Source organism: Salmo trutta, chromosome 6 (genome assembly GCF_901001165.1).
Source record: "Salmo trutta chromosome 6, fSalTru1.1, whole genome shotgun sequence".
NCBI lineage: Eukaryota > Metazoa > Chordata > Actinopteri > Salmoniformes > Salmonidae > Salmo > Salmo trutta.
The window spans coordinates 25,618,623-25,690,711 of record NC_042962.1 but is presented as its reverse complement, the minus strand read 5'-3'; the positions used below and the strand labels follow the sequence as shown (position 1 = coordinate 25,690,711).

The 72,089-nt window shown below is 45.3% G+C and overlaps 2 protein-coding genes across 4 annotated transcripts in view; one reads left to right on the top strand and one right to left on the bottom strand.

The window, feature by feature from the left end:
* The window catches only part of LOC115195730 (transcriptional activator GLI3), a 136,569-nt gene extending 96,210 nt beyond the window's left edge, over positions 1–40,359 (top strand). Inside the window, exons 5-15 of one of the 3 annotated variants that reach the window (XM_029755900.1) lie at positions 4,024–4,229; positions 9,368–9,523; positions 12,639–12,840; positions 14,579–14,798; positions 15,948–16,061; positions 22,516–22,656; positions 31,959–32,108; positions 32,392–32,556; positions 32,887–33,171; positions 35,178–35,571; positions 36,129–40,359. In XM_029755900.1, the coding sequence (XP_029611760.1) occupies positions 4,024–4,229; positions 9,368–9,523; positions 12,639–12,840; positions 14,579–14,798; positions 15,948–16,061; positions 22,516–22,656; positions 31,959–32,108; positions 32,392–32,556; positions 32,887–33,171; positions 35,178–35,571; positions 36,129–38,563 (4,468 nt within the window). In that variant the 3' untranslated portion in view covers positions 38,564–40,359. Of the gene's footprint in view, positions 1–4,014; positions 4,230–9,367; positions 9,524–12,638; positions 12,841–14,578; positions 14,799–15,947; positions 16,062–22,515; positions 22,657–31,958; positions 32,109–32,391; positions 32,557–32,886; positions 33,172–35,177; positions 35,572–36,128 lie in introns of all 3 variants that reach the window. The other 2 variants (XM_029755901.1, XM_029755899.1) reach the window with 2 other exon arrangements.
* Positions 40,360–43,497: 3,138 nt separating this feature from the next.
* LOC115195729 (serine/threonine-protein kinase PRP4 homolog) lies at positions 43,498–61,734 on the bottom strand. Its single transcript, XM_029755898.1, has 15 exons — positions 61,568–61,734; positions 59,785–61,011; positions 59,448–59,606; positions 53,460–53,621; positions 53,268–53,349; positions 50,655–50,862; positions 47,114–47,181; positions 46,845–46,938; positions 46,420–46,567; positions 45,903–46,040; positions 45,545–45,698; positions 45,173–45,287; positions 44,914–45,065; positions 44,692–44,778; positions 43,498–44,126 (listed from the first exon to the last, which is right to left on the bottom strand). The coding sequence occupies exons 1-15, from the start codon at positions 61,624–61,626 to the stop codon at positions 43,923–43,925; spliced, it is 3,057 nt and encodes a 1,018-aa protein (XP_029611758.1). The 5' UTR covers positions 61,627–61,734; the 3' UTR covers positions 43,498–43,922.
* Positions 61,735–72,089: the final 10,355 nt, after the last annotated feature.

The following is a 72,089-nucleotide window of genomic DNA, read 5'->3' as shown; positions in this document are numbered from 1 at the left end:
ATTTGCATATTTCCCAGGGTGCCTTTTCTTTTCGAGTGAATTCTAAAGTTACCATCCATGACTGCATTTGTTAGTGACAGAGACATTGTTATTGAATGATTTCATTTTAAAGGCCTGTGGCCTATGCAAATGCTAGCATTAAAATATGACACTAAAATACATATATCATTAGGCTTTACTTTGATGGCCTAGTTATACCCTAACACAGTGGTGTTAGGAAACTCCTGAGTTGCAGGCCACATCAGGCCTGCAAGTCACATTATGCTGGCTTGCAAAGTGGTGTGTAATTCCTATTGGAATGTTATTCAGAATGACTGTCATGGTTAGGAAAGTTGATAAGAAGACTACCCAAATCACTTAAACTGGAACAACCATTTCAGTAACATATGCAATAAATCTAACTAACTGACTGGATTAGTTTAGAAAAATGTAGCCATCAATGTACATGCAAAAACACAGATATCCAAAACAATCATAAAAAAATCGACCAAATTTGTTTTAATAATAATCAACCTGCTGTAGAGCATGCTGGGAAATATGATGATGATGGGTGTGGTTTTGATGGGACTGTTTTAATCACCACAGTGTACAACAATAACTCTGATTATTAACAACACTGGGGGTTATTTTACACCAATGAGTGTTAATTTCACTCTTAAAGAGTGAATGTTACACTGGCCAATTTGCTGTGTACACACACACACACACACAAGCTTGTGCCCCGGAGTGGCTATGCCCTCCGCCAATGATAGAGGAAGTAAAACTTTTCTCATGACTCCGAATAGGAGACGTGCAGAACCAATCCTTGAGGATGGAGGTGGTGTCATAGTCAACGTGACCTCTGATACTAAGAGAATCATCAGTTTCATTGACCTTGAGTAACTCGCTAGTCATTCGTTTTCAAGGCTACTGGTTCTCAAGAAACCCCAAGCTAGTCCAGAAGCATGTAAGGTTGCACTCCCAAAATGTATATATTTTTTTCCCTGAATACTCTTTTGCAACCTTTTACTTCAATCAGCTTCCTTTGCATTGTTTCCTGAATAGAAACATCTCCACTTGAGAGGATAAGAGTACTCCACACATAACTGCTACAGCATCACAGAGACCATGTCGTCATGCACTCCACACAGAAGGAAAGAGAGCGCTTGAAACTCCTTGTGGGTTATTTGCCGCAAGCTTGTTGAAAAGTATAGAGGGTGTGTGTGTGCTCCAGTATTTCCGCTCCTCAGAGTTCATTGTTGGCCTGAGCTCTTTCATTAAGGGGCTGTGATAGGGAGGGAGGTGAGGGGACAAGAGTAGCCGGTAGGAGACTTGGGGACAGGGTCCAAGGGTGTAATTGGGATGTTCCGGTCCCCTGGCCTCGTTGAAGATCACTCCGATCCAAACTCTGGGCCCTTCCTTCACATTACGTGACTTACTCTCTCTTTCTTTCTCTCTCTTTCTGTTGAACACTCCTTTCTTTCTTTCTTTCTTTCTCTCTCTTTCTACCTCCCCCTCACCTCTCCCCCTCTCTCTCCTGGGGACCACAGTGACAGGTCAGTCCCATGAAGAGCCCTCAGTGGAGGAGTGGAGGGTCTAATTCACTCTAATCTCCCAGCCTCTTAATGTCTAGGCTGATCTGTGGATTTCTCCTCATCCTCCAGGGAGGGGCTTTGTCTTCAAGGCCATCATTATGAAGTTCTCAAGCTCTCTTAGCCAATTATAAAACTGTGCCGGTATTAGTCGATTCTTCTGAACTTCTTCCTCAGGAAATTCACTCCGGTGTAGCGAGCCAGATTTCTAGGTTCTAATGTACACATTTGCTGTGTAGCGAACAGGATTTTTCATACAGCACATTTTGTTTCACAATGTAGTTTTTGTTAGACAGACAGATATTGTTTGTGGTAATGACTGAGTTCACTACCCTTACCACGTAAAGTTCTTTAGACACTTGAATGTGCCCTAAATACAACCTAAATAGATATCTAATGGGTTTATATCTAATTGATAAATGTTTTTTTGACAGGAATGCATAGTTATGAGAAGTGCTAGCTTCTTTAGCGAGACACGGTGGCTAGTCTAGTGGTGAAAGTGGCCTGACGTTTTGGTCTGATTAAGACACAGTGGTGAAAGCAGCCTTTGATCTGAGGAAATGTCTGTGGAGGGAGCAGGAAGAATGCAGCTCTCTCTTTCCCCCCTCTCTCTCTCTCTCTGCTCGGGCCCTGTAGAGTGCAGATGGAGGGTGATAGTGTCACCATTCATTTGCTGGCATTGCTAGTCGGCTGACTGGGAGTGGAGAGGAGGAACACATGGCTATTTCCATAATATTTCCATGAGCATGATACTTATGTGTGTCCTAAACCATATAAATATTAGTGGGCTAGACTTTTGAAACGTACAGTGCTTTCAGAAAGTATTCACACTGCTTGACTTTTTCCATATTTTGTTTTGTTACAGCCTGAATTTAAAAATGATTAAATGTAGATTGTTTTGTCACTGGCCTACCCACAATACCCCATAATGTCAAAGTGGAATTATGTTTTTGGAAAGTTTTTACAAATGAATTAAAAATGAAAAGCTGAAATGTCTTGAGTACATAAGTATTCAACCCTTTTGTTATGGCAAGCCTAAATAAGTTCAGGAGTAAAAATGTGCTCAACAAGTCACATAAAACATTGCATGGACTCTGTGTGCAGTAATAGTGTTTAACATGATTTTTGAACGACTACCTCATCTCTGTACCACACATACATAAGGTCCCTCAGTCGATCAATTTCAAACACAGTTTCGACCACAAAGACCAGGGACAAAGACCAGGGAGGTTTTCCAATGCATCGCAAAGAAGGGCACCTATTGGTAGATGGCCAAAAATAATAAAAGCAAACATTAAACATCCCTTTGAGCGTGGTGAAGTTCTTAATTACACCTTGGATGGTGTATCAATACACCCAGTCAATACAAAGATACAGGCATGGTGACTTTAAAACCGTTACAGTTTAATGGCTGTGATAGGAGAAAACTGAGGATGGATCAACGACATTGTAGTTACTCCACAATACTAACCTAAATGACAAAAGAAGGAAGCCTGTACAGAATAAAAATATTCCAAAACATGCATCTTGTTTGCAACTAAGACACTAAAATTATACTGAAAAAAAAAACAAATGAGGCAAAGCGATTCACTTTCTGTCCTGAATACAAAGTGTTATGTTTGGGCCAAATCCTACACATTACTGAGTACCACTCTCCATATTTTCAAACATAGTGGTGGCTGCGTCATGTGTGTGTGCTTGTAGTCATTAAGGACTGGGGAGTTTTTCAGGATAAAAAGAAACGTAATGGAGCTAAGCACAGGCAAAAGAGGAAAACCTGGTTCAGTCTGCTTTCCACCAGACACTGGGAAATGAATTCACTTTTCAGCAGGACAATAATCTAAAACAGAAGGCCAAATCTACACTGGAGTTGCTTACCAAGAAGACAGTGAATGTTCCTGAGTGGCCGAGTTACAGTTTTGACTTAAATCTGCTTGAAAATCTATGGTAAAACTTGATCAGCAACCAATTTGACAGAGCTTGGAAGAATTTTGAAAAGACTAATGTGCAAATATTCTACAATACATGTGTGCAAAGCTCTTAGAGATGTACCCAGAAACACTCACAGCTGTAATTACTACCAAAGGTGATTCTAACATGTATTGACTCAGGGGTGTGAATACTTATGTAAATGTGATATTTCTGTATTTAATTTTCAATACATTTGCAAAAATGGATAAAAACACGTTTTCATTACGGGGTATTGTGTGTAGATATATTTAATCAATTTTGAATTCTGGCTGTAACACAACAACATGTGGAATACTTTCTGGAGGCGCTGATAACTTCTATGGAATCTGGCGTCTATATACAACTTCTGATGAGCTTTTACAAAACAGAAGTTTGAATGTCAATCTAAGGTCTTAGATTGACTGTAATATCTCACACTATCAAAGAAGAGTTAATGTACTTATTTCCTCTATATGTTTTTTCTCCCCATTTGTCTGTGTAGGCCTCCTTCGCTGGCCGGCAGCCCGGCGTTCTCCGACATCTCCCTCATCCGGATCTCCCCCCACCGGAACCCCTCCGTGGGGGCTGAGTCACCATTTAACCCTCCGCACCCGTACATCAACCCCTACATGGACTACATCCGCTCGCTCCACTCCAGCCCCTCCCTCTCTATGATCTCTGCAGCCAGGGGCCTCAGCCCTGCAGACGGTAAGTCCCCACACTCACAACACACTAGCTGCTTCCCGAACGCCACCCTGTTCCCTCGAGTGCACCGTGTCGGACCAGTTCCCATAGGGCTCTGGTCAAAAGTAGCACACTATATATGGCCCTGGTCAAATGTAGTGCACTTTATTGGGAATAGGGTGCCATTTGGAGGCTGAAACTCTTCCTCTCATGAGTCCCCATACAGTCATGCATTATGTTAAGGCATACAGAGTCCCACCATATCCGTTGATTCTGATCAACATACTACATACTTTTCTGTAATCTATCTTCCACTTGACTATAAATCCCAGCGCTAGCTAGCTGTACTTAAAACAATGCAATGTTGTACAGTACCACAGAGACCTGTCCCCCTAGAGTCCCTAAGGACCCTTAGCTTTGCAGGAAAATGGTCTACTTTGTTGATCAATAGGTTCAGCTATTAAGAGTGTACAGTTTGATCCCTGTCATGAGGTGCTTCATGTCAAGCAAAGGTCATGACAGAGGTGACTGCATTAATTTACTTGAACTGTGTGCACATGTCTATCTGGCACGTGCACATGTGACTTTCTTTTGGTGTGTGTGTGTGCAGCACGTGCAGCGTGTGACTGTGTGTGCGTAGGGGGAGGTTTGACGGAGGTTCTTCTCTTTGAATCCGGGGATCAGTGGACCTCTGGAGGATGCGTCAGGGAGCAGGGGTCATGTACAGAGAGAAGTAGAGGGAGGCTCGGGTTCAAGGACCAGGGAGGGTGGGGTTAACAAGGGTGCAAATGGGCTACGTCCCGAAATGGCACTAGGGCTCCGGTCAAAAGTAGTGCCCTGCATAGGGAATAGGGTGCCATTTGGGATGCCGGCATGGTGCCCTGCAGGGACCGTTTTGGTTCCAGTCGTAGATACAGACTGGGAAATCAATTACAGTCTGTAGTGCATGTGCTTTTAAACATTCTCAGCAGTGCTGCTCTGCTCCATCCTCCTGGCCTGGACCTTTAATTGAAGCCTGGAGCTCACTTACTGAACAAGGCCAGCCTCCCCCTACCTCTCCCAGGGGCCGTTGGTAATCACAGCGGTGGCTGGCTGTGTTCCATTCAGCTGGAGGAAAAAGTTGAGGTGATTGTATTCCAGGTAGTTGAACGGAATGATACGACCACGTTGTTATGACATTGTCACTATACAAAAACGAAACGATTGTGTGGTGTTCAGCTCATGTGGCTTGGTTACTGTCACCGGTGCAGTCAGCTATGTCGTGTGCCCCAAATGGCACCCTATTCCCTCTGAAGTGCACTACTTTTGACCAATAAGGCTCTGGCCAAACGTATATGGAATAGGCTGCCATTTGAGACATGTCAGGGTCTCCAACTAAGTCCCTCAGTTCACCTCTGATCTACAGGTCCTATTAGGGCTTTCACTGGTCTCCTACCTTGTCCTCAAGTGCCTTTGTGAAGAGTTGGATAGAATGGGGGCACTTCCTCTATGCAGGAACTGAAAGCCTCTTCTCATCCTGGTCTCCCACTCTCAATCGCTCCTCCTCTCAACATGCATGGCGCTCTGTGCTTTAACGCGAGGCTCTGTGCTTTAACGCGAGGCTCTGTGCTTTAACGCGAGGCTCTGTGCTTTAACGCGAGGCTCTGTGCTTTAACGCGAGGCTCTGTGCTTTAACGCGAGGCTCTGTGCTTTAACGCGAGGCTCTGTGCTTTAACGCGAGGCTCTGTGCTTTAACGCGAGGCTCTGTGCTTTAACGCGAGGCTCTGTGCTTTAACGCGAGGTGGGCACTTCGGAAGGGGGTTTTATACCTAGTTTCTCCATTACAAAGGGAATTCTCTGCTAGCGTTGCGTCACATCAAAATGCTCTTTGTGCTACATCAACTGTAAACAATGGGAAATGAGGCAACTATTTGAATCAATCAAACCGTTAATTAACCTATCAGCCTTTTATGTTGTTAGTGTATTGTCGCGCATATAGGTTTTCTCCTGTTTCAGTCTGCACAGATACATTTGAATAATTATGAATTAATTAGCTGAATTGGTGGAAGATTTGAAGTGGGTGGGATTTAGTACCACCTATCTCTTCCTCTTTTTTTCATCTACCTCCCACCATCACTCTCTCTAACCCTCTCACTCCTCTTCTTCTCACACTGGTGGTGATAGAGACTGTGCTTACCCCTCTCATCCCATTGTTGCTCTTAAAGAGGGCCCTGTGACACCACCTACCACCAACTCCCGAGGCACACTGAGCTCCTTCTCCTCCACGTCAAATGCCACACAAGTCCCCCATCCTCCCCACCCCGCTTGCCCCCAGGATGGCACTACCCATGCCAGGAAATTCTGCAAAGCCCTTTCTGCGTACGAATAGAGAATGAGGCACATTACAGTTGAATGCAGAAGCAAAGCTAAAGCGGAACAACGAAGACAATTAAGAAACTCCCCCCTCCACTTAAGACATAATACCCAAACCGAATTAATTTGGGAATTTCTTCTTCCATCCAGTGAACCAATCAGCGATGCATATTGCCAGGCATACAGGCCGGCCTTGAGAGGAGATCTTTCATCCCGCGTTTAATTTCTTTATTTATTTCTTCTCTTCTTTCTTTAAAATGGGAAGAAAAATAGAGGAATTAGCCGTAACACTTTGTGGGCTAAACTGATTTCATATTTGCATCCAAAACCACAGTGTCAGTCTTTTGTTCTCTCTCTTCTCTCCCCCTCTTTCTAGCCTTTTCTTGGTTGGGATATTTGCATATGGAAGAACGATTCCAGATGTTTATTTTTAGGATACGGTTCAAGGACTTATAGCTCTCTATAAGTAAGGGAAGAGGTTGGAAAGAGAGGCAGATTCAGAGGGGGAGAAAGAGAGAGAGAGGGAGTGGAGGAGAGAGAGAGAGTGATGGAGATGGAGAGGGGGCAGATTCAGAAGGGGAGAGAGAGAGAGAGAGAGGGGGAGTGGAGGAGAGAGAGAGAGAGAGAGTGATGGAGATGGAGAGGGGGCAGATTCAGAGGGGGAGAGAGAGAGAGAGAGAGAGAGAGAGAGAGAGAGAGTGGAGGAGAGAGAGAGAGTGATGGAGATGGAGAGGGGGCAGATTCAGAGGGGGAGAGAGAGAGAGAGAGAGAGAGAGAGAGAGGGAGTGGAGTGGAGGAGAGAGAGTGATGGAGATGGAGAGGGGGCAGATTCAGAGGGGGAGAGAGAGAGAGAGAGGGAGTGGAGGAGAGAGAGTGATGGAGATGGAGAGGTGGCAGATTCAGAGGGGGAGAAAGAGAGAGAGAGAGAGGGAGTGGAGGGAGAGAGGGAGAGTGATGGAGAGGGGCAGATCAGGGGGGCAGAGCTAGGGGGAGGAGAGAGAGAGGAGAGAGAGGATGGAGGAGAGAGAGATTGATGGGAGTGGTCAGAGTCAGGTTGATGAGAGAGACGGGGAGAGAGAGGAGAGAGAGGAGAGAAGAGAGAGAGAGGAGGAGAGAAGCAGAGAGAGGAGAGGAGAGAGGGAGAGAGAGAAGAGAGCGAGTAGAGGAGATGAGAGAGAGGAGAGGAGGAGAGAGATAGAGAGAGAGAGAGAGAGAGAGGAGAGAGAGAGAGAGAGAGAGAGAGAGAGAGAGAGAGAGAGGAGGAAAGAGAGAGAGAGAGAGAGAGAGAGAGTGATGGAGATGAGAGGGGGCAGATTCAGAGGGGGAGAAAGAGAGAGAGGGAGTGGAGGAGAGAGAGAGAGTGATGGAGATGGGGAGGAGGCAGATTCAGAGGGGGAGAAAGAGAGAGAGAGGGAGTGGAGGAGAGAGAGAGAGTGATGGAGATGGAGAGGAGGCAGATTCAGAGGGGGAGAAAGAGAGAGAGAGGGAGTGGAGGAGAGAGAGAGTGATGGAGATTGAGAGGAGGCAGATTCAGAGGGGGAGAAAGAGAGAGAGAGGGAGTGGAGGAGAGAGAGTGATGGTGATGGAGAGGAGGCAGATTCAGAGGGGGAGAAAGAGAGAGAGAGAGGGAGTGGAGGAGAGAGAGAGTGATGGAGATGGAGAGGGGGCAGATTCAGAGGGGGAGAAAGAGAGAGAGGAGGAGTGGAGGAGAGAGAGAGAGTGATGGAGATGGAGAGGGGGCAGATTCAGAGGGGGAGAAAGAGAGAGAGAGGGAGTGGAGGAGAGAGAGAGAGTGATGGAGATGGAGAGGGGGCAGATTCAGAGGGGGAGAAAGAGAGAGAGAGAGAGGGAGTGGAGGAGAGAGAGAGAGTGATGGAGATGGAGAGGATGCAGATTCAGAGGGGGAGAAAGAGAGAGAGAGAGAGGGAGTGGAGGAGAGAGAGAGAGTGATGGAGATGGAGAGGATGCAGATTCAGAGGGGGAGAAAGAGAGAGAGAGGGAGTGGAGGAGAGAGAGTGATGGTGATGGAGAGGAGGCAGATTCAGAGGGGGAGAAAGAGAGAGAGAGGGAGTGGAGGAGAGAGAGAGAGTGATGGAGATGGAGGGGAGGCAGATTCAGAGGGGGAGAAAGAGAGAGAGAGGGAGTGGAGGAGAGAGAGAGAGTGATGGAGATGGAGGGGAGGCAGATTCGGAACGTGTTGCTGTTTCTTTATGCATGCAGATCTGGGCAGATCTAGGCCTTTTGTTTCTCATGGAGTTTTAAGGAACAGTGTGAAAGAGCAGGTTGAGTATCTGCATCCTGCAGCCCTGCTATACTCCATAACACACACCCCTAGACTTACCCATTGGCAAAACAACATCGGATGAGATATGATATGCATACCTGCATGAATGAACAATTCTGTTTAAAACCAAGACGTACAGTACTGTAAACTCTGAGTAAGCAGCTTGAAATCCCATCTGGGACCTAGTACACTACTTCAAAGCATGTCTGCGTCCCAAATGACACCCCATTCCCTATATAGTGTACTTTGGAATACAGATCATGCTCCTCATACATCAGTTCTGTTCCACTCTATACATGGTGTTGCTAATGTGCTCATTACATTACATTACATTACAGATGTGCTGAGTGTTCATCTACTGTAAGTTATCATGTATTTATTTGCAGGTGTTTTGTGGTAGGTGTTTCAGGCCTCTCTTACGGTGTCATTATCTCACCTAACATGCATGTCTCCCCCCCCTCTCTCTCTCCCTCTTTATCTTCCTGTCCTATCTACCTTCCCTTCACCTCCTCCCCCCCTTCCTTAGTCCCTCACACAGGCCTGACCACTGCAGAGTACTACCACCAGATGGCTATCCTGGCGGGCCACCGTAGCCCCTACACGGACCTCCTCCCCTCCGTGGCCTCCACGGCCGGAGCCACCAGCAGTGCCCTGCACATGGAATATCTGCAGGCCGTGGAGAGTAAGTCTGCACTGAGCTCAACATACTGACCCAAACGTTCAAATTCAGTGTGTGTGTGTGTGTGTGTGTGTGTGTGTGTGGGGGGGGGGGGGGGGGGTCTCTGTGTGTCTGTCTCTGTGTGAGTCTGAATATTACAGATAGTGCAGGGAGAATAATACACCTATCTACATCAATCTGTTTTAAATGGAGCAAAACAACAATCCTACCAAACGAGGAAGGAGTAGCAAGAGATTCTAAACTGACATGATTTAAATGAGCCATTGTCATGATGTGCTGGGCTCAGGCCTGCCTGTGCAGAGGACTTATGCTAATGAGTTATTTTAAAGTGTAAATAGGAAATTAAAGGCACATGGAATCTTAGGGAAGGTCGGACAGACTCACCCCTCTCGCTTTGATGAGAAGGTATTTAGTCAGCCAGCCGTCGCTTTCATGGAAATCCGGGGTGAAATCACCCCCCTATTCCTCCGAACAAACTAATTAAAACTAGCCAAACTTGCACGGCTATCAGAAAATTAATTGCTATTAACTGGGAATTGGAATGTCTCACCATTCATCATCACAGGGAGAAATCCTTTCTTCTGTGTCAACGTTTAAGATTAATAGAGTGAAACAAAACAATTAGGGCCACAGTTTCAAATGGGAGATGATGCCGTGGCTATGCTAGCTCTTCACTACTTCACAATCGCCTGTGATCATTGCCAGTAATAACTCGTTGTGTTTCAACAATGTGTGTTCCACACACACGCCAGGAAAATTAACACTTTAAAGCTCTTCCTTTGTGATATATAGATTTTAGAGGAGAAAAAGGCATATAGAGTGTGGCGTTATCATATCAAGAGGTTTTGGCTAATAATGGGGCCTAGTTGCGTCGAAGCTATCATAGTTTCAGTCAGTCTACTTCACATCAATGTAATTAGCTTAGGAGAGAGCCTGCTTAATGAAACAATGGTGCTGTCCTGGCTGTTTGGGGCTTCAATGGACCATTGTCACATGTTTTTACGCTCTAATTAGCTAGTGCTATTAGCTAGCTCTAATAGTTAGTGCTATGCTAACATCTGTATTTGAGCTGTATAATTAGCTATTTGGCAATTTTTCTATTGCAATAGTTTGTTGTGTTTTTTACCTGAGGTAATTGTAAGCTTACTGATCAAAAGGTCCCATCCTGTCCTTCCAACCGCCCCTTGAACCCTAAGAACGACAGTGTTTTATTTAATTCAATTCAGTTGAGGTAGTGGTTGGACAGTATAGCTGTGCTAGTTTTCATATTGCTGCTAATTTATGCCCATGATTTATCATGTAGGGTATATCCAGTGTATTGTTTAGAGGAGGAGGAGGAGAGGAGATGGGGAAAGGAGAGGTGTGAGAGGGCCAGAGGCCTCTTAGGTGGCCCTATTTTGGGGGTTTTGGGCTCCAAGCTCATGGTTTATTTTTACTGCCGTCAGTCAGTCTAGCCTGTCTGGCCCCTCCCTGTCCCGTCCGTGTGAATTAATGACGCTGTGCCTAACCAGCCGACCCATCCATAAATCACGGGGAAATTAGAGGGACACTCCGGCTACCCCGCTACGGGCCACGACGCTCCCCTCTCCCTCTCTTCTACCTCTCCCTCTCCTCCTGGTTGGGCCATTTATCATGTGGCTGCAGCATTAATAAACACAACTCCCAGGAGGCCCATGCTGTGATGGGACAGCCCCCCCTCCTCTACCCCCTCCGCGGTTCATTCACCCCCCCTCCCCATCCTAACTCACCACAGGTGGAGGCAGTCCCTCACCCGTGGACGAGGGGCGTAGTTTTTAGGAGGTTCGTTACAGAGAGATGCGTGGGGGATGTGGTTTGTGAGAGCATGCCACAGGTCGACCAGGGGGTAGGAGTTTGACTGAGAAGTGTGGCTATCGCAGGTTCACGAGAGTCGGTGTTTGGGTGAATACAGCTGGATTTCCGAGGAACAAATTCCTCAAGGTGTTTGTATATGTGAGTGTGTGCCCCCAACCCCCGTCAAAGAGACAGAGGCAGGTTTTTATAGAGGCCAGAGCAGAGATAATGTAGAGAGGTTCCTCTCTCCTCTCTTCCTGGAGCTCCATGCTCTAAATACAGGCCTGCGTATGCCAGAAACTTCACCACACACACACACACACAGTCAGACACAGACACGCAAACACACACACACGCATATGTACAACTGATTTCCATGTGAATGGATGCCTCCGTAATCGCTGGATGTGTCAGGCGAGAGCGAGCGTTTGAACACGAGGGAGGGAAGGATGGAAGGAGCGAGAGAGGGAGGAAGGGAGTGAGTACAGGGTAAGCTGGTTTTGTTTGCCCACGACAAAATAGAAAAGGAAAAACAGCTGAAATGTTTTTCCCTACCGAGTCTGAGTCACAAAGTCATTGTGTCAGTTCACGCACAAAGCGCAACGTCCCCGCAGCGTCTTCTCCCTCTGGTTTCTCCTCCCTCCGCTTCTTTACTTCTCCCTCTGGTTTTCCCTGTCTTGTTTGTGACATCTCCGAGTGAAAACACAACAAAAGTCATTTCTTAATCTGTACATGCGGCTCATTGTGTGTGGAGAGAGAGAGAGAGAGAGAGAGAGAGAGAGAGAGAGAAAGCAATAGAGAAAGGCAGTGTTGTTGGCTGCTTGGTACCTTTTCAAAGCCACTCATAGTAATTCCATTCAAGATTGACTGCATTTGAGTACTTGATTGCCATAACCCAGTCAGTAAAGAGCTTTGACATAAAAGGCATCCCTGTGTTGTCTTATATGAAGTTCATCCCTTGTCAGTTGCACACTTTCATTCAAAATAGCCTTTTGTGAGATAACCTTTTGTTTGTTGATTGGATTGAATTAGGTATGTCTCAGTCAGTGAAGCTCAGTCTATGGCCTCTCTATGTTTGTCTGTGGTTAAAGCCAAAGTAGGCTACAATGCTATAAAAGCACTCAAAAAGACAAGACAAACCAATAAGACAAGCCAACAAATAAACATACAAAACCCGTATATGATAAAACACAACAGATGAATTAATCTCTCTCTTGCACCTAGTAAGTTTCTATCCAAAGAGGTTCTGTGGACTGCAGCTTATTTGGATCTAATGTCTCTACTCTACTGCCGTCCTCTCCTGCAGGCTCTCGGTTCCCCAGCCCCAGGCTGACAGCGAGGCCCAGTCGGAAGCGGGCCCTGCCCATCTCTCCCCTGTCGGAGCACAGCTTCGACCTACAGACCATGATCCGTAGCTCGCCAAACTCCCTGGTCACCATCCTCAACAACTCCCGCTCCAGCTCCTCCACCAATGGCTCTTATGGACACCTCTCTGCCGGAGCCATCAGGTATGGGATAAGGCCTGCAAAATTCCAGTAACTTTCCCCAAATTCCCAGTTTTTCCAGAAATTCTGGTTGGAGGATTCCCGGATTTCCTGCTTATTTCAGCGATTTCTGAAAAACCTGGGAATTTTGGGAAAGTCAGGTATGGGATGATAAAAAGGGCCAACATCGTACACAAACATATCTTTCGGTCACTCTGGAGGACTGTGGGTAAGGGGATGGAGGGCCTGGGGCAGAGCCTATGTTTGTGTGGGATGTTGTTCTAGTGGAGGCGGGGGGGATGTATTAGGATGTGGTGGACCAGTGAGGTTTCCCAAGGAAAGGCAAACAACATGGGAGGAGGGCTGGCTTAGAGTCAATAAAGTTGGCTATACAGCACGGACAGATTTGTCACCAGGCTACTGTGTGTGCGTGTGTCTCCTCTGCGCCCCATCTCCTGGTGGGCCTTGTTCACCTATTTACCCAGTCTCCCTGGAGGCATGTGTCAGTCATCCACACACCCTGCCAAACACCACCCCCCTGATACACACTATCACCGAAATGACAGAGAAAGAAAAAGAGAGAAAAAGAGAGAGGGAGATCCATACCCGGAGCCATTGATCAGCGATCTGAAAAGAGAACCTGATCAATCACAAGCCACTGTGGCCCATGTGACAGGGCCAATGATAGGGCCCCCAGACTGATGAGTGATATGACAAGCGGATGGGCCCCCAAATGCGTCTCGGCCCATTGATTTCCACTCGGTGCCTGTAATAAGCTCAGCAGACATATGGGTCCGGGCTGAGGCTGAGAACAGGCGTGAGGCAGGCAGAATGAATGGAGGCCCACCACGCGTGACTGCTATTGAACTATAGAGACTTGTGTTTACCTGGCGCTACCTCTGTTTATAGAGAGAGCTTTTACAGGACGGTGGGCGGTTTGGATTCTGTTTTAATCTATGGTGTATGTAAACACCCTAACTTTAATGTAGATCTATGGGGAAGGAAGGGTACCCGTGATCTAGGTCTTTTTACAGTAGGGGAAAGCTAGCATGCAGACTGTGCAATGTGAAGTGACTGTAGTTATAGACTAGGCCTGATTATACTGTTGAGTTTGTACACAGTGGAGAGATGATGTAGTTTCACTAAGGTTGCACATTTCTAAGGTTCCCTACATTTTTATCCTTCTGATTCCGGGAATCTGCAAATAGGGATTTCCAGAAAACTGTAGAATTTTTTTATATATATATATATATATATATATATATATATATATATATATATATATATATATATATATATATATATATATATATTTTTTTTACATTATTTGTTTACCTTGATTTTACCAGGCATGTCAATTAAGAACAAATTCTTATTTACGATGACGGCCTGGCAAGGGACCACAGCAGCAATTTACGATGCTAACAAGCTGAACATTCATTGCCAGGGATCTGTCTTGGGCCCTGTGGCTCCAGTGTTACAACAGCATCACAACTCCCGTCAGATTGTCCTCAGGGATGAGGAGCTAGCCCAAAAAATCTATTTATTCACCCTCTCCCTTTGTTTTCCCCTCGTTTTGCCTCGGTGCCATTGCAATTTCAAATACATCAGAATGCATTTTCATAGAGGTACAGTAATTGATCATTTGATAAATATTGATAATGGGAAAGGTTGTTTTAAAAAAAAAATCCAGCACCTGCACAAAGTCTTGTTGTATGTTTCTCGTCAACTAAATACTAATCATGATATTGTTTCCCTCCAGTCCGGCTTTGAGTTTCGCTTATCCTCCCACTCCCGTGGCACTTCAGATGCACCAGCAGCTGCTTGGTCGGCAACCAGGGATCGTGGGTTCTGCATTCGGCCACAGTCCGCCCCTCATCCACCCCTCCCCGGCCTTCGCCACCCAGCGTCCAGTCCCGGGCATCCCTCCCCCTGGCCTGACCCCCAGCGAGCGCTCCGTCATCTCCAATGACTCCTCTCAGGTGAGAGACTTCTCCCTCCACCGTGGCAGAAGCCTCTGCGATTCATCATCACAGGTAATAGATAGATAGCGCTGCCATGTGCTAGCCGCGCGCTAGCAGCGTCCCGGGTAGCCTAAACAGGTACAAGGCACAGACAGGAAGAAGTAGAAACAGGCCACTCCGTGCTCTGGCCTCATGGGAGTGGGGGGTCCCCTGGATGTGTTGTTTTGGACTGGGAACGTCGTTCCGGAACGTTCTGTTTCACGTGAGAAACAACAAGGGCCTTGTTAGCATAGGATCCCATCACTGACACCATTAATCACACAGGAGGAATACAAGGATTAAAACTGGAATATTGACATGGATGGATGGATTCCACAGTGTTTCCCTTTACCTCTCTCCATTCCTAATGTATGTGGCGGCTTGCATTTCAAGCAAATATTCAATTATTCCTTTTTATTTATACCTTCCAATTTTGGGGGGATTTTTTTCAACATGGCATCTGGTACGTTCTTCACCCTCTGAGGTTCCTAGTTGTGTTAGAGAACTATATAAATAATCTTCTGAAACCATTCCACCATTCTGTCCAACTCTGGGGAAACAACCAGAATCATATACTACCTTGCATTTCATATACTACCAATTTCATTTGTTCTATTTCTCCAAATACAAAAAATGCAATTACGCTCTGTCTATTAGCAGGATCTCAGTGACTCTAGTGTCAAGATGTCTCACTGTTAAATGGAAATGACATTCCATATTCCCGGAGTAAACATTCTAACTAAGAAGTCTAATTACACAGACGCGAGCCAAGGAATCTTTCCAGGCCAGTTCAGCTTTCCTTTTTCCTTTTTTATTTCTGGCTCGCCTGCCTTGTAACAGGGAACTCCCCTTTGGCTCTCAGGGCCAGTCAGGCCAGAGTCAGGTCATCCAAAGGTGAAGCCGGATAGACAACCCCCGTATAAAATCTCTGGCTTATTAAATTTCCTCGAATTTAATAGTCAACAAGCTGTATTATGCTCCCTTTTAGTAGGATAAACTAGATCCCTTGAACAGTATCAAACAGAATGTAATCATACAATTGAATGCAAATGTTAATTTATGCTCATCATTTATGGTCATTCTATCATAAAGGATGTTGAAGTGAAGTTATTGTGGTTGTTCCTACAGACCAAACCCACTAGTGAGTCAGCGGTGAGCAGCACTGGGGACCCCATGCACCACAAACGCTCCAAGATTAAACCGGACGAGGAGCTACTCAGCCCAGGGGCCGTATGTTGCCAGGTGAATTTAACTGCTCCACCATTTGTCATGTAGTCCAATGAACAGATATCCTTATCCAGTATTAGAAAAAGGGGTATGCTTATGGTATTATATGCTAGAAGATGAGATGAAGATAATGAACAGAATTGATGGTTTTACTGCGTCGGCAGCCGTAGAATAGGATGTGGTGTTTGTACTGTTCAATTCTGTTCACACAACGCATAAACAGGCGTGCACACACACACACACACTCAGTCATTCACTCAGACGGAGAGCTTTGGGGCCAATTATGTGACGTACTGTAAAAGTATTTATTTATTTGCCTGTTTCATTCGGCTGCTTGTTCGGGCTACCGCCTCAGAAGCGATAAGCCACATTGATCTTGGCGACACCAGAAGGAAATTGTTTTCCTTTTAATCAGATGCTTAAGTGAATGGAAAAAAATGAAAGAGAAATTAGACTGCATGTTTTCTAAAGGGCTCTCTGTGCGCTTGTGTCTGGAATGAGGCCTCTAAAGGGACTCTGTGCGCTTGTGTCTGTAATGAGGCCTCTAAAGTGACTCTGTGTGCTTGTGTCTGGAATGAGGCCTCTAAAGGGACTCTGTGCGCTTGTGTCTGGAATGAGGCCTCTAAAGTGACTATGTGCGCTTGTGTCTGGAATGAGGCCTCTAAAGGGACTCTGTGCGCTTGTGTCTGGAATGAGGCCTCTAAAGTGACTCTGTGCGCTTGTGTCTGGAATGAGGCCTCTAAAGTGACTCTGTGCGCTTGTGTCTGGAATGAGGCCTCTAAAGGGACTCTGTGCGCTTGTGTCTGGAATGAGGCCTCTAAAGTGACTCTGTGCGCTTGTGTCTGGAATGAGTCCTCTAAAGGGACTCTGTGCGCTTGTGTCTGGAATGAGGCCTCTAAAGTGACTCTGTGCGCTTGTGTCTGGAATGAGGAATCTAAAGTGACTCTGTGCGCTTGTGTCTGGAATGAGGCCTCTAAAGTGACTCTGTGAGCTTGTGTCTGGAATGAGGCCTCTAAAGTGACTCTGTGCGCTTGTGTCTGGAATGAGGCCTCTAAAGTGACTCTGTGCGCTTGTGTCTGGAATGAGGCCTCTAAAGTGACTCTGTGCGCTTGTGTCTGGAATGAGGCCTCTAAAGTGACTCTGTGCGCTTGTGTCTGGAATGAGGTCTCTAAAGTGACTCTGTGCGCGTACAATGGAAGCAAGCCTGTAGACTCAGAGATCCACATTCGGTGAATGAAACTCTTTTCTCTGTTCTCTCTCTCACACGCTCTCTGTTTCTCTCTGCCTTCCTCTGCCATTGCAGGTCGGTACTAGCAGTAGAGCGAGGTGATTTTAACGAACCATAACTTTGCCAGAGAGAAACCTTGTACACCCTCGGCTCCTATGTTACAGTCTCCAGTACTCTCCAGGCTGCCCAGTCATGTAATGTTTACGGTGACAGTGAAATATGTCTTGACTAATGGAGCAACCTTGAGCAGGAAGTTAGGGTCAGATTCCTGAAATACTCGGCTCAGACCTGTCGCAGCTCAACTCCCAACACAGAGCAGAGCTTTCAGTGCTACATTTCCGCTCCCAGACTCACGTTTTACTCCCGGTGTGCTGAACAAGGCCAGATTCACACGATTACACCTGTGGAAAGGTGTAACAGAATCAGCCTGGTTAGTTAGGGGAGGGTAGAGTAGGGGGAGAGAACGTTTTGGTTGTGATATGACTGTGGTCTTGACTCAAGAGTGTTGTAAGGAGGTCTGTGAATAGCATGTGTAAACACAGTCTTTTACTTAAAAATATATATATTTTCAGCCCCATAAGTTCCGAGCTGATATGGTCTTACTTACTGTATACAATATTTCAATTTCGGTTGTTCTCTGCACTCTAACTCTTCTCTAGTATCTCAATGGTTAACCTCTTGGACAACCAGGTACATTTTGTAAAAAAAAAACACTTGTTCTCACCTGACAAAATAGACGTGGCAGGTTAAATAATGAATACGTTGCCTGGCAGTGAAGCGTTTTTTTAATTTAGATTTATTAGGATCCCCATTAGCCGACGCCAAAGGCGACAGCTAGTCTTACTGGGGTCCGGCACGTAACGAAAAAGGCATTACAGACAAAAGATTTTACAATTTACATACATTCAAAAACATGAACATGTAGTGTGTGTACATCTATCAGTTACACATACATGTCAGTACATACACACAACAAGTAGGTCACATGGGGGAGAGGCGTTGTGCCATGAGGTGTTGCTTTATTTGTTATTAAAATCCGGTTTGTTGTTCACTTGCGCTATATAAGATGGGAGTTCCATGCACCCATGGCTCTGTATAATACTGTACCTTTCCTTGAATTTGTTCTGGACCAGGGGACTGAGAAAAGACCCCTGGTGGCATGTCTGGTGGGGTAAATGTGTGTGTCAGTGCTGTGTGTAAGATGACTATGCAAAACAATTAGGAGTTTCCAACACATACATAGAAGTGATTCAGTCAGTCTTTCCTCAACTCTCAGCCAAGAGAGACTGGCATGCATAGTATTAATATTAGCCCTCTGATTACAATGAAGAGCAAGACGTGCCGTTCTGTTCTGAGCCAGCTGCATCTTAACTAGGTCTTTCTTTGCAGCACTTGACCATTTGACTGGACAATAATCAAGATAAGATCAAACTGGAGCCTGCAGGACTTGCTTTGTGGACTGTGGTGTCAAAAAATCAGAGCATCTCTTTATTACGGATGGACTTCTCCCCATCGTTACAACCATTTAATCCCCACCATTCATTACCAGATTCAGCTGAGGTCTAGAATTTAGGGAATGATTTGTACCAAATACATGCTCTTAGTTTTAGAGATTTTCAGGACCAGTTTATTACTGACTCTATTCCAAAACTGACTGCAACTCTTTTTCGTTCAGTGACTTCATCAGCTGTGGTTGCTGATGCATATATGGTTGAATCATCATCATACATGGACACACATGCTGTGTTTAGTGCAGATGGCAAGTCATAGGTAAAATAGAAAAGAGTAGAGGGCCTAGAGAGCTGCCCTGCGGTACACCACACTTTACATATTTGACATTAGAGAAGCTTCCATTAAAGAAAACCCTCTGAGTTCTATTAGATAGCTCTGAATCCACAATATGGCAGAAGTTGAAAAGCCATAACAATTCTCAATAACAGGTTATGGTCAATAATATCAAAGGCTGCACTAAAATCTAACAGTGCAGCTCCAACAGTCTTCTTATTATCAATTTCTTTCAACCAATCATCAGTTATTTGTGTCAGTGCAGTACATGTTGAGTGCCCTTCTCTAAAAAAGTCTGAAAGTCTGTTGTTAATTTGTTTACCGAGAAATAGCATTGTATTTGGTCAAACACCATTTTTTTCCAACAATTTTCTAAGAGCTAGAAAATTAGAACCAGTAAAGGACACTTTACCACTCTTGGGTATTGGAATGACTTTGGCTTCCCTCCAGGTCTGAGGACAAAGACTTTTCTCTAGGCTCAGATTAAATATATAACAGATAGGAGTGGCTATAGAGTCAGCTAACATCCTTAGTAGCTTTCCATCTATGTTGTCAATGCCAGGTTTGTCATCATTGATTGATATCAATCATTTTCCCACCTCTCCCAAACGTACTTTACAAAATTCAAATTTACAATGCTTTTCTTTCGTTATTTGTTGTTTTATGCATGAGTATGATGGCTCACTGTTCGTTGTTTTCATTTCCTGTCTAAGTTTTCCCACTTTGCCATTGAAGTAATCATTAAAATAATTGACAACATCAAATGGTTTTGTGATGAATGATTCGATGAAAGATGGATTTCAATGAGCCTTTCTGCCCATAATTTCATTTAAAGTACTTCAAAGTTTTTCTCCATCATTCTTTATATCATTGATCTTAGCTTCATAATAAAGTTTCTCCTTCTTTTTGTTGAGTTTAGTCACATAATTTCAAAATTTTCAGTACGTCAGCCAGTCAGATGTGCAGCCAGCCTTATTAGCCACTCCTTTTGCCCCATCTCTTTCAACCATACAGTTTTTAATTTCCTCATCAATCCATGGAGCCTTAACAGTTCTAACAGTCAGTTTCTTAACAGGTGCATGTTTATCAATAATTGGAAGAATGAATTTAATAAATTCCTTAATTACAGCATCTGGATGCTCTTTATTAATCACAACAGACCAACAAATATTTGTGACATCATCCACATAGTCACAGCAAAATATTTTGTATAATCTCTTATACACTATTTTAGGCCCAGCTTTTGGAACTTTGGCTTTCCTGGACATAACCACTATATAGTGATCACTGCATCCACTGGGTACGGATACAGCTTTAGAACAAAGTTCTAATAGTATTAGTAAAAATGTGATCAATACATGTGGATGATCTTGTTCCTGTAGTGTTTGTAAACACCCTGGTAGGTTGATTAATAATCTGAACCAGATTACAGGCACTGGTTACAGTGAGAAGCTTCCTCTTAAGCAGTTATCTTGATGAAACCAGTCAATATTCAGGTCCTCAAGAAATTAGATCTCTCTGTTTACATCACGTAAACTATCAAGCATTTCACACATATTATTTAGACACTGACTGTTAGCACTTGGTGGCCTATAGCAACACTGCAAAAGAAAAAGCTTTAGATGTGCCAAGTGAACATGCAACCACAACACTTCAATAACACTTGACATAAGATCTTCTCTAAGCATTACAGGGATATGGCTCTGAATATATACAGCAACACCTCCACCAATAGCATTCTTCTATAGATGTTATATCCTTGTATTGCTACGGCTGTGTCTTCAAAGAAATGATCTAAGTGAGTCTCAGAAATGGCTAATATATGAATGTTATCTGATGTTACCAAGTTATTGATTTCATGAACCTTATTTCTAGGCTACATATAATATGGGCTATTTTCAGCCCCCTGGGTATCTTATCAGAGATAGACATAATATGGAAAAGAGCAAACCATGCAAGAGAAAAGTATATACATTCAGTAGTCCATTAATCAGTTGGTGTTTGTAAGTGTGCTGTGGGGTTGAAGCTACAAACCCATAGGCTTGGCACTCTCATCCCTTCCAGGCTTTTGGGACAATGAGCCTGTCTCTGGCAGCTTTCATGGCAGGGATAAGTTATTTCCTCTTCTGGCGCACAGCTTCAGGATTGTCCTTGTTGAGGAGGATGTACATTCCTCTCAAGTTCTTGGCTCTTTCCAGAACACCTAGCTTGTCCTTGAACCTCAGGAACTTGACCACTATCGGAATGGGCCTGTTATCTGGGCCGGTGGTGGGTTTTCCAGTCCTGTGGGCGCGTTCCACCTCAATCATCCTGTGGTCTCATGTGGAGATTCTGCATTTCCATCCACAGCAATGTTGTTCCGCCTTGATTGTCCCTTGAGATAATGTGATTTCTCCGTCATTGTGAACATGGATTCCCATACAGATACTGATGTCCTCTCTTAATGACTTACAGATTACTTTCACCTTGCCGTTCGCCTGTTTAAACTCATCAAGCTGACCCTGGGAGGACTTTGTTCAGGTCCTGGACCTCTCTGGTCAGGTCATCCATTATTTTATTAGTTGACTCTACCAGAATTTAGACACAACACACAACAGCTATTTACTTGTTGCTGTAACAACTGTTGGTAGAACTCTTTTTGTTAGTTTAGAAGATCCTTCACCTGTGATAGAGGGACACCACTGTCCTCAACGTTACTCCCGCGGGCTTTGGTCTTTGTCATGGTAGCAACATAGGTTACGCCATTACTCCTCGCAGTTCCAGACAGGGAAGGTCACGGGGAATATTGAAAACAACAAACAACAAACATCAGGGATCTAGACAGCCACAAGGCTGGGACAATCCGCGGTCCCAGCCACAATGGCTAAACGCATCACGGGCTGCGTTTTAAACCTCAAGAAAAGCCCACTAGCATGATCGGCACCTAGCTAGCAGCTAGGCTAGACCTGGCCTTGGTCAGCAGGATCACTGGACAGATAGTGGCGGTCCCAGCAACTGATGCCGACCGTGTCGCGGTAGCTAGCTAGGAACCAAACTTTTTCAATAGACTTTAAAAACTATTTTTTTCTCATTTTATTCAACTGTTACCATGCACCTGCGAAAAAGATAGCTCAGATGTGCGAGTGCCTTTTGGAATTTTAAAACTTTCCAAAACAACATACTTTCCAAAACAACAAACAGAGCTCTCCCTCGTTCCACGCTCAACAAGAAGTGACGCGAGTGGGGAAATCTGTTCTCGCTGTAACCCTGTCAGTGTCTGGTTATTGTGACACGGCCAGTGTTGGGTCACTACTGTAACACTGTCAGTGTTTGGTTATTGTGACACGGCCAGTGTTGGCTCACTACTGTAATACTGTCAGTGTTGGGTCTTTGTAACACTGTCAGTGTTGGGTCACTACTGTAAAACAGTCCGTTTTGGGTCCTCTTTTCTAACTCTGTCGTGTTTCTGTACTCTAGGACCATCCTGATGGGATGACTCTTGTGAAGGAGGAAGGGGACAAGGACGACAGCAAGCAGGAGCCAGAGGTGGTGTACGAGACCAACTGCCACTGGGAGAGCTGCCACCGGGAGTTTGACACCCAGGAGCAGCTAGTACATGTGAGTACCTGGTCATTCAGTATTGTAGCCTTCATTTCCAGGAGGCAGAATCAATAGGAGACTATGGCGTCTGGTTTTGCGATACTACCTCTGTCAATTTCAAGTTCAAAACGTTATGACACATTTAGAACGCAGATACTGTGCAGATAGTAGCGCAGTAAGTAGGACACCCGGTTTAGAAGTCCGTTTCAGGAGCCCCCTCCTCCAAGTCGACTGGTCCTATAGTTCTCCTGGACTTCTGTCCCCAGTCGTAACACCCTCTCCACACTCTGGTCCAGCAGCCTCCCCCTGTATGTCACCATGTTCAGTGCAGAGTGTTCTGCAGCCTACAGGCGTTGAGTAATGCCCTTGCCGGATTCCAGATTGGTTTCGGGGACGATGGTTAATGGGCTCAAAGGCTGCCGAGCACGTCTCTGTTGTGCTACGACACTAACTGATTTGGCCGGCACTGACTAGACTAAATCCTGCACAACCAGGCCGTGAGCCTCCACTGTTCTGTACTGTCTACAAGTCTGTACCGTATTGACTGTAATATACTCCCCCCCCATCTGTCATACAGCTCCTCACACTGCCCAGGAGAGGGATGACTCTCATCCTGTAGAGCCTGAGGGCCTATTCTTAACCCAACTATTAATGATATTGCTGATGCCGTTGGTGTTGGACTGGTCTCCCCTGTGACCGGCTGTGTGTTACTTACCACTAGGCCCACTGAGAGGGGAGATTTGACTTCACTCTCAGTGTTTGATACATGAGAGCTGGAGCTGAGGGGCCGATGGTGAGAAGGAAGCCACCGTGGTGTCCCTTTTAACTACATGTATCTTCAAGCACACGCACACACACACACACACACACACACACACACACACACACACACACACACACACACACACACACACCAACCACCCCCATCAGCACACATCTGATAGATAGATCCCCAGCTCTCCACGGCTGTCTATCCCGGCGTCTGACATTGCAATCCGCGGCCGCGGCGGTAACCCCTATCTATAATTGATATCCTCAGCGCGGAATGGGCTGCCTCCCGCGTTTGAAGGGCTCTGCTCAAAGGTTGAGGATCTTGACAAGTTCTTGCCCCTGTTTCCGGGGGGCAGGGCGATTTGGGCCGGGGTGAGGGGGGTGCATCATACTGGGTAAGAGCTTGTTCACTCTCCTTTTAGTTCCACCAGGTGAACATCTGTTTTACACTAACAATGTCCACTCTCCACACACACTAACTACCCTAACCTCACGTAGGTTTCACTGCTGTGCGTCTGAGAAGAGATATTGGTCCATGTCAGGAGATAATCAACACGTCCTCATTGTCTTTTCCCCTTGCAAGTTCACTCTAGTTTTTCTTCTCTCCGTCATTGTATTTTATTTCTCGTTTTATATGCCCATGCAGATAGGGTTAGCCGGGACATGCTAATGAAACTATTTGCCTAGCGAACCCCTCCCGTCAAATTCAGCGAGCGGGGGAGAAAACCCTCTTATCTCCAACCCTCCCCCTCCTTACCCCCACCCCCTTCAGTAATAGGATAAGTATAGTATTTGGACCACAGTGTCTCTCCTCTAACGCTGGGGGGGTGGTGGGGGGGTTCCATACAGCCAAACAATGGGATATCCCTTCCCCCTTTATTTAAGCTCGTCTTATAGAATGGTTATGGAGAACAATAATAGAATATGCTTCCAGCCTGGCTTTGATTGGTAGTGTGAGGTGAAGTTAACAACATAGTTTTCAGTTCTGATACATTTGGAATTGTTTGATTGTTTTCTATCGATTGTTCTTTGTCAATAGTCTGATATTAGTGCGGTAAAAACTCTTAAATTAAACTGCTATTTGAAACAAGCGAGGCAAGTTATACACTTCACAACTACTATTTGAAGTGTTCAAAAAGTGACGGTTACGTAGATGAAGATGAATTGGAATTCAAATCCGCCGTCCACCACCCTCATTGCTTTCCACCTTGTTCAAAAGCGGCTCCTGTCGCGCTCCTGATGCACATTTTTATACTCTACAAATGCACTCGCGCCAGGGACACGCTGTGCCCGTTCCTTTATCATCCGCGTTGAAGCGCTCTCGGTGCCGCCGATAAGATAAACATCGCATCTACGCAATTTAGCTCACTTATCTGGCCTACCCAGTCAGCAAAAGCGAGGCGGGTGTCAATTTTCAGTTGCTGTATTTATTTAATTTCTTTCTCCCTCTCTCTCTATCACTTATTTCAACTCTGCCTCTCAACATCAACCTCCCTTCCCCCACTTCACCCTCCCCAAACTCCAATACCTTTTTTAGCATCACTCTCCCGCTCGTTTTCTCTCCTTTTCCTCTGTACCCTCCGAGGGAGCACTTTTTAAGATAAGCGGTTGGTGGTGGATTCTTTAATGTCTCTGTCTGAGATGTTTGGGGGGTTTTGAACTGGGGTGGCTTTGGAGAGATGTGGGGTGACCCTGAGCCGGGGTGTGTGTGTACCTGCATGTTGAAAGTAGCGGTCAACTTCGACCCCCCCCCCCCTCACCTTGATACTGTGCTATTCTGGGTCATCTCCCTAGGTGGCGTTGTAATGTCCTTGTTCTTAGATGGAGATGGCATGATGTTAGCGTTAGCTCCCCTGTTAGCTCCCCCAGTATACAGCCATGCTATAAGGCGGTGGTTGCAGCCTGCGTGCCTCCCCGGTGTTGAGGGGAGATAAAGTTGGGCTCAGTCAGAATGCGGCCCCCTCTCCGCCTGCTGGCGCAGCCCTTTAATTGGTAAAATGCAGATTCTTTTTTGATCAGGAGAAGGATTAGGCACCTTATCTGTCTGGAGTATCTTACTCCAAGATGAAAAGGCTGTGCTGAATTACACATGCCAGTTCTAACCGCCCTCCCTCCTCCACTCTCTCCCTCCCTCCTTCCCTCCATATCCCTCCCTCCCTTGCCTCTTTTTCCCAATTTTTTTCTTTCTTTGCACAAAGCGCTTCAGCAATTGACATCACAAAAGAGCATATGATTTATTAGGCTCTGTTTGATAAAGCTAAACGGTGTTGCGGGTCCCACAGCTTAGTGAAATTGCCTTGTAAACAGGCCCTATTTTCATGCACGCTTGCATTCTAATGTATGTCCCAGAAAGAGTTTGATAAGGATACACTGTAGATGGATTTTGAAGTGGTTGGGGAAAATGGGGGAAAGTGGCGAAGTATTGATGGGATTCTGTGTATCTGGTGTGTTTATGTGTATGCGTGTGTAGCTATAATACATGCACAGCAAATTCTCCAGGGTTAAATCAACACTGAGTGTTAAACTTAACACTGAAAGTGTGGACCCGTTTAGACACTGGAACAGTGTTAAATTAACACTTTCCTTAGTATAATGCCTTATTTGCATATTTCCCATGGTGCCTTGCCTTTCAAGTGAATTGTAGAGATACCACCTATTACTGCATTTCTTAGTGACAGAGACATGTTTGTTGCGTTCATCCATTTTCAGTCCTTTGGAATTCACCAAGATCCTAAGCGAGTATGTTAACATTAAAATGTGATTCTTTAACACAATACAATACGTATTTTATAAGGCCTTATTTTGAGGGCCTAGATTTACCCTAATACAGTGGCCTAAAATGCATGGTTTACAGGCCACAGCAGGCCTGCAAGTCACATTACACTGGCTTGCGAAGTGACGTGTAAATCCTATTGGAATCTAGTGATGTTACGTTTGATACCAGAGCTCTGAGGCATGCGTCAAAATCGCTAAGCAGCTAACTTCGAAGCAGTGTGCCGATGCGCGTATCACTTTATCAGAAGTACGTCATCGATGACGTAAGAAGCTTCGTTTGATCAAGTGCTTTTTCCAAAATGCGAGATCCCACTGATTTCGATGTGGTTCCGGTGCTTTCTTTGATTAAGCTGCTACTGGATACCGTACTTATACATCTAGTTAGGATTTTGTACGTGTTGTTCCACCTGACCGGTAGCTTAGCAGGTAGCGTAGGGAACTACGGAACATTCAGGGACAGATATGATGTCGAATCCCGTTGAAGTCACACTATTTAAAAAAGAGTTTTATGTGAAACCACACTATTCTGCACTGTTGTCCAAATCATTTGTTTTATTTAGTTTAGTATAAGCTTCTGTCTTAAGCGTCCTAAATAGTGCCATAGATTCCGTTTTTTGAAAAATAGTCAACTTGAAGGCAAAAAAGGGAAGCATGAAGTGAGATGCAAACCTGCTAATCCAACTGATTGTGGGCTATTAAAGCCAACGACTTGCCGCTGCGCCACGGTGTTTTGATAAAATCAGTGGAAAAAAAGAATCTGATAATCACACGTTGCTATTTATTGCTGACCAGCAGATGTCACTAATTGTGAACAGATAAGGAAGCTCTGAGTAATGAACTTATTTTCGACAACATTGGCTGGAAAGCCTCAATGCTTCAGGAAGCCTCGTTTCCCCATCACTATTGGAAATCAGCCAGAGAGGGGATAGCCAACCTTTGTAATTTGTCATTTGTAGCTATAGCCTGCATTCAGAATGACTCCCAGGGTTGGGAAGACTATGATATAAGACTACCTAAAGCAATTGGAACAACCATTTCAGTAACGGGCACAATAAATCCAAGTAACATATTAGTTTCGAAAATGTATGTAATTTATATTTGAGTAGCAAAATACAAAGCATAGATATTGAAACAAACAGTTCTCAAAATCAACCTACAATAGAGCATGTTGGGAATGGTGGGCATGATAATGGTGATAACCATATGGTCATAACCATGATAACCATATGATAATGGTGGGCATGTTTTTGGTTCAACGCTGTTATTAACACCAACACTGGGGTTATAGTACACCAATGAGGGTTAATTTAACACTTACAATGTTAATTGTTCTGTTACACTGAAAAATCAACACTAGGTAACGCTAGTCAATTTGCTCTGTGGGTGTAAATCCATGAAATTATCTGGAGTGAGTGAAAATAATAAATAATACAATTTCCTTTGAGTATATTTTGTACCTGTCCTATGCAAATGATGCATATCAAATTGTGTGTGTGTGTGTGTTTGTATATGTGTTATATCAGTGTGTTATACACTAACATTGATACGTCACTCTATACCTGTAAGCGTATGTGTACTGTGTGTGTGTGTGCGTGCATGCGTACGTGCGCATGTGTGTGTCCGCTCTGTGCTCATCCCAGCCCGCGCCTGTGTCTCCCTCTGCCCCTCTTACTCCTGAATCCATCTCAGTGGCCGATAAGCTGCCAGGGTGAAGATGAATAACCCGCTTGTGTGCTGCCGCCACCGCAGCTATCAGCACCAGTTTGTCCATTACGCAGGGTCCAACACGTCCTGTCTGTCCATCCGCTCAGCATTGAGATTATTGATTCAACACAAATTGCCATTAGATCATGACCATTAGGGTCGTCTGCGGCCCGGGCCCCTCTCTGTCAGCGCCGGGCCCCATGCATCACAACCGTCAACGGCCCCTGGTCATTTGTATGGGCTGGCGGGAGGGGTTGGGGGGGGGGTCGAGGGGGAACAGGGGAGCGGGTGCCAACAGCGCAACAACACTGAGGTGCTCCCATCCCTCCCATTGCTCTCAGCTAGGGGATATGGAACGGTGCGCGACGCAGACTGATCGCTTGCCACAGGGATTCCCTCACAGAGACGGAGGGGAAAGGGAGGGAAGGAGCGAGGAGCGGTTTTGTGACAGGAGGAGGGAAGATCAATCTAAGGGAAACGAATGTCCACGGCTCTCAATCTCCACCCCCCCAATCGTTTTCTCTCTGGGATTATAATTTTTTTGTCACTCCAAAAATGTAAACGTGTCAGGTTGAAATGAATGGAGGACCCTTGTTGATACATAAAGTCAATTGGAGCCGGAACTTAACGATTGCATTGTGTAACGTATTGATGTAGTTGGACTCTGAGAGCAGAACAGGGCAGGAAAGTGCACATGGCTGGTGAAGAGATGTCAGTTTTAGCGCACTTGTTCTGTCATCATATTGGCTGTGTAGGACACCCCTGGCTCCCACTACATAAGGGGTTAGTTAAGTGCAATTGTTCTGAGTCTCGAGGGCCCATGGGGGCCTTTCTCTTGAAGTAAGGTCCGACTTCATAGGGTTCTGTCTGTTTAGGGGTACGTCCCTTCCTTTGATGGGAACAAAGGTCTGTGACGGTGCCCTGGTCAGGACCCCACAGGCTTGAGTGTTGGTTCACAGACTGGACAGGGGGAGGGGCTGCTGGCTGGGGACAATGCTACCTTTGTCTGGGGACTGTTATGCCTGGAGGTGCACAGTGTCACTCTAGCAGTTCACACACACACACACACACACACACACACACACACACACACACACACACACACACACACACACACACACACACACACACACACACACACACACACACACACACACACACACACACACACACACACACACACACACACACACACTGCCCTGACTTCTTGGAAGTGTCTTTATAATTATGTGGGTTCTTCAGCAGTACAGTAGTTGAAGAGGCAGGACACTGCAGACACAGGCTGCCTTTGTGTCATAAAGTGAAATGGGAGGATGAACTCCCCTCCCTCTGCACCTCTTTACCTCTAACACTCACTCGACTGACTCGCCCTTCTTTCTCTTATTCTTGTCTTCTGCTGTTCCCCTCCTGTTGTTTGGTTGCTCAAATGTGTTACAAGAAAACACAAAGATACTCTAACAATGACTTGTTTCTCCCAGACGTTTAAGACCTCTCAAAGTCAAGTCTCTATTTATCCCCGTTTCTTTCCCATCCGCCTAAGGCAGAGGTCTCTCTCCCCGTCTCTGCTCAGGAATGTAATAAGACAGGTTCATTTTGGTCAGGATATTGTGTCTGTCTCCCTTGGTTTAAATTGCTCTCGGAAAGGCCCTTCAGAGGCCACCACACTACACTGTTGTCTTTTTGAGAGGGCCAGATGTTGACTTCATCCCCAGAGGATTCCATGTCTGTGTGCCTTTTTTTTCTTCTTCTCTTTGTCTTTACTCTCTTATCCCCCTTTAACCGTCCACTTACCCCTTTTTACTGGTCAGTGTGTGAGACAGAGAGAGAGAGAGTTGAGAGAGAGAGGGCGGGAGGGAGAGAGGAGGTGAGAGAGAGGAGGTGAGAGAGAGAGAGGAGGTGAGAGAGAGAAACCAGGGCTGTGTCGTGCTCACTAGATATAATGCTTTTCTGGAGATGTAAAGCTCTGGCATTTGAGACACTTTGAGTGAACTTTAGATTTTCTCTCCCCCCCCCCCCAAGCCTCAGATTGGAAGTTGCCACGGTAGCACAACTGTCAGCACTTGTCACGGAGGGGCAGGAGCCCCCATGTGATGGGAAGTGACAGGGTTTTATTTGAAAAGCCTGTTCAGATCGGACACTGAGACTCACGAGTCTCCCCTTTATTCCTCAGAGTACAAATTTGAACGGAAGAAAAGGGAATGGAGAGAGAGAATATGAAACAATGGGAGGAGATAGAAAGTTAGAGAAAGAGAGAGAAAATGATTGGGGAAACAATGATGGATGATAACACTGAAAAGAAAGCTAAGAAAATATATGATGAGGAAGGAGCTTCAGTAGGGATTTACTGGACTTGGCACAAAGTAAATATTACGTCTCTGTCAACTGTGGGATTTGGTCCTTATTTTGAATGTCCCTTATCCATTAAATACGTGGTTTCCCCACTCTGTCGTGTGCATACATACATAATGTGCGCAACAGAAAAGTTCCCTTTCTCCAACTGCCGTTATTTGCTACCTACTGCTTCTTTCTCTGTGACACTCGGAGGATGTGAGTTGAGCAGTCGGAAATCCCGCTCATCGCTCGTGGACTCCTGAGCTGCTCCGGCGCTCCAAGTCCTTTCCAACTGCTGCGCTAAAACTGCCGCTTCAAATTTGCTCCATTCATTAAAATCACAATCTAACCAACGTTTGGTTTCGAAGTACTGAAACTAAACCATATGATTTGAATGAAAAGTATTTTAATAAACATGAAAAGGTGATTGTAAGAAGCGCTCATCATTTCAAATAGGCTACATGTCATATTAAACAGCATATAAACACTCTAAATAGGTCAGGAGCCAGACAGAGACCCTAAGAAGAACATAAATGAATTATTTAGGCGCTATTATTTCAATTATTTCAAGGCTATAGCCTACAAAGAAATACATTGTGAAGCATTTTCAAGTGCAATACACTAGGCTCGTAGGGATTCAGGGACATTAAGCACTAAGCATTTTAAATAACATTTTGTTGTATTAATTCATCACAGTCTATAAATTGTCCATCATAGGCTGTGACTTACTTAGAATTAAATACAAATGAATAAAAAAATGCCTTATTAGGCAGTCTACAGTGCCTTTGAATTCATTTTTAGAAACACGAGTTGGGCTAGGATCATGTGATAGTGCCTGGAGAGCAGGACAGCAGCGGAGGATATCCTCTCCACACTTGCAGAGCCCTTTTGGCCACTCTTGCCAGGCTGGACATGGATTCAGAGTATAAAAAAATATATATTTAGGCCGAAAGATTTTTAGGCAAAATAACCTAATCAAAATGGAAAAGTTCCTTGAAAATCGGAATATGCCAGGCCTATTGGGCCAAAATCAATTATGGCCTATTGTATAGATAATAGAACATAAATGAAGAACACTTTTAAGAGATGTGAATTTTAGTTTATAAATACTTTGTTACAATGACGCACTTAGTTATCTACCCACCTCATTCCTTTATTTTAGCATGTGCACGGAGTAAGTACACCATCATGCTTTTGGGATTCCTGTCTTTTCAGAATCCACAATGACCCTCTCTTGCTCTTGGTCCTCATCTTTGAAAGTCACCTTGATTTTGCACCTGTGTGTTTTATCCGTTTCTTTCTGTAAAGATTTAGCGAACTCCATGACAGTAGCTAAAGCAAAGGGGCTATGGCAACACACAAGTAGACGTGAGTGCTCCTGGAGCGAAATTGGAGAAGGCGAGAAGGCCGACGCTCCGCGCTCCAGTCAAATTAGACACGCTCTGCTCCGTGCTCTGCTCCAGCTCCGCTCCGCTCTGCTCACATACTCTGGTAACACTGCACCTATTCTGGGTCCCTTGGCCCCCTTGTGGTGCTCGCCAGTCACTACACGCCTGGTTAAAGCAGCTTCTCGACAGGCAAAATACTGTTGACTCCTACCGGTCTTGATTCATAATGAACGATTAAATCACGTCGAGTCACAACGAATCAATTGAATCATAATGAATATATTGAATCATAACGAATCACATCGAATCCAGACTGACTTGTGATTGACCTCTGCTTGTTCCCTCTCTCAGCACATCAACAACGACCACATCCACGGGGAGAAGAAGGAGTTTGTGTGTCACTGGGATGAATGTTCTCGGGAGCAGAAGCCCTTTAAGGCACAGTACATGCTGGTGGTCCACATGAGGAGACACACAGGGGAGAAACCACACAGATGCACCGTGAGAACGCTCCCACAACGTTTATTCTGCATCATGGGCTTAGATATGGGAATACATAAAGAGATAGCTGTTGTTAGATGGTTGTGGGTATGTGAGGCTGGTGCGTCCTTACATTTAATAAACAATCTGGCACACTTATACCTTCGTCCGTTCTATATATTGTTGAGGTTAACTGGTCTCGGCCAGGATGAAGCTTTAGAGCTGTGTTTGATGAGTGTGAGGGTTCCGACTCCTCCTCGCTCTCTTTTCTCATTCTTCTTCTTCTTCTTCTTCTTCTGTGCAGTTTGAGGGATGTCCCAAGGCCTACTCTCGCCTGGAGAACCTGAAGACCCATTTGCGCTCCCACACTGGAGAGAAGCCGTACGTCTGTGAACACGAGGGCTGCAACAAGGCTTTCTCCAACGCCTCCGACAGAGCCAAGCACCAGAACCGCACACACTCCAACGAGGTGCGCGCGCGTGCGCGCGCTCACACACACACACACACACACACACACACACACACACACACACACACACACACACACACACACACACACACACACACACACACACACACACACACACACACAGCTCAGCAAAAAGTCATCTCCTTACACCACTGACTGTATATGTGTATGCGGTTCATTGCTGGAGGCCTTTAGAAACAGAAGCATCCTGTCACTGGCCCCATCTGTTCTCCTCTCTCCTTCCAGAACGTAGAATTAAATTGAACAGTATACTAACATAATATTCTATACTAATAATAGAATGCAATATAATGTATCTCTATGTTCCAGAAACCCTACGTGTGTAAGATCCCTGGCTGCACCAAACGCTACACGGACCCCAGCTCCCTACGCAAGCACGTAAAGACCGTGCACGGGCCGGAGGCGCACGTGACCAAGAAGCAGCGCAGCGACGGCTTCCCGCGTCCCCCGCCGCAGTCCCGAGAGGGGGGCAACGGACAGGGCCGGTCGCCGGGGCAACTAGGGGGGTACGCAGACCAAAGGGAGTACAACCACGCTACCTCGAAACAGGACGAATGTCTGCAGGTCAAGTCCATCAAGACGGAGAAGCCTATGGTGAGCCCCTCTCTGAGGGCACACAGTAACACACACTGCATGATGGGATAACCCTAGAAATATAATTACTGCTGTTGGTTCACCCATCACGGAATGTTAAATTGGATGGGGATTGCCCGTTCTAGTAATTATATTTCTATGGGGATAGCAGCCCATCTATCTGAAATGTCACCTTAATAGTCTCTAACAATGCTCGACTGAGTGGACAAAACATTAAGAACACCTGCTCAAGTGAAAGCTATGATCCCTTAATGTTGTTAAATCCATTTCGATCAGTGTAGATGAAGGGGAGGAGAGAGGTTAAAGAAAGATTTTTAAGCCTTGACACAATCGAGACATGGATTGTGTCTGTGTGCCATTCAGAGGGTGAATGGGCAAGACAAATGATTTAAGTGCCTTTGAATGGGGTATGGTAGTAGATGCCAGGCGCACTGGTTTGTGTCAAAAGACATCCACCCAAAGGACATCCACCCAAAGGACATCCAGCCAACTTGACACAAATGTGGGAAGCATTGGAGTCAACATGGGCCAGCATCCCTGTGGAACGCTTTCGACACCTTGTAGAATCCAGGAAGAGTAGCTGCTGCTTTTACAACAGCTAATGGGGATCCTAATAAAATACCAAACACCCTGATGAATTGAGGCTGTTCTGAGGGCAAAAAAAAGGGGGGGGGGGGTGCAACTAAATGGTGTTCCTAATGTTTGGTATAGTCAGTATATATTCACTTCACCTCTAACAATGTACTATATACCATGATGCTCACTTAAACCGAACATGATTACTGGGACGTCAGCCAGGGACGTGTACAGCACATGGGCTTTACGTGTGATCTAACCTCTTACGAATAACACTATAACAAATGAATGCTTTCTTTTGTCCAATGCGCCGTGCTTTGCTCTTCTCTTTCTCTCTCTCTCTCTCTTTCTCTATGGACAGTGGGTAATCAGGTGAGATAGGTGTCCCTTCATGTTGCCATATTGCATTTGTAAAAACCCTCGTGTCTCACTCACCTTGTTAACATCCTTTTCAGTAGCCATTTCATCCAAAATGAGTCTGTTTACCTTCGATCCTCCTCCCTTGTGGCTTCATCATTTAGCTCATTAGACATCTTTACAAAACTGTCCACGGTCACTGCCGTTACGTTTTTTCTCTCTTCTTACACACTTCACATTGCAATGTGGCAATGAGAAATTGTCTTAATTCTCATCAAAACGTTTTCTTATTTTGGAGAGTAATGTTTTCCCAAAGTTAAATGCCTTGGGGCAGAATTAAGTGCATTTCCAACATTGTTTATGTGTATTAAAAGTATGCCCAACACTGCCGAGGGCTCTATTGTGCAGCCGAATGCATTTGGTGGAATCCGGACCATTCAAACTACAGGAAAGTCTCGCTTTGCAGTTTTGCACCGTGCCAAAAAGTGATTATTTTTCTCTTCACTGATCTCCATTTTGGGTAAATCAGAGTAAACAACCCAATTAGGCGTTAGTCAGTCTGAAAAGAAGCCTTTGTCCATCCCCACCCCCTTGTCTGAAAATAGTCTAAATCCCACTACCTTCACGGGAGTGTTTGTTATTGAGTCTGGACCGGTCCATTGGACGACACACAGGGGAGGCGTTACTCACGCTTCCGTGATTCACTTGACGTTGTTTACAAAACAGAAGACATTGGACAAACCGAGTTCTGAGAGAGTAAAGTTTGTCTGTGTTCATGTCTACTGCTGTAATGACAGTTAAATGCAAACCTGGTCTGTAGATATGAAGGTGGTAGGTCACGCCCAGACTCAATGAATTAATATGACCAATCACAATCAGAAATGCCATTGTGTTGTTTACTCCTGTGGAAAGCATGTCCCAGGCAGCTGCATCACATGGTGTCATTGTGTGTTTTAATCATATTTCGCAGACCTTTGAGAAAATGAATGCGTCCTCAATGTGTCACGTGTGCTTGGTAATAATCGATTATTTTACTTGATCCTCCCTTTACCCTCACACCCGCCCCCACACAGACGTCTCAGCCAAGCCCTGGCGGTCAGTCTACATGCAGCAGTGACCAGTCCCCCATCAGCGCCTATCCCAGCCATGGAGTCCAGCTTGCTGTGAGGGGAGGGGTGGTGGGACTGGGCGAGGGGCCGGGAGAGGAAGACGAGGAGCTGGAGGAGGAGGAGGGGTTGGAGGTGTTGGAGGGGGGCCGTGACGCCCCCATCATGGACTCCACGGTGTCGACGGCCACGGCGGCTACGTTGGCGCTGCAGGCGAGGAGGAACGTGGGCCGGCCCATGAGATGGATGGAGCACATGAAGATGGAGAGGCTGAAGCAGGTGAATGGAGGAGGGGGAGCCCTCATGCCCAGGGTGGGCCCCCTGTCCCCCACACCACCACCCAAGGGACCTGCCGTGCTGGGTAAGGATCCGCCATGCTCATATCCACCACCCTGTCCTGGTCCTCTGAGGCCATGCTTATGTTACACAAAGAATAATAGTGTTTCATTACAGAGACGTGTGTTTTACACACTGGACTTCATGGACATTCAATATCAGTATTAAACATCCCTGAACACTGTAAAGGCCAATAGATATGTAAAATAATATTGACACTAGTATTGGGCTGTGAAAAGAACTCCAAATGTCTCAGCAGATCGCGGTTTGATTACCTGGAATTTCCCTCCCTGCAGATCGGACTCGAATTCACAGGCTTAACAAATGTTCCGCTGGAAATCAGAATCAAACCCATATCATATCACATCATATATCACATCAGTGATTAGAGCATGTAATAGAATTTCATGGCCAAACTGTGTTTGTGAGAAGGTTGCATCTGTCTGAGGGATCTCTCCTCACTTATATTGTGTTCATCTTTCTCTGTTTCCCCCCACACACACTTCCACCGCCCCTCCTTCTCCCTTCCACCCTCTTTCTCTTCCTCTCTCCCCCTGTCCTCCCTCGCTCTCTCTCCCTCAGGTTCATGCCTGGGCAGGTTATCCCAGCCCCAGCCTCCTCCTCGTCCTGAGCTGGGTAGCACAGAGCTGACGGTGCTCAGCCTGCTCCGCGGCATCGAGCACGGTGACCGGCGGGACAGCAGTGGCAGCGCCACCAGCTCGGCCTACCTGAGCAGCAGCCGGCGCTCCTCGGGCATCTCGCCGTGCTTCTCGTCACGGCGCTCCAGCCAGGCGTCCCAGAGCGAGGCGGCCAACACCCCTGGTCACCACCGCCGCCACCACAACCTTAGCTCCACCGACTCCTATGACCCCATCTCCACCGACGCCTCGCGCCGCTCCAGCGAGGCCAGCCAGTGCGGGGGAGGAGGTGGAGTGTTTGTGGGTGGAGGGTGGGCGGGCGTCGGGGGAGGGTCCAAGGGTATGCTCAACCTCACGCCGGCGCAGCACTACCACCTGAAGGCCAAGTACGCTGCTGCCACGGGCGGCCCACCCCCCACGCCGCTTCCCAACATGGAGCGCATGAGCCTGAAGACCCGTATGGCCATGATGTGCGATGGCCAAGACGGATGTGGAGGCAACCACGCGCTGCCCCCACTGGTCAGGCCGCGCCGCTGCAGCGACGGCAGCACCACCAATGGGTATGGGGGCCACAGCGGGTACCGAGACTACCGGCGTAGGGGCTTTTACCCCGGCGAGGGCCCGGGGAACGGCCTGGACCGGAGGGCTAGCGACCCCGTGCGGACCCAGCCTCAGCAAACCCACCCGGAGTTCCTCGGGCTGCCCCAGGTCCAGCGCTTCAGCAGCCTTAACAACATCCACCCACTTCCCCCTCTATCAGGCCTCCAGCACCCCACGGCAGAGGGCCGCAGCTTTAGCCTGCAGAACTACACACGCTCAGAGGGGAATCTCCAGAGAGGGGGCCTGCTTTCCTCTCCCTGCCCCCCCAGCATCATGGAGCATGCGGCCCTGGAGGCCCTGGCTATGGAGGAGGAGGGAGCCCTGCTGCTGGGGGATGAGGACATGCTGCCTGACGACATGGTGCAGTACCTCCGCTCACAGGACCAGGCAGGCTCCTACAACAACCACCTGGAGAACCATGTGGCTGGGGACAACAGCCATCTCCCTGGAGGGGAGTTACAGGACCAGGGCCCAGGGCTGAACCAGTGCATCCACAGTCTCCAGCAGCACCACCAACAGCAGCAGGGATTGGAGAGAGAGGGCCCCAGTAAAGACGGCATGCCCATTCAGTGGAACGAGGTGAGCTCAGGGAGTGCTGAGAGGTCTCCCCAGAGGCAGCCCCAGGTCCAGGCCCAGCAGAGGTGTGGCCGATGGGCCGCCACAGAGCAGCACCAAGGTCTGGGTGCCGGTTCATCATTCGGGAGGTTTGGGAACATGGTGGTGCAGCAGCAACAACAGACAGTTACTACCAGAGACTTCCAGAACCGCTGTGCCCAGCCAGGCCAACCCCTATGCAGAGTCAATGGCGGGGTGAAGCTAGAGGCGACCACCCACTCCTGCATGGAGATGAGAGGGAACGGCCACAACCCCACACACACTTTCGGCCGGCCTGACTTCTCCCAGATCTCTGTGGGGCCTCTGCCCCAGGGCTATAGCCAACAGCAGTACCAGACCCAGAACCATGGAACCTCCAGGCAGATTGGAGACAACCTGCTCCTCAGCCGGGCCTCCGTGGACAGCCTCACCAGCCTCTCGCAGGCCCCAGCGCTCCACCACCACCCCCAGGCCCCCGCCCCCCGCCTGCAGCAGGCCAACAGCAGCTATAGGCACCCCGCCAGACCACAGCAGTACCTGAATGCCCAACAGAGCACCACCAACGGTAGCCATGTCAACCTTACCCAGCAGAACCTCACCCAGCAGCAGCAGAGTCTGAGGAACCAAGCCAGTCACTGCTCCCTGGCCCACCAGGTGTCAGGGCTGAAGCTGGAGGCTCCCGACCAGGGCTACCTGGACCAGAGCTTCAGCGACCAGACTGTGTGCTTTGACCCGCTGGAGACCAAGACCTCGTCTTTCTCTCCAATGGAGGAGCAGTGTCTGCTGGAGACCATGAACGAGCAGGTGGGGCTAGGCGGGGACTCCTCGGTCACGGCCTCCCACCTCTCCCCGGTGGCTGACCAGGTGACAAGCACGGTGGACAGCCGTGCGGGCGGCTCGGTCAACGTGCTAGACAACGTGTTGCCGCTGGATTTCGGAGCCATGATAGAGGACGTGGGGGTGGGCTACGACCAGGGTAGTCTGGTGTCGGGGGTGATCAGCCCCTCCATCTTCCAGGGCGTGTCCCGGAACTCGTCCCGCCTCACCACGCCCCGGGTCTCCGCCACCTTCCACAGCACCGCGGGCATGATGCCCTCCAACCTCAGTAACATGGCCATCGGGGACATGAGCTCCCTGCTCACCACCCTCGCCGAGGAGAGCAAGTTCCTAGCCATCATGCAGTAACTCTCCCTCCTTCCTTTGCTCCATCCCTCCCTCCCGTTGGTGAAAGGAAGTAGAGGAAAAAAACTGACATATGTAAAGAACAGAGAGGGGAAAAGGCGGCGACGCTTAAGACAAAGTGACAGATTATGAGTTTATTATACTTAGATAGTGCTCCCCGAAACAAATTTTGTTGCCAATCAGATTTATTTTGTAAAAGTGTCATCCCCTCTCTTCTGAGACAGGGGATGTGACAAAAAGTATATATAGATATATTCCTTTTCTGGAATGAAGGCTATTTTTGGAAGCCCTTCCCTTTGTATTACGATGGTGAGCAAGTGAGGCCTCTGACGGCCTCTCTGGTCTCATCCCTTTTGAAACAGTATTCTGTGTATCGTCGCTGTTGTTTTTTTTGTTTTTTTTTTGCTGTACACTGTTGGTATAAATGCATGTTGTATTCAAGGTCAAACATAAACACTGTCTTTTTTAAGTACGTAGACTAGCACGTGCCAAGTATCTAATCCTATTGGATGTGCCATTTACCATTATGGTACAACGGATGCCCATGGCGTTATCCTTCTATAATGACTTGCTTTTTAAAATGATATGTACACCTTTGCTATCGTCATTTTGTTAGTATGTTACTTTTGCGAATATGTAAATGTTAGTGTTTCTCAGTGCTTCTACCAAGTCTTACCAATTGATGGTGTGTGTTTGACAAGAGTATTGCAAATAATATGGTATTGAGCCCACGTTTAAAAGGACCAGCCTTCAAAGTCTTAGAATTCACACAAGCGTCATAAGTAGCTCTTTAGTTCATTCTCCAATTGCTTGATTTTACAATGTCCGTAATGGTACTCACAGGTGTATATAACAATGTGTTTTTTTGTATATTTTCTTTGTGAGAATCAGATTCTCGCTGTCAGATCCAACAGATCCATTAATTCTAAGCGTAGCATATGATTCACAGACCAAAAGGGTAGCATTTGTATGTTTTCTGTTTGTTTTTTAATCCACCATTGTATTTTACCATTTTAGAAATCTGATCCTGATGTCTATTAGACATTCAAATAGTGGATAATCCATATTCTATTCTCCAAAGTAGTACAGCACCATATGTCTTGCCACTATGGAGTGCAGTGACTCTTTCAACAGTGTTAGTATCACCTTGCAGTCTCACATGACAGTGTGTACAGTATATTAAATAGTTTCCTTATTCTTCAGTGGCAAAGCAATGAGGTACGGAATCGTTTTGGTGTTTTTTGGTACTTTGTCTTTTTTTAGCTGTGCATCAATGGTGTTTTGAAAGAGGTAAGAATTCATTCCCTTGTCAAAGGAGACCAGAGGGAATGGCCATGGGTATGTGCCTTAAAATCTGCCTGTCGGAAAAGAAAAAGATCACTGCCAATCTTCCATTGTTAATTATGAAAAAAATACACATGTTAAGTGTTTTGTGAGACCTGTAAAATTTACATAAACATTTATATAAAAAAAAAATGATTATCGAAAAGGTCAAGATGTGTAAAATGCATCTTTAGTTTTTTTTTTTTTTTTCATATTTTGCCTTTTTGTGTTTTTATACCTGTAAATACATTATTCTTTCTTTAGGTTTAGCTCAGATATGAGGATGAGGCACGAGGGGCCAATAAAGAAATTACTCTTAAAGCAGGGATTCCCAGACCCTGCTTCTAGTCCAGGCAGATTTGGCTCTGAATGGTGCACGTAGTGCCCAGCACTGCCCGTCTGCCAGAAGAGCCACTTTGCTATTTTATAACTGACCACAAATGTTTGTATGGTTTTAATAAAAAAAGGAAATTATATTTAAAGTCTCCTGTCTTGCATGTGTGCTGGTTTGGATACGATATAAAACACACTCAGATGGATAAGGGGCCAATCTTCCATAGGTTACATGGGTTTGTTGGACTAAGGTCATCAACCCACCATAACACATAAGTTAATGGGATAGAATGAACCATTCATTGACTGCGAACGTCACTGCCGTTTCTGCATGAGACAAACCACATTACTAAGAATTCACTGCCCTTGAAATGGGATTAAATCACTAAACAATTTATGTATAAACCTCCGGTTCAGAGCTTCTGTACTCTCAAATCAAATGTCGTGCCAACATATTGGGTTAATGTCTAGCACCAAATACTTTTTTTATCATCTAAGAGGATAAATTACACACACCAAAGGGAAATGCAACTTGCTAGGCCACTGGTCGAACTTACTGACTGTATCAAACTACTTACCCTCAATTCTTACACACTGAATTAAGGAGAAGCACATTCTGTGCTTTTGTTGTCCCCTTCTGATCATGAGTAAGAATTGCATTTAAATGACAAATTCCCTTTGGGTTTGCCCAAAAACAGCCATATCTTCGTAATCGGCTTTTATTGTACACATAAGCAAATGTGCAAATACAGTGACACAGGGTAGTCTTGGTAGAAAATCCCCAATCTTCTGTGATGCACTGAGATTATTTTTATTTTGACCAACGGTTTTCCCTCCGTAGATTCTCTGTGGCTCCAGTCCAGAGATCAAAGGTAATGGCTCATCAGTCCCCGTATCTCTCGGATTGACCTCTTCACCATCTGCCATTTCACAATGTGCATAATTCACCCAATCCTTTAACATTGGCAACCCAACCCATCAGCATCCATTTCAAGTCCTTTTGGTGCCCTTGACGTAAGTAAAGCCGGGATTCATATCATTTTGCCTTTCCACTGGACATTGAGACTTTGATGGGTAGACCCTTTCCTAAATGCTCTTACCACTGCAATCACTGAGAGGAAATGGAGGACTCTCAAAAGGGTACCTACTACCTAGCGTCAGAAGATTTCAGCAAAGAGAAGAGCTAAAAATCATTCCAACTAGACACATGAGATGGGCTCTTTGGCTTTGAAGACCAGTCCCCTTTAGAAAGACATTTCTCTTCTTCTTGACTCTGCCTCTAGCTCTATGTCTCCTCAGTCTGCCTCAGACTCAAATGGTAGGGGGAGTCAGGGGCCAGGTTGGTTCTCTCAGGGCAAAACTTCACTGGTAAATGGAAAGAGATGGGGATACCTATCAGTGCGAGGTCACGTTTTCAATATCTCTTCCTGAGTCAACATTCAAACGTGCAGAGGAAGTCAACAAGGTATTGCTTAGAAAATACACTGAAGACAAGGATGCCCTCTACCCAGTTATCCATTTGCCTTAGCCACAGAAGCCCATCAATAATTTGAATTGCTTAATTGTTTATTTGACTAGGCAAGTCAGTTAAGAACAAATTCTTATTTACAATGAAAAAGTGGGTTAACTGCCTTGTTCAGGGGCAGAACGACAGATGTTTACCTTGTCAGCTTGGGGATTCGACCCAGCAACCTTACGGTTACTGGCCCAATGCTCTAACCACTAGGCTACCTTAATTCAGGAAATAGAGAAATTACACTGGTGTACATTTATTGTATTATACTTGAGAACAGAGGCGCAAAAACAATATTGAATAGGAAATATTTTATTACTAAAAGTGGTGGTGCACTGAAGGTGCTCTTTTCACATCTCAGTTCTTTGCTTAAAATCACAAGATTTTTTTTCCTCAATGAGAAAAGAAACAAATCAAACATAAATCTTTAACATGGAGAAAGACAGTGGCAACAATGGAATATATACAACATGGGAGAACGAGGTGGTGGTGACTTCCACAGGCCGGCATTGTTCTGTGTTCTACACACAAGGCTCATACAGGAGGCACTTAAATCTGAGAGCCTACAGCCAGGACCGTGTCAGAGAGAGAGGAGGAAATATGTCAAACCGTTGGAGTCAGTGGCGCTGCTCTGTTCTGTAAAATAACACAATGACCGACCTTGAAATGGAATGGTCTTATTGTTCGAGGGGAGTACAGTGCTACTGTTGAGTCCATTCCTTAAGCACAGGCCTGGGACCTGTGAAATGGGGATTGTGATGCCATCATGTGGGACATCAATGCTGCTACGCACACACACCAGGTTACCATCCAATTGGTGAATATTCTAAAATCCACAAAAACAATATGCACATTTCCCCACCAGATATTTCCATCAAAATGACTTGTTCCAGATAAAAGGCTGAGCGTGATGTAGCGCAGTTCATTTAAATGTACAGAATAAGTTAAATTGGTTTCCATCACATTGTCAACTCCACTGATGGTTTTCGGCACAACAAATGTTGCGTTATATAGTGAATGTGCCCGCTCTGGTCTAGTACGTGTGCTCTAGCCAACAGCTTGCAGATACAGTGCGGGTAGGCTACCTACATGATGAGATTATTATGGATAAAAGTGAGATTATTTGTATTTGTCAAACGGCAGTCAAGCATCAAATCATCATGTCACCAGAATAAGACCCTCTATTATATTTATTAGGAAAGGAGCATCAAGCTCGTCACCGTGCACTTTCACCCCCCTATGAAGTTCACCGTAACTTATTTTATCTGTAGCCTAATTAACTGCATGCTTTCTCGAGTCGTAGTGGGAGGACAATCATTGCGTGACTGGTTATTATATCAACATTTGTGAATTTTTTTTTTTTTTTAAATAAACTTTTCTGCCATTTCTCACGTAATTAATTTTACCGACAAAAACATCCCACCCTGTCTAGTGTGTTTATTTTGCCGACATTTTGGAAAGTTTACCAACAAATGTGCCGTTTCCATCAGGCCCGTCTTGACACTTTGTATCCAACGTGTACTTTCCTCGCATAAAAAGATTGGCTGGAAACCTGGTTACAGAGAGCATTAACAGTACACAGGCTTACGCTAGACACATCTAGAGCACAACGAAGGGGGTGCACATTCAAAAGCATGCACCGTCGCAGAATGAGCAATGTTGGTGAGCATTAAAAATTTAACAGTTGAAGATGATGCATCTCCTTGATGCGACTAGTACACAACACACATTTCTAAACCGACCTACACTCAGGTACTTCGACAATGCATTAGACATGTTTACAAGAATTTTATTATTTTAATGTCATTCACTTCAATGCCAGTTAAATAGAAATAGTCCATAACTGCTGCATCACCGCCGGAGGGGGGTGGGGTTTATGATGATAAATCAAAATTATTTTTTATTCTTCATGAATGTCCATTTTACTTATTTACAATTAAAACATACCAGGTTATCGTACCCATCATAATCAAAATAGGGGAAACAATTTATCCATAACATTCTCAATGGGGCGTCTGGTCTTGTATTTCTACCTGGCAAGGCTGGTCTGGTTGATGGTTGGGCTGGTTGAGGGTTGGGCTGGTTTGAGGTCAGATCTTCTCCTGGATGAAGGGGGTGCTGCAGGGCCTGGCTGATGGTTGGGCTGGTCTGAGTTCAGATCTTCGCCTGGTTGATGGTTGGGCTGGTCTGAGTTCAGATCTTCTCCTGGATGAAGGGGTGCTGCAGGGCCTGGTTGATGCTGATGCGTTTGGCTGGGTCCAGCATCAGCGTGCCGTCGATCAGGTCTTTTAGGACCAGGACCTTCTTCCTCTGCTCCTCAGGCAGCCGCTGGCCACCCACCATGTCACACAGCAGGTCCTTGGTGGGGTTGATGGTGCTCATCACTGTTACCTTCTCCTGTGGTGTGCGGAGGGAGGTTGGGTGAGGATGGAGAAGGAGTGGGTGGAGGAAAAAATACATTACAAAAATAATAAATATATATATATATATATATATATATATATATATATATATATATATATATATATATATATATATATATATATATATATATATATATATATATATATATATATAAATAAATATATATATATATATATATATATAAATAAATATATAAATAAATATATATATATATATATATATATATATATAAATAAATATATATATATATATATATATATATATGCCACTTAGCAGGTGCTTTTAGGCAAACATTTTACATACTGGTGGTCCCGGGGTTCAAACCCAGTATCCTAGAGCCATGCACTACCAACTGAGCTACAGAAGACCACAGTGAGAAACTCTTCAAAAAATATGAAGCATCTGAATGAGCCTTCATGACTAGCCCAGCAAATCTAGCAAGTGACTTACTTACGCTTGAACCACAAACTCAAGATAGAATCAGGGAAACTGTTTTTAACCCATTTCTTCGCAGGTGAAAAGTAGAACATATACGAACCCTTTCGGTCACTTTGTCTACTTCAATGTAGAGGAAGTTGAGGTTCTGATCAAAGTGCTGGTCTTTGAACAGGCCTTTCCGGATCATCTGAGAACAAAAGAAGAACCATTACATCATCTGTATGCTATAGCACAGTGTACAATGCCCCAGGTTATGACTGAGAGAGAGAGAGAGACTATGGCTAGGAGAGACCCGCCAGGTCCAGTAATGTGGACAGTTTACCTTGTTGGGCATCTTGCCCTTGAGGTCCATGGCCAGTTTGATCATGTGGTTGTTGGAGGAGCCAGGGAAAAGGATCTTGCCGGTGTAGAGTTCGTACAGCGTGCAGCCCACTGACCACATGTCTATGCTGTAGTCGTACGGCTTCCCAATGACTGTGACAGAGAGACATCATGAGGACTGTGATCCAAGCAGGGACAACATCAGAGAGCTCTATTACAGCTAAACCATTATAAGCAAACAATCTCAAAGTAAAATGTACTGATTTCTGGAGCTCTGTAGAATCTGCTGACGAGGTACGGCGTGATGTCGTTGTCTGCCACATGGGACGCCGAGCCAAAATCGCAGAGTTTCAAGATGGTCTTCGACTCGTTCACCTTGTAGGGGAGAGACAAGAGAAACAGACACTGTTAGATGGGACTATCAGGCCATGGTCTTATTACGGCACAGTATCGCAAAACTCTTCAATACATTTTTCAACGCAAAGCAAAAACAAGTGGTTTTTAATTGGACAAATCCAGGTAGTCTCTCCCAGTTTCAGTCCTCTTTCTTCCATTTTGTGCCTTTGAACATGACCCGGCCTCAGTGCAGTTGTAACAGTCATGTGATGATAATGATAGTATGGGCCTCGTACCAGGATGTTGTCAGGCTTGATGTCAGCGTGGAGGATGCTGCAACGTTTGAGGAGTTTGAGTGCCAGGAAGAGCTGCTGGGTGTAGGAGCGTACAGCCTTGATGTGAAGGCCCACGTCCTTACCGTACTTCTTCAGCACCTCGCGCAGGTTCATACTGAGAGACAGATTTCACAGAGAGACATGAGTTAGAGCCAGTGAAGAAGTGTGCTAGATGACAAACACATCACAGTGTATCCTTCCACTGAGGACATGGGGTGCGTCTGAAATGACCCCCTATAGCGCACAAATGTTGAGCAGTAGTAAAGGGAATAAGTTGCCATTTCCCACAGTGCAGTAGTGGTAGTCTCCCAGTTAGTACCTGAGGGGCTCGAACACCAGACACAGGTGCTGCTTGTGGTAGAAGTGTCTGAAGAGGCGCAAGCAGTGGAACTTGTCGTCTGGGTCGGCGTCGTTGAGCCTCTTGAGGAACTCCAGCTCCTTCAGGCCAGTCTTCTGCCTGGAGACCCAAAACACAAAATCAGCATCTATTAGTTTATTTATCCAGGTAGGTTCTATTGAGGAAAATATATATTTTCCAAAAAAAGCCCTGGACGATCCACATAGACGTAGCTAGAATACTTCTAATGAGAGGGCACATTCAAATGTATGGGTGGCGAAGGCAATATGTTCCCCTAACCATCAGCGAACCAGGATGCGTCCCAAATGGCTCCATTAGTCCTTTAACAGACACTCTTTTCCACAGCGACTAATTAGCACGTTCACCTTACATACCTTCATAGTGCACTACTTTTGACCAGAGTCCTGGTCAAAAGTAGTGCACTATACAGGGAACGGGGTGCCATTTGAGTCCTGAGGCTGCCTGCCCGAGGACCTACATGAGCTCGTTGTTGCGGATGATCTTGACGGCCACATCCTGTCCGGCGCGGGCCGTGTCCCTGCCCCTGATCACGTTGCTGAACATTCCCTGGCCTGTGTAGCCGTACACGTCGTAGCGCTTGTCCAGCGTCTCCCCGATGTTCACGCCTAACACACAGTAGGATAGACACGAGGGGCATGTTTAGAAAGTCTGTTTAGAAAGGCTATTTCCTCAATGAGATTTCCAGTTACTAGGCCTCAAATAACACTATTAACCAATAGTTAAATCAAAAGGACTGCACTCATACACAGCGGAATACTAAGACTACATGGACTGTTTGCAAACATGGATGGTTGAGAGCGCGAAAAGCTCAGCAGCCTTTCATTGATGAATTTGTGAATGGCAGTAACATTTGTAACAGTGTGTCCAGTCAAGGGCACTTACGGTAGTAACCCTCTGCGTCGGTCCAGTTGTCCCGGAGGTTGGGGTTCTCTTTGAAGTCCTTCCCCCCAACACCTGCTGCTCTCATCCTGGCACTCTGTGTAGACCAACATGACCAAACATTCAACCACACTCGCATAATGAACTACTGCCACAGACAGATCACTCAGAAGATGGGCTTGCATGTTTACTCCAGAGTAGCACTCTAAAGATCAGAGATATAAACATGGCTGGAGTTCAGTGGAGGGGAGTGAGGCTCCTGTAAGACTTACATCAATGGCTGCTTCAAACATGACGTCCGACTCCGTAAACATATCAGGGGCCGAGGGCTTTTTGGGTCCTGACAGACAGAGGGAGGAAACGAGAGATTTAGTACACTTAAAGGAAACATGCTTCAACTGGCACATGTTATGGCCCAAACATATGACGTGAAATTAATGACCACTGGGGAACCAAAGACTAATTTACAACTCTGCATTTGGTCAATGTATGTCATATGTGTAACGTCACCACATTGCAACTTTCTCCCACACGAGACAAAGGTGTCAAACATGAGAGAGAGAGCCATTGCGCTGTATCCCCTGTCAATGCCAGCACACCTTATAAGAGAGGGGCCCTGGAGTAAGGGGAAGGGAAGAAACATGAGATTACACAGCCCAGTCTACCACAAAGGCGGTGTCTACGCTTGACACTTACAGGGCATTCGGAAAGTATTCAGACCCATTCCTCCCTTTTTGTTACAACCTTATTCTAAAATGGATTTGAAAAAATCCTCAATCTACACACAATATCCCATAATGGCAAATCAAAAACAGGTTTGTCATTTTTGCTAATGATTACAAAATAAAAAACAGAAATAGCTTATTTACATATGTATTCAGACCCTTTGCTATGAGACTCGAAATTGAGATCAGGTGCATCCTGTTTCCATTGACCATCCTTGAGATGTTTCTACAACTTGAGTGGAGTCCACCTGTGGTAAATTCAAATGATTGGACATGATTTGGAAAGGCACACGTCTATGTAAGGTCCCACAGTTGACAGTGCATGTCAGAGCAAAAATCAAGCCACGAGATCGAAGGAATTGTCCGTAGAGCTCCGAGACAGGATTATGTTGAGGCACAAAACATTTCTGCAACATTGAAGGTCCCCAAGAACACAGTGGCCTCCATTCTTAAATGGAAGAAGTTTGGAACCAACACTCTTCCTAGAGCTGGCCGCCCGGCCAAACGGAGCAATCGGGGCAGAAGAGCATGGTCAGGGAGGTGATCAAGAAACCGATGGTCACTCTGACAGAGCTCAAGAGTTCCTCTGAGGAGATGGGAGAACATCCAGGACACAAATCTCTGCAACACTCCACCAATCAGGCGTTTATGGTTGAGTAGCCAGACAGAAGCCACTCCTCAGTAAAAGGCACGACAGCCCACTTGGAGTTTTCCAAAAGGCACCTAAAGGACTCAGACCATGAGAAACAAGATTCTCTGGTCTGAAGATACAAAGATTTAACTATTCAGCCTGAATGCCAAGCCTCACGTTTGGAGGAAACCTGGCATCATCCCTACGATGAAGCATGGTGGTGGCATCATGCTGTGGGGATGTTTTTCAGCGGCAGGGAGACTAGTCAGGATTGAGGGAAAGATGAACGGAGCAAAGTACAGAGATCCTTGATGAAAATCTGCTCCAGAGCGCTCAGGACCTCAGACTGGGGCAAAGGTTCACCTTCCAACAGGACAATGAACCTAAGCACACAGCCAAGACAACACAGGAGTGGCTTCAGGACAAGTCTCTGAATGTCCTTGAGTGGCCAAGCCAGAGCCTGGACTTGAACCTGATCGAACATCTCTGGAGAGACCTGAAAATAGCTGTGCAGCGACACTCATCTAATCTGACAGAGATTGAGAGGACCTGCAGAGAATGGGAGAAAGTCCCAAAATACAGGTGTGCCAAGCTTGTACCGTATACCCAAGAAGACTCGAGGCTGTAATTGCTGCCAAAGATGCTTCGACAAAGTACTGAGTAAAGGGTCTGAATAGTTACACTACCATTAAAACATTTGGGGTCACTTAGAAATGTCCTTGTTTTTGAAAAGCATTTTTTTGTCCATTAAAATAACATAAAATTGTTTAGAAATACAGTGTAGACATTGTTAAAGTTGTAAATTACTATTGTAGCTGGAAACGGCTCATTTTTTATGGAATATCTACATAGGCGTACAGAGGCCCATAATCAGCAACCATCACTCCTGTGTTCCAATGGCACGTTGTGTTAGGTAATCCAAGTTCATAATTTTAAAAGGCTAATTGATTATTAGAAAACCCTTTAGCAATTATGTTTGCACAGTTGAAAACTGTTGTTCTGATTAAAGAAGCAATAAAACTGGCCTTTAGACTAGTTGAGTATCTGGATCATCAGCATTTGTGGGTTCGATTACAGGCTCAAAATGGCCAGAAACAAAGAACTTTCTTCTGAAACTCGTCAGTCTATTCTTGTTCTGAGAAATTAAGGCTATTCCATGCGAGAAATTACCAAGAAACTGAAGATCTCGTACAACGCTGTGTACTACTCCCTTCACAGAGCAGCACAAACTGGCTCTAACCAGAATAGAAAGAGGAGTGGGAGGCCCCGGTGCACAACTGAGCAAGAGGACAAGTACATTAGAGTGTCTAGTTTGAGAAACAGATGCCTCACAAGTCCTCAACTGGCAGCTTCATTAAATAGTACCAGCAAAACTGCAGTCTCAACGTCAACAGTGAAGAGGCGACTCCGGGATGCAGGCCTTCTAGGCAGAATTGCAAAGAAAAATACATATCTCAGACTGGCCAATAAAAATTAAAGATTAAGATGGGCAAAAGAACACAGACACTGGACAAAAGAACACAGACACTGGACATCATTGGCCAGTTTGAGATATGGCTTTTTCTTTGCAACTCTGCCTAGAAGGCCAGCATCCCGGTGTCGCCTCTTCACTGTTGATGTTGAGAGTGGTGTTTTGCGGGTCCAATTTTGTTCAGATCTGGCTGACCAGATGGTCAGGGAGGTGGTCTGGGATACATTGTGTGTGGATTTCTCCTCAGTCTATATGCAATCAGGCTATCGAAAGAGCATACAGTGGGCAACGTCATCAACAATCCTTCCACAAGTCTCCAGAAAACTTGTGTTTTGGGACCGAGAGGCACCTTTTCATTATAAAGTTGGAGGAAATACGTTCCTAGTGTGAGAGGAATGCGTTAGCTACCTCATAAAGGCTAGCCAATAAAAAATAAAAAAAATATATTAAAAGTTGGCTAAAGTTAAATCAACCCATTTGTAATCCCTTTAGCGTTGATTGCTAGCTAGCGAGAGGTTAGCTGGCTAGTTAGCTACTGTCATCAGTTTTTGTTGTGTTGTTATCCTATTTAGACTATTCCACCGTTCGTAGAATGCATACAGACATTTGAATATACTGCGGGAAAAGGGAATCCAGACACACTGTGGACACGGTACGCACATTTAAAATATAGTTGAAGATACATTTCATGATCAGAACTCTATGATCAGAATACTAAAGCTGTATGAACTGTCAAGTCTAGACACGGCCACAGTTACAGCTAATGCGGGCACATTCAGCAAACAACCTGTATTAATAAAGAACACCTGTAAACTTCAAAATAATCTAAAAACAAAGAGTTATCACCAAGATGACCCACCCAGATTGTACATTGCATATCAGCTATGGAATATCTTGAGACGACAATATAGAGCAGACCAAATGGCACCCTATTCCCTATATAGTGCACTACTTTCTTTTCTCCCAACCTGAATCCCTTTACTCACCGTCCTTCTCCTGCGTGATGAGGCCTTGCTTGGCCTTGATGTTCTCCTCAAACGTGTCCAGGTTCTCCAGCTCGTACTCCTTGACGTCGGCCGCCACACGCTCCAGAATGTCGTCTGGCGAGGGCGAGCGGCTCCGCGTGCTGCTCTGCGGGCTGCTGGGCTCCGACGCCATGGACGCCATGCTGTCCTCATTGCCACCACGGTACTTCTGCACAGGGAGAGAGAGAAAGGTAGTGCCAGGTTTGGAGTGGTCACAACAATGGAATTAAGGAAAAATAAGATATTGATTTCGATGTGGGTCAATTTCAATAATGAAAAGGCAACAGCAGATGTGATGATCAGGGCTCAAGACTTAACCATTTAGTCTCATTTTGCGACTTGTATTTGGCCGCATCTGTACGAGCTGCCCATTCTACATGGTCACCTCACTCCAAAAGTAATTTTATTTTTAAGGCTCTAAAACCACGATTTGGTCAAACAATCAAACATTATCCTCATGATTCCTGTAAAGATAAGATTAATCAGGGTATCTGCAGGTTACATGAAGTCAAATATACAGCACTGTTACTGTATAAAACTCATCCTGTTGAGCAGTTGATTTGTAAAATCTGGTGTGTTAGAGTAGGGCTGGAACAGAAGCATATACACCCAGTAGCTCTCTTCGAGGTGCTATGCTATTACATTAGAACATTAGCCTACAACCAAAAAGTCTCAAAATAATTCCCTCATTCAGTGAATCAGGTATCAAATGACTATACTTTGACGCAAGTCAGCTAAACGGGAGGGCTCTAGACTGACTCTTTTCACTGCCAAGACAGACATGAATGAAGTTAGCTATTTCATCCAACATGTTCAGAGAATGCATGATGGAAATTTTGATGTGTCATAATACGATCCAGTAATCAGATACATTTTTGGCTCTTTAGAGATGAATTTGCCTGCATGATTTTGTGAGTGCATATTGGCCTCGGCCCTTCAAACTCAACTCTGGACCTCGGAACCAATTAGATTGCGTTTTTTTAATGTTCCCTCTAATCAGGGACTGACTAAGACCTGGGACATCAGGTCGGTGCAATTAGTTGTCATGTAGAACAGAAAACCAGCAGGTTCCGGACTAGAGCTGCCGCTTTCAAGGAGCAGGATACAAATCCCGACGCTTATAAAAAACTTCTGCTACGCCATCCAACGAACCATCAATAGTGGACTAAGATCAAATCCTACTACACCGGTCTTGCAAACTATCATGGATTACAAAGGGGAACCAGCCACGAGCAGCCCAGTGACGCAAGCCTACCAGATGAGCTAAATGCCTTCTCTGCTCGCTTCGAGGCAAGCAACACTGAACCATGTATGAGAGCACCAGCTGTTCTGGACGACTGTGTAATCCCGCTGTCCATAGACCTTTAAACAGGTGAACATTCACAAGGCCGCAGGGCCAGGCGGATTACCAGGATGTGTACTCATAGAATGCGCTGACCAGCTGGCAAGTGTCTTCACCAACATTTTCAACCTCTTCCTGACCCAGTCTGTAAAGCCTACATGTTTCAAGCAGACTACCATAGTCCCTGTGCCCAAGAACGCCAAGGTAAACTTTCTAAATGACTATCGCCCTGGACCCACTCCAATTCACATACTGCCCCAACAGACGACAATCTATTGCATTCCATACTGCCCTTTCCCACCTGGACAAAAGGTACACCTACGTGAGAATGCTGTTCACTGATTACAGCTCAGTGTTAAACACCATTGTGCCCTCCAAGATCACTAAGCTAAGGACCCTGGAACTAAACACCTCCCTCTGCAACTGGATCCTGGCCTTCCTGACGGGCCGACCCCAGGTGGTGAGGGAAGGCAACAACACATTCGCAACGCTGACCCTCAACACGGGGGACCTTCAGGGGTGCGTGCTAAGTCCCCTCCTGTACACCGTTCACCCACAACTACCTGGCCGCACACGACTACAACACCATCATTAAGTTTGCAGACCACATGACGGTGGTAGGCCTGATCACCAACGATGATGAGACAGTCTATAGGGAGGTAAGAGACCTCTCTCTCAACGTCAGCATGATAAAGGAGCTAATCGTGGACTACAGGAAACAGAGCCGAGCATGCTCCCATTCACATCAACTGGGCTGTAGTGGAGCAAGTCGAGAGCGTCAAGTTCCTCGATGTCCACATCACTAAGGAGCTATCATGGTATATCATATTCACCATTGAGAGCATCTTGACTGGCTGCATCACCGCTTGGTATGGCAACTGCTTGGCATCCGACCGTAAAACGCTAGAGGGTAGTGCGTACGGCCCTGTACCGTAATTTCCAGGACTATAAGCCGTAACTTTTTTGCATTCCTGCATGAATGCGTTAGATGAAACAACTTACTTCTCTAATACCATCTAAGTAGTCTATTAGACCTCTTAATAAAGCACTGTGAATTACTTTATAAGTTATTACTCTTATTTCAATTGCGTGACACCACATTTTTTTTGGGGGGGGGGGGGGGGGGGCGACCAAATCATGGGCTGGTGCCACAAACTGAAAAAGTTTCTGGCACAAGTGCCACCAGGGGGAAATGTTAGTCTGGAGCCCTGGATGAGGGACAGGGAACTGACCTGGACGATAGCCAGGCGCTGCTGCCGGCGCTGCTCTATGATCGCCTCTTCGTCCACCTCCTCACCGTCAAAGTCCTCAAGCCTGGTAACAAAATAAACCCACTTACAAAAACACACAATCAGCCAGAGAATTACCATATTGCAGAGTGTAGCATTTGTCTGTGTGTGTGTGGCTGTTCACCCTCTACTCACACTTCCTCCTCGGAGGACTCCTTGTCGGCCTTCATGCCCTCAGAGAGGCTGCCCTTGAACTTGTCCTCGTCCCGGCCATGTCTCCTCCTCCTGTCCCGGTCCCGGGAGTTAGAGCGCCGGCCGTACTGTCTGAGACGGCCGTATCTGTCTCTCTCCGGCGACCTGCAGCACACAACATAGGAAATATTTAAACAACCTTGGCCTATGAGCCTCATACTCTGTCACCACCAAAGCTTCATCACTAGAACCAGACAAACTGTAAGGAAACCATCTTACCACTACCATGACAGTGTTAACTCGAAATGACACAACGACAATGTTCTAGTTCAACAACGTTTACTAAACCGTATTAGCACACTACATGTTTGCCATTGCACTCAGGCCAGGTTCATCTACCACGAGACTCCTGCGCAGGCGCCCTAATAACAGAGTGATAGCCCCGTAATAACAAAAATATAGGGATACTTAAAAACATGAACTTCACAATCTCACACTTTTTTTTTAAAGACAAAACATCAACAACATAATTAAAATGTCCAAGTATTATTCAAGTCCCCCATTACAATTTGGTTGTGAGAAAGTTTTTATTTATATTACTCAAGCTGCCACTTTCCATTACTGTGAGCCTGTATGAGCACAAGACTGGATGCTCCCTTTTTAGTCAGACAGTCAGCAAGCTGTTCCTTTGTCGACCACAGAATCCGCTGGATTCTCTGTGTTTGAATAAGTTCCTTGATGCTGCTAATCTCAAGACGAAGTCTTTTCTCTGTGACAGACTTGGTTGACTTCACAGCATCAACTAAGAAGTAGTTGTCAGTGACACAAACTACAGGTAGAATGTGCCGTTTTGTCTCACCAGTGGTAAGCTCTGAGAACAGAGTTGCAAGAAAGATAGCATTGTCAATTCCATCCGCAAGAGCAAGGGTTTCTCCAGCAAGTGTGCTTCGGACAACCCTTCTGATCCTTTTTGACTGCCACTCCTTAACATGATTAGATGTCCACCTTGTGTGCCTCCATCTGTAAGGTTCCCTAGGGAAGCATCACTGAAGACAACTAATTTCAGAGAGTCATCTTTTCCAACATGCTGAAACTTTAGTCACTTGTTGTGATTTCAGTTTACGAACAACTTTGTTTGCCTCATGAATGGTTTGTACAGTGGCGTGTTTTGTGTTGGATGCCAAGTTGCAGCCATCGAACATTAGATCAGGTCTACTCTGTCTAGCAACCCATAGAATTTGACCCATCTTTGACCTCAATTGATCAGCTTCAATTCCACAGAGAGGGGAATTCCTTTGTATGGCTCTTGAAGAATCCATGTGGATAGGTTGAAGATTCTTGATATAGGTCTCCTGTTGAATCAGTATTGTTCCATCAACTGTAATAAACTCTATGCCAACAAAAATGATCATGCTCCTCACGGCCGACCTGGAAAACAGCTTTGAGGTGTGGAATCACAGTTGTAGCAAAGGTCTGTGAGCCACCCCAGATGAAGTCATCAACATGACAGGCAAGTACTCCAGTCACATTGCAGTCTTGATCAAGCCAACAGAAGACTGCAGGATCCACTTGTGACATGTTTCCACCTATACTCAGCATTGTTGCCTTGACTTTGTTGTACCAGTAGAGTGATGCATCTGCCAGGCCATACACACACTTTTTTAGTTTCCACAGTGTTCCTTCGCTCTTAGCTTCAGGCGGAGGTCAGATGGAAATGTCCCTTGACAGCTCTGTTCCCTGCAAAAATGCAGATTTGATGTCTATGGAATAAAGGTTCAATTTTTTTCTGGCAGATCACTGTTATCCGCAATCTGAGTGACTCTGAGGCACATGTCGGCGAGTCTTTTGGGAGTTCTTTAGCAGCCAGCGCCCCAAAACCTCTAGCCACTAGACGTGCTTTTGGCACTATTCCAGTTGAGGATTCTTTAAGGGTACACAGCCACCTTGTTGAGACACATTTTGACCAATGTCGTTGACTTCCTCAAACACTCCATTTTTCCTCCAATTACTGATCTCATCTAGCTTAGCTGAGTCAAATGACACGTCCTGTGTTTCAAGTACATCATCATTTTGAATGTCATTCTGTTTTTCTCGGTTTTCCATTGGTTCAATTCTGAGATTATCTACAAGTGACAGATCATTTGACCCTGTTGTACCAGAAAGGGTAGCTGGTTCAGAGTACTGCAAGTTGTACAAGTTGTGGTGTTTTCCTTTGGCTTTTCCTGCTCGTCCAATGACGTTTGCTGTACGTGGAATACCACTTTCTCTGTCCATGTATTTAACAATACTTTGTTTTTCCTTTGTGTTCATGTTCTTCCTTTGTGTTCATGCTCTCTGTGACTGTCAGAATCTCCATGTGCTCTGTGTCCGTCAGAATCTCATTTTTACATGGACTCTGTGTGATGTCTGTCTAAAATGTTTACACAATAGTGGCCTGAGGTAGTAAGTTCAAGGGTCACTGGTTGTTTAAACATCACTGCCTTGTCATTTTTTATGTCTAGTACAGCCCCTGCCTACTTGAGGGAAGCTTTGCTTAATAGTAAGGGGATATCTGTAGGGACCACCTCTGTTTCAAGGTGACACTTAGTCTGACCGATTTTTGCTGGCATCTTAACTTTTGGTAGGTTGGACGATACTCCCATCTCCAAATTTGAAAGCTCTGTTGCTTAGTGTGTCAATCATATTTTGTACTTCTTTCATATTTAGTTCACTGACATAGGTATCAAGCCATTTTGCACCACACACTGCGTGTACATGCAGTATCAATCACAATCCTAAGGATTTAACTATAAAGATCTCAGTATCAGAAGCAGATTCGTTTGAAAACAGTGTAATGTTACACTTCTCTCTGTTTACATTTCCCTCTGTTAGTTTAACTTGTTCATTTTTATGCGGACAGTCTAAGCCAATGGTAAGTGCTTTGACAAATAGCACATTTTGATGTCCTTCCATATTTGACTAGTGGATTTGTGCCGGGCAATGGCGTCCTCTTCTGGTTGTCTTGAGTATATGACTTGTTGGCACCTTTTCTCTGCTGCTCAGTGTAATATGCTGCATCACTCACTTGCATTCCATCTGTTATTGGCGCGACAGACGTCTTTTCACCCCAAAAGTTTTTTGGGCCGACCTCATTGATGCAAAAGTCAGCATAGTACAAGCAGTCAAAGCCAACTGTTTCTCCCTACCATCCAGACAGGCAGTATCTAGAAACTTGAAAGCTAACACTGCATCCGGGAGAACCATGTCGTACTTGCGCATCCAATTGTACCTCTGTTCGAAATCAATTATGAAGTCCTTCATTGCAACCGAAATATCTCTTGTAACACTGTCAAAGTTTGAATATGCCTCGTAGGCACGGTCTTTCTCTTCTTTAAGGAACAGTGCTCTAATCCAGTGCTCTAATCAATGTTCCCATACTGTCATCCTTGTTCAAATCCTCAACGGATATTTCCAGTGCTGTATTTCTCGCTCTTCCCTCGAGCGATAATACCACCGCAAGTGCTTGCTTTTTCTCGTCCAGATTAGTAACACGTGTCCAGATTCCAAGTTAATTTTTCCATCTTTCATACGACCTCTTCTCGTCGAACCGAGGTGGCACATTGTAGTTATTAGCCATCCTCTACTACCAATGTTAACTGGAAATGACACAAGGACATGGTCCCAGTTCAACAACGTTTACTAAACCGTAATAGCACACTACACAGTTGCCACTGCACTCAGGCCAGGTTCTCTACCCCGAGACACCTGCGCAGACTCCCTAATAACAGAGTCATAGCCCCGTAATAACAGAAAAATAGGGATATTCAAAACATGAACTTAACAGACAGCATTGCCTGCCTATTTGACGACAATAATTGTAACTAGCTACACAGATTCAGTATCTGTAAATGTAATGCAATATTATACTATTAGTATTTTATTAGGATCCCCATTTGGCTACACCGTAGCCAAAACGAACAAGCGCAAATTGATTTTGTCCCCCCACACCAAACACAATCACGACACGCAGGTTGAAATATCAAGACAAAATCTGAACCAATTATATTAATTTGGGGACAGGTCGAAAAGCATTAAACATTTATGGCAATTTAGCTAGCTAGCTTGCAGTTACAAGCTAATTTGTCATATTTCGCTAGCTTGCTGTTGCTAGCTAATTTGTCCTTGGATATAAACGTTGAGTTATTTTACCTGAAACGCACAAGGTCCTCTACTCCAACAATTAATCCACACATACAGTTGACATTTACATACACCTTAGCCAAATACATTTAAACTCAGTTTTTCACAATTCCTGACATTTAATTAGAGTAAAAAATCCCTGTTTTAGGTCAGATAGGATCACTACTATTTTAAGAATGTGAAATGTCAGAATAATAGAAAAGAGAATGATTTATTTCAGCTTTTATTTCTTTCATCACATTCCCAGTGGGTCAGAAGTTTACATACACTCAATTAGTATTTGGTAGCATTGCCTTTCAATTGTTCAACTTGGGTCAAACGTTTTGGGTAGCCTTCCTCAAGCTTCCCACAATAACTAACTTCGGTGAATTTTGGCCCATTCCTCCTGACAGAGCTGGTGTAACTGAGTCAGGTTTATAAGCCTCCTTGCTCGTACACTTTTTCAGTTCTGCCCACATATTTTCTATAGGATGAGGTCAGGGTTTTGATGGCCACTCCAATACCTTGACTTTGTTGTCCTTAAGCCATTTTACCACAACTTTGGAAGTATGCTAGTCTGGCTTTTTATTGCGGTTTTGGAGCAGTGGCTTCTTCCTTACTGAGCGGTCTTTCAGGTTGTCGATACAGGACTTGTTTTACTGTGGCTATAGATACTTTTGTACCCGTTTCCTCCAGCATCTTCACAAGGTCCTTTGCTGTTGTTCTGGGATTGATTTGCACTTCTCGCACCAAAGTACGTTAATCTCTAGGAGACAGAACGCGTCTCCTTCCTGAGCGGTATGGCGGCTGCGTGGTCCCATGGTGTTTATACTTGATTGTACAGAAAAACGTGGTACCTTCAGGCATTTGGAAATTGCCCCAAGGATGAACCAGACTTGTGGAAGTCTACAATATTTTTTTTGAGGTCTCGGTTGATTTCTTTTGATTTCCCATGATGTCAAGCAAAGAGGCACTGAGTTTGAAGGTAGGCCTTGAAATACATCCACAGGTACACCTCCAATTGACTCAAATTATGTCAATTAGCCTATCAGAAGCTTCTAAAGCCATGACATAATTTTCTGGAATTTTCCAAGCTGTTTAAAGGCACAGTCAACTTAGTGTATGTAAACTTCTGACCCATTGGAATTGTGATACAGTGAATTAATTATAAGTGAAATAATGTCTGTAAACAATTGTTGGAAAAATTACTTGAGTCATGCACAAGGTAGATGTCCTAACCGACTTGCAAAAACTATAGTTTGTTAACAAGAAATTTGTGGAGTGGTTGAAAAATGTGTTTAGTGTATGTAAACTTCCGACTTCAACTGTAAAACAGTTAACCGAATCGTTTCTAGTCATCTCTCCTCCTTCCAGGCTTTTTCTTCTTTGGACTTTATATGGCGATTGGCATTTCACTTTCATAGGTGTATTACCACGACATACTGACCGAAGTTCATCTTTAAATCACCCATGTGTGTATAACCAATGACAAGATGACACGTAGGTATCTGCTTCTATAAACCAATGAGGAGATGGGAGAGGCAGGACTTGCACCGCGTTCAGCATCATAAATAGAACTGACTTCTATTTTAGCGCTTTGCAACGCAGACGCTCGTTGGCGCGCGCAAGCAGTGTGGGTGCAATGATTGAATAACATGTATGTGTACATTTATTTTGCAGTGCACGCGACGCGAGCGGTGTGGTCAGCATGTTAGCTTTTGCAAAAGCAATTATTTTCAGGCATCATAATTTCTGGAGGCTTGAAGAAGCAACAGCAGATTTCATTTGGCCCAGCACATCCACACACACAAGTTTCAGCTTGTCCCATCTCACCTGCGTCTCATTGGAGACCTGCTCCGTCTCCGGAAGGGCGAGGGGGACCTTCTTCTGAAGGGTGAGCGGCTCATCCTGCGACGTTGGGGAGCACCTCTGGGGCTGGTCTCCCGTGACCTCGCTCTACCCCCTGGCCCTGCTTCTGGGCGTATTCGCTTTCTGTGGGAGAGAATATAAAGTTTAGAAGATCAGCGGTGGATAGCAGCACATTCTTAATGCCCCTTCATAAAACAGTATGTTCCCTCAAATAGTTGCCCATGCCATGTACAGACCACTACTGTTGTTTGGTATAGGACAATAAGGGGGTGGACTGCAGGTTAATCCATAGTAAACAGACCGGAGTGGTGAGGAGCCCTGTCTGTCAGCATCCCTCCTCCTGGCATCTGGGGAGCGACTGCGGCCTCTCCTTGCTGGGGACCTGGCTGATCTAGAAGGAGAGCCCTGTTTGGAGGTGGAGGCTGAAGCGGATGCCTGCTGGGAGTCTCTGGTGGGGCGTGGGGAGGCGCTGCGTCTCCTCGAGGGGCTAATGGGCACTCCTCCTCCTCGCCTGTGGGGAGAGCGGTTCTCTTTCCCTGACGAAGCATCCTTGGAAGGTGACTTGGTCGGCCTCTTGTCTCGCTCTCTTTCTGACTCCGACCGCCCTGGACGCTCCCGTGATCTGGACCTCCGGCTGCCACGCTCCGTGTTTGGTCTGTCGTCAGGCTGGGGCGAAGAGCGTTTGTCTGAGCGGCCGCTTCTCTGCTCTGCTCTCCTGCTGGAGGGGGAAGGAGACTTCTTGTTTCTCTCTTTGGACCTGCCCCCGCTCTGGGAACGCTTCCTCTCTTTTGATTTGCTGCGGCCACGGCCTTTGGCGGCCACATCTTTGCTGCCTTTGGTTGTTTTGTCCGACTTGGATTCCTTGCCTGTCCTCTCCTTGGACTTGCTCCGACTGTGGCGCTTAGAGCTGGACTTGCTGGCTTCTGTGGAGTCCCGTCTGGCTTTACCACTCCTACCCCTGGGGGAGGGGGGTTTCCCCATGCTGCCCTTCTGACGCTGCTCCCCGTTCCGGACCCTGGCCTCTCCGTCTCCCTCCTCAGAGCCAGAGTTATAACCCTGTAGGATGAGGCCCATGCCTGACTGCACCTTACCCCCCTCCATCACCTGGCTGTCCAGCTCAGCTTTAATCATAGCCCTCTGTTTCTCCAACTCCTCCAATAAGGCCTTGTCGTCAGATGAAGGGGAGATGTGAGTCTTTCTCTGGCTGGAGGCGCTGTTGATGCCAGGGGCGGATGAAGAGGAGCCATCTTTACGTTTGTGTTTCTTGTGTTTGTGTCGATGTTTGCGCTTTCGGTCCTTGTCCTCTTCGGACGTGTGCTTGTGTTTTTTGTGCTTGCTGCGGTGTTTGTGTTTCTTCTTCTTGTGTTTGCTGCCACTGCTGTGATGTTTGGACACCTTCGCTGTCTTTTCTCCGTTAGTTTCAGCTTCCGCCTCTCCGACCTCTTTCTCCTCCCGCTCTTCTTCTTCTGAATTCTCACCACTCTCCTCCTCACTCCCACTCTTGTCATGGCTCTCCAAATCTTCTTTCCTAAGGTACAAAAGATTTGTCAAATATCTAATTTAAACCAAACCATTTTTTTTGTAACTTGGCTAGCTACAACATGAATTGTCCAAAACATGACTTAACACAGCAAACAAAATCTGTAACTGCTAGCTATCCTTGCTTCCCGACTTGACCGCCAAGTCAGCTAGCTAGCTGACCGCTAGCTAACGCGCTAGCAAGCTACTGTAGCAAACAATGGCTAGCTTGCTACGTTAGCTTCTTAGCTACGTATGCAATAAGCAATGCTAGCCAGATAGTTAGCGAGTTAACTACAATGTTAAGTTGCATGTTAGGACACTCGGGTTTGATTGGTTTATGGTATGGTTTCGCTATAGAAAACATTTAAACATGTCAGCAAACCCTTTCGAACACTGGGCTAGCTAAGAGTTAGCAGGCTAGCTCTATTTAGCTAGCCCGATACTGTTTCAACGCTGCAGAAAACAGATACACCGACGACAACGTCGACTTGCCAAAAGCACTGAATCGGGTGAAAGTACTACAAATAAGTTGCATTGTCGTCTAATCTTCTAAAATGTCTTACACGTGCTCGTTTCCGTTATTCATTCTGCTAGACGCGATATCCATCTCTACATCGGCCATTTTCCTCAGCCGGAGTGTTTCTTCCTTCAATGTATTGTACACAGTACACACAACTGCAAAAAAAACTGTACTTCTGCCCTCTACAGCAGCCGCGACGTACTGGGTTGACTGAAAACGCTAAAATTATACTTTTATCCACTAGGAGACAGTGATGTTTGAGAGAATGTTGACAGTGGCAAGGGGAAAGTGGCTGGTAAATTTCTCGACAAGTTTTGGTCTATTTCCAGCTATAGTTATTCATAGTTTAAAAGCAAAACCTAAAACCAGGTTATTCTCAGGCACTCCCTCCACTGGGGTTTCTGTCACTCACAATCACCTTGGAAAGTTCCTTCTCCCTTACAGCCTCTCTGAAAAAATACAAATGTATGTTTTACAGCCTCTCTGATCTAATATCACCCTAAAAGAGCAGAACAAGATTACCATAAAGGAGCGTTTTCTTTACCTCTTCACAGTACAGTTACAGCCTAGAGATTATAGATCTGTATACCCATCAGCACCCTCTGAAAAATTAGAATAAAAAATAGATATAATTTTATTTAGGGAATCCCCCCCCCCCACGAAAGTAGTGCGCTGGGCCTTTACTTGTCCTGTATTAGAGGACCGATATAGCCGTCTGTAGCGCATGCGAAAATCCCCTCTCCCGGGAAATATCATAGATGAGGAAAATATCATAGAGCTGTTCCTCCCAAAAAGTCCCAAGATGATCTCAAGATGACCTCCACCCCCACCATCCAAAGCTTCTTCCACTTTCTCAATGGATTTGTGCAACATTTGTATTTATAGTCTAAATAAATAGAGTGCATTGTTTCAATGTATCTACATAGGCAAAAGTCCAACTGTAAAAATTGACATGTTATCCCTAGCTATGTAAAATCAAATCAAAATGTATTTTCCACATGCGCCGAATACAAGTGTAGACTTTACCGTGAAATGCGTACTTCAAGCCCTTAACCTACAGTGCAGTTCAAGAAGAAGAAAATATTTACCAAGTAGACTAAAATAAAAAGTAATAATAAAAAATAACACAATAAGAATAACTAGATTTTTTTTTACAAATGTACCTTTATTTAACTAGGCAAGTCAGTTAAGAACAAATTCTTATTTTCAATGACGGCCTAGGAACAGTGGGTTAACTGCCTTGTTCAGGGGCAGAATGACAGATTTGTACCTTGTCAGCTCAGGGATTTGTTCTTGCAACCTTTCAGTTACTAGTCCAACGCTCTAACCACTAGGCTACGCTGTCGGGAATCTTGTTGTGATTTGTACTGTATAAGACAGTTTTAATTTACACTGTATTCATAATGAGAAGAGCACCCCATTACACCTTGGTCGTATGGGCCAGAAGTCTAAGCCCTATTTCCTTCACCGTCGCAAATAGAAAGTGAAGATGGCACATTCAGTTGAACATGGGTAATGGCATTTCGTGCTGTCATGAAACCTATTTCACTCCATCCCATTTTCAATGAGAACCGTCATGTCAGACATTTCAGTCATAAAGCTGCTGTACTAGAGAAAGACAGGCAGTCATTGGCTCTGTGAAGGGAAAGTACAGACCAAGGAAACCACATTTTAGCATAACACATTTTATAAAGATATTTTTGCAGCACCGGATTGATAGATACACTAAATATACAAAAGTATGTGGACACCCATTAAAATGAGTGGATTTGGCTATTTCAGCCACACTGTTTTTATTTTTTTAACCTTTATTTAACTAGGCAAGTCAGTTAAGAACAAATTGTTATTTTCAATGACGGCCTAGGAACAGTGGTTTAACTGCCTTGTTCAGGGGCAGAACAACAGATTTTTACCTTATCAGCTCAGGATTCGATCTTGCAACCTTTCGGTTACTAGTCCAATGCTCTAACCACTAGGCTACCTGCCACCCCATTGCTGACAACTGTATAAAATCGAGAACACAGCCATGCAATCTCCATAGACAAACATTTGCAGTAGAATGGCCTTACTGAAGAGCTCATTGACTTTCAATGTGGCACCATCATAGCATGCCACCTTTCCAACAAGTCAGTTCATCTAATTTCTGCCCTGCTAGAGCAGCCTCGGTCAACTGTAAGGATTGTTATTGTTATTGTGAAGTGGAAATGTCTAGGAGCAACAACGGCTCGGCCGCAAAGCTGTAGGCCACACAAGCTCACAGAACGGGACCGCCAATTGCTGAAGCGTGTAGCGCATAAAAATCGCCTATCCTCGGTTGCAACCTCTGGAAGCAAAGTCAGCAAAATAACTGTTCGTCGGGATCTTCATGAAATGGGTTTCAATGGCCGAGCAGCCTCACACAAGCCTAAGATCACCACGCACAATGCCAAGCGTTGGATGGAGTGGTTTTTCGAAATCAGTATGGAAGGATTGACTGGCCTGCACAGAGCCCTGACTTCAACCCCATCAAACACTTTTGGGATGAATTGGAACGCCGACTGCGATCCAGGCCTAATCAGTGCCCGACCTCACTAATGCTCTTGTGGCTGAATGGAAGCAAGTCCCCGCAGCAATGTTCCAACGTCTAGTGGAAAGCCTTCCCAGAAGAGTGGAGGCTGTTATAGCAGCAAAGGGCAGACCAACTCCATATTAATGCCCATGATTTTGGAATGAGATGTTTGACGAGCAGTTGTCCACATACTTTTGGTCATTTAGTGTAGCTTGCTTCCAGCACATGAACATTGGTAGATAAGACTGGAGAGTAACTAAAGACATTCAAAAAGTAGCCTGCAAGATTTGTCTGCATGTGGCAGTTTAGTTTGTAGCCATAAATTGTGTTATTTTGGAAGCATCCTTGAGTTGTTCTGCATTGCAACATGGAAGTCCCTTGAAGAGTGGTAACACAGAAACATAAAAGTTCACAACCTGGCAAATGGAAGATGTTTCCATTTGTAATGTTTCCAGAGTTCTGCCACTTATACAGTGCATTTGGAAAGGATTCAGACCCCTTCTCTTTTCCACATTTCCTCATCAATCTACACACAATACCCCAAAATGACAAAGAAAAAAATAGGTTTTTAGAAAAGTTTGCAAATGTATTAAAAATACAAAACAGAAATACCTTATTTACATAAGTATTCAGACCCTTTGCTATGAGACTTGACATTTAGCTCAGGTGCATTTACAGCTTGATTGGGGTCCACCTGTGGTAAATTCAATTGATTGGACATGATTTGGAAAGGCACACACCTGTCTATAGAACAGGGGTGGGAAACTCCATTCCACGAGGGCCTGATTGGTATCACATATCCTCTCTCTGAATATTTACTCTAGATCACATATCTGGTTCAATGTGACCTGGCAGAACTGAATGGGAGGATCTTTGTGAGTGCAGGCACACTGATTGGCTTATGGAACTTTGTTTTCTGTTTTGCTGGAGTCTTGATTGTTTGTGAATTTTGTCTTGTAACCACAGGGAACAAAGAGGTTAGAGCCTGAGTCCCAAATGGCACCCAATTCTCTATAGGGCTCTGGTCAAAAGTAGGGCAGCACTGTAGGAATAGGGTTCCATTTGGGACTCAGCCAGAGATTGCACCTGTGCAGCATGACTGCCTATTACTGTCTCCCTCAAAACCAGTAAACAAAGTATATGTGGAAAAGGTCTCTTTCTTCTGACTGTCTAGTGTCTCCCTTCACTATTCCTACAGGAGGATAGCAGAATGTCTGCTGGATCCTGGCCTGTCTCAGCTCAGACAACCTCAATGGTTCCCTCCACTGTATACCCCCCTGTGATGCATCACAGCCAAGTCTAAGGAAGCATCCAAAATGGCACCCTATTTGCTAAGTAGTGCACTACCTTTGACCAGAGTTCTATGAGCCTTGGTCAAAAGTAGTGCACTATATAGGGAATAGGGTGCCATTTGGGACGCAGTGGATTCCTCCAGTGTTTTTCTTGGAAGAGAGGTTGCGGGTCGTAACTTACGGCCGGCGCGGGTTTACTCTGAGCTCCCCGTTGTCTCTGATTTATACAGTAAATGTGCGGACCTCCGGTCTCACCAGAGATTAAAGTGTCGGCCGTGCAGACATTAGATATTCCATTAGTGGAGGCCCCTTTCCCACCATGCCCACTAAATCACAGACCCGGGCCTACGTGGTGTAGGCTGTATGCTGTCTGCCCTCCCCTACGGCCCAGTGTGGACTCAGAGCAGACTGGAGTATCTGTTATTGGAGGTGGATGTATATGACTTACAGTAAGGCTGTGAATGAGTCTATGTGGTCCTCATCCTCCATATTTGATTTTGACTTTGGAGTTGTTTCCATTGTCTCAATTAAAGAGAGGTTTCTTTATGCGTCCCCCGACCCTTTCCTATTAGGTTATGAGTGCGGTTAATTTTTTTTGCGAAATGGACACGTGATAACACATTTATGTCACTCATACTGTATGTGAAATGAGCATATGTATGATCTGTGGATATGGAGATATACTCAACCTGATATAAAAATAATTGTCAGCTAGCTTATTCCACCGCCTTCTTACCTAACATCCTTAATGAAAATGTGTAAGTAATAGCTCGTCTTTACAATGAAGAGGATCGTCCTCCGCCTGCGGGCCACACGTCCCACAAACAACCCACACTACAAACCCTCCTCTCTGCTATGTTGGTCGCCCTCACAAGATCTATCAGTACAGGCCCAGGTTTGAAACTAACAAGACCTGCCACAGCCATACAGTAACACTTTATTTTACTATGGTCCATGGTGGGTAGACAATCATATCAGTGGTATTCTTGTGTAAAAGAAAGTTGTGGGTCAGAGAGAGAAGTGAAGCGGTCGGCCGCCACAATCAGCTCTGGGGCCTTTCAAAGTTGGTTTGTCATTGAGCTGAAATATCGCAAGCAGACTTCAGGGCTCCTCCTTTTACAGGAGTCAGGAGCCTTTACTCTCTCTGCTTCAGCGGAGACACAATATGACCATAAAACATGAACTCCAACAGATGCTCCTTGATGGCGACCACAGTCCATTACCGGGTCAGTTAAAAACACTCAGGCCCTTTAGCTAGCGTACTGTCTCCCCTGTCCCTCTGCTTTTCACTGGGCTTTGTCTGGGAGTGTGGATGGGTCAAGAGTTATGGCTCCAGCTCCAGATGACTTCCTCCTGGTGAACGAGTTTGTGAGGAGGTAATGGCTCTGGCCCACATCGTCTCTCATTGAGTGACTCCAGCGACGCAGATGTTCTTTGTTCCCTGACAGATGCCTCTGTCCCTTTGTCTTTTCTCTTTTCGTTTGTTTTTTCACTCCTTTTTCCCCCATTGTAGTTTTATGGCATTCCGCTGTTTGGTTTGCACGAGGGGAGGGGTCGGTGGAGGATTTGCAGTGGTCTGGGGGACAGGGGGAGCAGTTTCGGAAGAACGCCCCAAGCATATGGCCTTGTCGGAGGCTGGGATTTATGTTTGAACCCGAGGGAAGATGTGGGAAAGCAGACTCAGATTCATATGCCAGCCCGGTTTGCTGTGGAGGTTGGACACCCTTAATGACTTAGGGGGGCAATTCTCTAGGTTTATTGCCAGTGTTATCAGTAAAGAATTGCAATACTTTATCATGTTAAACATCGCCGGCCAGGCAGTTTGCTCCGGTGGGACGCATATTGACGCAGACACACAAACTTGCATGGCATCGCATCCTTGCACAGACACATTAACATCTGCATTCTTGCGGAAGAGTTACAGCATGCTCAAAGTGAATGTTAGGCCCGAGACAAAGTGAAATATAGTTTGATTAAAGGGAAGAAGAGCAGCACATTCCGATGGCATTTTACCCTATGCACTGACAGAGGTGCTCAAATAATAAGATTCCTAACCATACGGGTCTGAGCAGAAGTTGATCAACCATCATTTATCTAAAATACCTAACGGTTGTTATTTTACTGTCAATTAGAAAAATGTAGAAAGACAATACACCTCTAGACAGACTGATTAAAGATACCGCACACATGAAGTTGTCCGCATTCAAAAGGGTAGTAGGTCAGTCTGTGTTTGACTAGAGGCCACTCTGTTCACACCCACCCAGAATTCTCACCCAGAATTCTCCAGGGTGTGGCTGCTGTTTAAAATCCTGGGCGGTAGTGTGTGAAGGATGAGAGAACAGGAGTAGCTGCAGATGTCTTCATTTTGTATGGGTCTGCACTTTTGTAGGAGTCGTAAAAAAGGCCTAAACTGTATTGAAGCCGAGTCCTGCTGGGTGCTGCAAACAAGAGGATAATGTCCACCACCACCTGAGCTGTGCTGAATACCATTTTACTTTTGGTAGATCTAGGTCTGAAGAAAAAGGACAGAAGTAGACTAAAATTGGATTGGCTGTTTCACTTTTTAAAAAAACATGGAGCTCCAAAGAATACATTGCGATTTGAGATTTGAAACTATTTGAAACTGTTGGTAGTGGCCGTGCTGCGTTCATTCTGCTAAGACCACACCGTCACACTTGACAAATCATCCATGTGACTAGCAGAACTTTGTGGTTTGTGGGAAATCTCAAATATTATTTCAAGGGGCTTTGGCAAAGGATCATAGAATCCTCCCATCCTCCCCCTCTTTGGTGGTGGAGCAGGCATTCATCTCTTCCCCTGCCGCCAAAACCCCTCACCAAACTTCAAGCCATGCACCCCCTTTCCAAACAAACGCACGCACACATGCTCGCACACACACACACGCACACACACGCACGCACACACACCACACACACACACACACACACTCACACACACACAGGTTTGGCACTGGTTGTGTTGTAATAGGAGACAAATGTGCTTAGAACATAAACATTGTTCTGTCTTGATACTAGCATCGCTGGATGAGTAGTGGGATCTCTTTTTCAATTTGATGTTTTCTTTTTCAAAGGAATTACACCTAAGTGAGAAGGGGATATTTGCTGACACTGTCAACGCAGAGCAACGACAGAGCAAGGACTTGCTCCAAACAGAGTGACCCTATTATTGTATAAGAAAAAGGGTATTTATTGGGAAATGTGTGTGTGTGTGTGTGTGTGTGTGTGAGTGTGATATGCTGTTACTGGAAGCGTATGGCTTGAGCACAGAAAAACAGTAGACATCACAGCACTGCAAATAACAATTACTCAGCATAGATCCCTACCACTGGATGATGATTCAACGTATTGGTCAAAGCAGTTGTACTCCCAACTGTTTCTCACAGCTATTTTCCTCCCGTTGAAAATCCCTATAGTAATGATGCTGGTGTTTTAGAAGGGTTAGGACCATAGACTGACATACATCAGTGGTTATGACTCATGAAAAGCTATATAGTAAACAACAGAATGTATCAGTGAGGCTGATGGTTGGAGACCAGTTGGCTAACCAATGTCTCTGTGCAGGAGTGAATAGGTAGCTGTTGGCAAATCTATTATCCCACCTGAGCTCCCATAAAACGTTCCACTCGGCCGAAAAACAACAGGATAAATCAAGTATCTCTCTGAAACACACCTGTGTCACCTAGTTTAAGGGACACGAAACCTTGCCTTATGGGCCCTGGTCAAAAGTAGTGCACTATAGGGAATAGGGTGCATGCCATTTGGCACTCGACCATGGACTGTGTGTCCTGAGGTATTGTCGTATACTCAAGGAATTTGCATCTCGTGGTAGCATGAAAGCAGAGGCACACCAGAGTATCTGTACTGTAGTTGCTGCTTCTTTATTCTACCACTGCATAATATCAATCAAATGTACACTCATTTGTAAACTCGCAAAAAAAGAAATGTCCTCTCACTGTCAACTGCATTTATTTTCAGCAAACTTAACATGTGTATATATTTGTATGAACATAACAAGATTCAACAACTGAGACATAAACTGAACAAGTTCCACAGACATGTGACTAACAGAAATGGAATAATGTGTCCCTGAACAAAGGGGGGGTCAAAATCAAAAGTAACAGTCAGTATCTGATGTGGCCACCAGCTGCATTAAGTACTGCAGTGCATGGACTGCACCAGATTTGCCAGTTCTTGCTGTGAGATGTTACCCCACTCTTCCACCAAGGCATCTGCAAGTTTCCGGACATTTCTGGGGGGAATGGCCCTAGCCCTCACCCCCCGATCCAACAGGTCCCAGACATGGTCAATGGGATTGAGATCCAGGCTCTTCGCTGGCCATGGCAGAACACTGACATTCCAGTCTTGCAGGAAATCCCGCACAGAATGAGCAGTATGGCTGGTGGCATTGTCATACTGGAGGGTCATGTCAGGATGAGCCTGCAGGAAGGGTACCACATGAGGGAAGAGAATGTCTTCCCTGTAACGCACAGTGTTGAGATTGCCTGCAATGACAACAAGCTCAGTCCGATGATGCTGTGACACACCGCCCCAGACCATGATGGACCCTCCACCTCCAAATCGATCCCGCTCCAGAATACAGGCCTCGGTGTAACGCTCATTCCTTCGACGATAAACGCGAATCCGATCATCACCCCTGGTGAGACAAAACCGCGACTCGTCAGAGAAGAGCACTTTTTGCCAGTCCTGTCTGGTCCAGCGACGGTGGGTTTGTGCCCATAGGCAACGTTGTTGCCAGTGATGTCTGGAGAGGACCTGCCTTACAACAGGCCTACAATCCCTCAGTCCAGCCTTTCTCAGCCTTTTGCGGATAGTCTGAGCACTAATGGAGGGATTGTTGTGCGTAACTCGGGCAGTTGTTGTTGCCATCCTGTACCTGTCCCGCAGGTGTGATGTTCGGATGTACCGATCCTGTGCAGGTGTTGTTACACGTGGTCTGCCACTGCGAGGACGATCAGCTGTCCGTCCTGTCTCCCTGTAGCTCTGTCTTAGGCGTCTCACAGTACGGACATTGCAATTTATTGCCCTGGCCACATCTGCAGTCCTCATGCCTCCTTGCAGCATGTCTAAGGCACATTCACACAGATGAGCAGGGACCCTGGGCATCTTTCTTTTGGTGTTTTTCAGAGTCAGTAGAAAGGCCTCTTTAGTGTCCTAAGTTTTCATAACTGTGACCTTAATTGCCTAGCGTCTGTAAGCTGTTAGTGTCTTAACGACCGTTCCACAGGTGCATGTTCATTAATTGTTTATGGTTCATTGAATAAGCATGGGGAACAGTGTTTAGACCCTTTACAATGAAGATCTGTGAAGTTATTTGGATTTTTACGAATTATCTTTGAAAGACAGGGTCCTGAAAAAGGGACGTTTCTTTTTTTGCTGAGTTTATTTATAAAGCCCTTTTTCCATCAGCAGATGTCACAAAGTGTTATCTGTAATATGAAGGATATCCCCATGATCATTTTGCCTCAGCACAATGCTGTGCTATAACTCAGTTTTAACACACATCAGCACAGCAGTAGAGGTCTCAGGAACTCACCTTCTCCTATTAGATATACATCACATCACCACAAGTACCTGTTAGTATTCCGTGAGCAGGCTACCATGGATATAATTTATCTCATGTAAGCGCAAGTTTAGGATTTATAATTCACATCAGATCCCCTGTGAGAGAAAGGGTCTATTTTGAGATGCTGCAAGGACTGATTACAAATCTGTAATATTCCACCAGTGGGTTTCATGGAGGATTACTCCTTGTTAATATAACATGGGAAAGAAAAGCTTAGATAGGCAATGGCTTTTCAATTTGGTATGGGTTGCCATATTGTAACAGACACTTCTCCATTCATTCACAGGCTACTGGAAAACATTGGCATCCATTTGACCCAGTAGAGAGGACTCTCACGTTCTGACCAGTAAAGGGGTCATTTGTTATTGTAGTTTGGTCAGGACGTGGCAGGGGGGTATTTGTTTTATGTGGTTCGGGGTGTGTGTTTATGTAGAGGGGTGTTTGTTTAGAGTTTCCGGGGTTTTGGTCTATGTTAGTGTATTTCTATGTCTGATCTAGGGTGTTTAGTTCTATGTTTAGTTTATTGGGATTGGGCCTTCAATTGGAGGCAGCTGTTTCTCGTTGCCTCTGATTGAAGATCCTATAGGGGTGTGTTTGTTATGGGTTTTGTGGGAGGTTGTTTGTGCGGTTTCTTGGTTTGTATTTTCAGTGTTCTTTATTAAAAGTTCAAATGAGCACTCAACCCGCTGCTCCTTGGTCCACCTGCTACGACGACCGTTACAAGGACAGAGTGATGCCAATTTTTTTTATTTACAGTAGGTATTTAGCGAGGCCTAGATCACCACTTCATTACCCCAAAGTTATCACAGGATGATAAAGCTGTATGCAAATCTGTGACTAAACAACACTCATGTGTTAGATGTTTATACAATACAAGAGAGCATATGACAACATTTTGTCCAATCAAGTTATCAAATTATTAGTTAGTGGAGTTTACACTTCATAAAACACGAAAGCAGAAGCAACTCCCACAATCATTGAGTCTTTCTCTTCCAGAACCTTTCCTCCTGTTGTAAAGGACATATTAATATGACAGTGTTATCCTTTATGTATCCCCCTCCTATAAAAGAGAATGTAGAAAATCCATTGAGGAACAGTTGGATATAAAGATGCCTTATGTT

Coding starts and splice junctions, on each gene's coding strand:
- LOC115195729 (XM_029755898.1), bottom strand. CDS start 61,626: ATGGCCGATGTAGAGATGGATATCGCGTCTAGCAGAATGAATAACGGA. Junction 53,622..59,447: donor AGGTCTCCAATGAGACGCAG/GTGAGATGGGAC, acceptor TGTGTGCTGCAG/GTCGCCGGAGAGAGACAGAT. Junction 47,182..50,654: donor CATCACGCAGGAGAAGGACG/GTGAGTAAAGGG, acceptor TCTGTCTGTCAG/GACCCAAAAAGCCCTCGGCC.